The sequence below is a fragment of the Camellia sinensis genome, chromosome 5, assembly GCF_055761805.1.
Source record: "Camellia sinensis isolate YWXY chromosome 5, ASM5576180v1, whole genome shotgun sequence".
Classification (NCBI taxonomy): domain Eukaryota; kingdom Viridiplantae; phylum Streptophyta; class Magnoliopsida; order Ericales; family Theaceae; genus Camellia; species Camellia sinensis.
In genome coordinates, this window is record NC_138965.1 from 164,084,793 (window position 1) to 164,156,881 (window position 72,089).

A 72,089-nucleotide genomic window follows, 5' to 3' on the forward strand; every position below is an offset into this window, starting at 1 on the left:
ACATTCACTGCACTGAGGAGATTCATAGACTTTGCTTATAGACTGCAAATTAGAGACAATATAAAATAGAATCTTGTACCTTCCTCACGGTTTCTCAATAATTAGCATATGTAAGTTATTTTTATTTCATAAAGCGTAAAAAATAATTGTACCAAACACATTGAGACAACTTTTCAAAATAAACAAAATAATATTGCAAATAATTTTATAAATTCCATCAAATAGACCTGTTAGTTTCACTTATTTATAGTTTCATTTAAAATTTGAAATAAGATGATTAAATAGTTGTACATTGTGGAAGTCCAAAATTAAATATCAGCTTATTGAGAGTAACTCAAACAAGTCATAAGAATGAGCTAAGATCAGTAAACAAGCCCATTAAATAAATATCTACCAAGCAAATATCACACATCTATGAAGGAAAAGGAGGATATAGAAGGCGGGGGACCTTAAATCTCTGCAACACAATACACACAGACACCCTTCATGTCTACGTCTTTTTTTTTTATTCAAGTTGTTAACTTTATCATCAGAGTGTCCCTGACCGGCAACTCCGGTTGGGTGGTGTTGACCATGCTTATCTTTGTAGATTTACGAGACAAAACTTATCTTTTCGTTAGATCTCTACAATTCATGTGAGAGAATTTTTGAAGTCTCACATTCATCAAGGAGCTAGAGTAATGTTTGGTTTCATTTTCAACTTATTTGTTTTTTAAGCTTAAAACAAGCTTAAAAAATTAAATATTTAAGATTTTTTTAAAAAAAAGCTAAAATCAACTTCTTCTTTTTTTGTTTTTTAATTTTTTTTAGAAAAATGCTTGGGAGCACTAATTAGTGCTCCCACTAATTAGGTGGCAGTGGGTCCCGCCATTAATGATGTGATGTTTTGGTCTTGGAGTTGTGTGTGTTTTTTTTTTTTTTTACTTTTTTAATGTATTAGTGCTATTAGTGGTGATGTTTTTAGTGGGATGAATCATTGTTGTTTTTTTTTATAAGAGTGCTTCCAAACAAGGTATTGTATTTGGGTATCTAACCATGATGTCAAAGACGGCATTGTCTTTAACAAAGTTTAGGTAACGTGTGCCACACATGGTTATAGATGAGAGAGAAAACAAAAAAAACAAAAAAGTAAAAATTGATTTGTCTCCATTAGCGTCGATTAAGGAGCCGTTGTGGTGTCTTTAATGACTTTAATCATTATACCTATGATTTTTTAGTTGAAAAACAAATAATTTCCTTGTAGCGGGGATATACATGACCATATTTGATTTGTGTAGTTTATCGAGGTTGCCTAATTTTTTTATTTTTTATTTTAAAAGAATTTGTGTTAAAATGTTTGATCCAAATAAAAAATATATATTTATAAATTAAGGGAGAGATGCTTTTAGGTTTTATTTTTTTATTATTAATTTTTAACTGATAATAAATTGGACCAAACATGCTATTATGATAGAAGAAAAAATAAAATAAAAAAGTTCTCCGTTGAATTTAGATAACAGATTTGAAGAAGAAAAGAAAATTAAGAGAAAAGTAAATGGAATATAAGTTAAAATTTAGAAAAATTTATTAGAAAATTCTTTTTTCAAGTATTTGTATCCTAATTAATCTATAAGATATTCTTGTTTTCTAATAAGTCTTATTATTTGGACATTTGATCCACCAAATTTTTATTCTCATATTTAAAGTATTTTATGGACATTTTTTTTTAAACGGTTAGCAATTTGGTAATATGAATATTCATATTTTACAATGTGAATATTCAGATTAACGTGTGAATGTTCGCATTGATGACGTGAACATTCACATTATAAATATAAATATTATTATTAGGAATATTTTGATAACTATGCCACCTATAAGACTTATTGGAACATAAGAAAATAATATAGACTAAATGAAATATAAGTAGGTGAAAAGAAATTTATGAAAAAGTGTCCCTAAATTTTACTTTTTTTCTCTTTTTTTTCTCTTTCTACAAATTCTCTCTTAATCTTTCATCTAAACGCAGATTCAAGAGTTTTTATTTTCTTACGAAGTAAATTATCCTGTAATTTTCTAAAAATAATAATATATTTTTTTGTTTGGTTACCCATAAGGAAATGAAAGAGGACGTGGAATTTCATTTTTTAATATTTTATTTTTAAATAAATTTTAAATCCGAACTTAACATCTATTAGACTTCATGCATTGGGTTTCTAAACGAACAGTCTGATCTGAGCTTTGAATTTTGTAAAACGGGCTATCAGGCCACTCTCAGAATCTTGGGCCTGTATTCTTAGGCCCACATCATTTTGCATTCTTGTTTGTGGACGCAATACCAACATTATTGAAACCACAACCGTCCATTTCCAATTGGGCCAAATTGAACAAACCAACAATCTTGCACCAACAATTTATAAATACTTGAGCTTTTTACTTGCCATCACAAAAACTTACACAACTTTCTCATATGAGAGGAGGGTGGATGGATGTGATAGTATGAAGTGACTAATAAAGTTTGGTGGTTCGAGAGTTGCTGAGTGGTCAAAGGACTGCTTGAAGGTGGCTAGAGATTATACCAGTAGTTGATTAGATAGCAAAAAGTGACCGAAACTTGTGGGAGCTTGTCAGCGGTTGGCCACTACTAGCTGGAGATCATCAAGAGTCGAATAGTCAGATGTGTTGGAGGTTGGTGGTGACTTGTAACAACCCTCATACTGTTTACTGATTAATGACTGATTGATTACCGATAACCATCGATTACCGTTAAACTGAATTGATTATGACTGATAATTGAACTGACTAAAAGTACTGAACTGACTGACCGAAATTGAAACTGAATTGAACGAATACATCTGTTTGAATTGCATTTTATCTGTTGACTGTTTGTTTGACCTGTTCGTGTTATATGTTTAAACTGCTAATTGAAGGCCTTATCGGCGGCCGAAATCGGAATTGATTAGTGTTTTATGATCCTCATAATTAATGTGATTTTATGGTATAATTATTTGAAAACTGATTAGGTATGATTAAATTAGATTAAAATAAGCCAATTAAAGAGTTGGACTTAATTACCGTTTTGCCCTTGAGTGGGCCACTACCTCTATACCTTGAGCTCATTATACTTGAGCCAAAAACATTCTCCTCAGCCCATTTCTTGTGCTCTAGCCGACCTTAGAGAGAGAGAGGAGCTAGAAGAGTTGAGTTCAACTTGCTTCATTGTGAATTGGCTAGAATTACTTGAAGAATTGAAGGTTGATTACTAATTTGAGCTCCCTCACTTCTAATTCTACACCTAAGGTAGATCATTCATCATCTTAATGATGTCATTGAGCTAGTTCTTGCATGATTCATGCTTCATTGTAGAACTAAGTCATGAATTGGTTCATTGTTGTTGAATTGAAGCTTAATTGTTGCATGCATGTACATATATTGAAGTTTTGAGGTTGTAAGTCCATGTTTCCTCACATGCATGTCCATCTTTTGGTCATACTCCATGAATTCATCATGTGCTTGAGGAAATGAGTCCATTTGAACAAGCTTTGAAGGTTGAATTTGGTTTGAATCCATGCATGTTTGCATGTTCTTCATATTCTTGAAAATGGGTTTGAATATGGTTTTATTTTACTCACCTTTGGGGCTTGAATTCATAAATTGAGCTTTGAAACTTGTTATACATTGAATTTAGTTATGTTTTCCAGAATTTGGGCCCAAGAGGTCGAGTTTGGAGTGGTAGAATGCTTGGTTTGAGCTTGGGAGGCAAATCTGGAAATTCCAGATTTGGCTTCCTCGCTCGAGCGAAGGGTTCCCCGCTCTCCGCTCGAGCGAGCACCTTTGTCCAGGGCTCCGCTCGAGCGACCATCGAGCGACCATCGCGCGTAAAATCACAGCATCCAGTATTTTTTTTTACTGTTTCGACAGACCGCTCGAGCGAAGGATTCCTCGCTCGAGCGAAGCCTTTGATTTTGGAAGCCCGCTCGAGCGAAGAAAGTCTCGCTCGAGCGAGGTTCCTATTTTCAGCAAACTTTGCAAAATGTTTTCTAAGTGTATTTTTTTGCATCCTCATCCTATCCTAGGCATTCTTAGGCCTAGTTTAAGGCATCTTAATGAGGATATAGATGTAGAACACACCAAGGCAAATTAGGGATTAAGTTATGATATTTCCCAACTGTGTAGCTTAGTGTGTTCAACCTGTGAACTGTGTAGGGTTGGCGACTGGGGAGACACGCTCTAGCATACCGTAGCCCAAACTCTGTGAGTAACAATTGTGTAAAGATATGTTCAACTGATATCTTTTGAATACTGAACTGAACTGTTTACTGAACTGGTATTACTGAATGAATGTATGTCCTTTATTTCTGAACTGTACTGTGGCATCCTTAGTACCTACTGTTTACTGTTACTGTTACTGTTACTGTTATAGAGATCTCTGTCGGTTCCCTCGTGGAACCACTACTGTTTACTGACTGATGGCCATCATTACTGTTCGGTCTTTCAAGACCTACTGTTACTGTTATGCTAATGGATGTACCACATATGACTGTTTACTGTACTGAACAACTGAAATACTGATTGAATTGAACTGTTTTCATTACCGTAAGGACATTCATTCTAAACCTCTTTACGCATTATGTTATTCACTGGGCTTTAGCTCACTGTTTATATATATATGTAGGTGCTCAGCCACCAGATCGGAGCTAGGAGCGTGGGTTAGACTCCAGTTTTGTCAAGCCAGCCTTTGTGCCTCACTGCGAGGTTCCGAGTTGCCATGCTATGGCTTTGGGGTGTTTTGTTCGTTTTCCCCGTCTGTCTCCATACTGTTTGGATTACTGTATAGACTGTCAGTTGCTAACTGTACTGTTATCAAGGGATTAGGTCCCTGTACTGTGTGACTGTAAATTTTGTATAGACTGTACTGTTTGTATATGTATGAATGCATGAAAAATCTTTTTGGCATACAGACTGTCACAGCTCATTGGACATTGTTTAATTACTGTATTGGCTTCCGCCAGGCCCTATACTCTGTTTTACTGTATTACTGTTAAGCAGGCCTTCGGTAATCTCAGATTACTGGCCGGTTACGGTGCTAAACCCATAGGGCCGGGTTTGGGCTGTGACATGACTGGTAGAGGCGGTGGGTGGTGGCTAGAGGTATTGAGTAAACAAAGAGAAAGTGAAAACTTGATTTGAAAACAAATAAAAACACCATTTTCTATTTTCAATAAAAAATAAAGTAAAATGAAGTACGTAAGGGTGTAATTTTGGCCCGACCGGGCCGGGTCCATGTCGGGTCTTATTGGCTCCTGCCAAAAAATCAGGCCAGGCCGGGCCAGCCCACGGGCCAGAAAACTAGACCCAGGCCGTAGCTGGGGGGTATTTGGGCTTTGGGCGGGCCAGTGGGCCGGGCTTCGGGCCAAGCCCATGGGCTTGGGCCTGGGCTCGGGTTTTGGGCGGGCTTGGGCAGACTTAAACAATTTTTTAAATTTTTTTAAATTTTTTCCACCAAATTTTATTAGTTTCCATTAAAAAAAAACTGGGCATCAGCGAGCTGGGCGGGCCGGGCCTTGAGAGGGGCCAAGTGGGCTGGGCTTGGCTTCAAAACGATGGCCCAGGCCCTAGCCCAAGGCATCGGATTGGGCTTGGACTCGAGCTCGGGCCTTAACGGGCTGGTCCCATCTCGGGTGGCAGGCGGGCTTTGAGCCCCCCGCGGGCCACGGGCCAAAATTACACCCCCAAGTACGTATTTGAATGAATGACTTTGTTATCTACCAATTCTTTATTAAATTCTTCGTCCAAACATAATTTTAAGTGTCTTTCAAAATATCAATGAATCTTAATAGATTCATGTTTAGACTCTTATTAAAATAGTTTTAAAAGTAAAAAAATAAGATTTTGTTGTCCACAATAAAATCTATTAGGATTCGATAATATTCTTAAAGAAAAAGTAGTATTTAGTAATATCTTTTTATTATTAAAACAATACCAATATGAAATCTAGACATGAAGCAGTTAACATTGTTGTCCATCTTGCCATGCTTACCAACTAATCAAATATATATATATATATATATACATTCTAACATTGAAATGATTAGCCTTTGTTTAAAATAGAATTGTGCTCTCTCTTTGTTCATAAACAATTCTTCTAGCTTCACCTGAAAGCAACACTTCTGACCTCTCCATGTGCGATATATATATGTGTGTGTTTAAGGTACAAAAATAATATTATAATTTTATGATAACTATATTTGTATGTAAAAAACTATTTATTATTGCTTTAGTTTTAATGAATTCCATCACTCGTAAATGTTATAAAATGCAGAAATATCACACACTAACTAAGGTGAGGTTTTGCACTGTTAAAAAAATTGATGTGTTTAATAATTGTTAAAATAGTTTTTCTTTTTTAATTACGGAAAAAATTTGTGGACTTTTTTATTTTTATTTTTTTGTGAAAAATTATCATATTACCCGACTCTTATAGTGTTGTGGAATTCTCGTTAAGCTATTTAAATAGGAACGATAAAATTTATCTAAGTATGGAATATAAAATTTTTTTTAAATAATTCTATTGACTTTCTTCAATAAAAAATAAAAAAATAATAATAATAATGAAGAAGAAGTTTTTTTAATCAAACTAAACAAGTTTTTTATCCCCCAAAAAAAAACTACTTACCTAAAGATTGCCAAACAAAGTCAAAAATATATTTATATATATATGATCATAACATGGTTGATTTGGATTGGATACCTCATCTTTGGATCAACCATTAGCCCCTTCTTTTTTTTTTTCTAATTTTTTTTTTTCTTTTTTCAATAAGTTTTGATTGTTCAAAACAACTAATGAATAAAGTGTCAATCCATGGGGATTTGGTATTGAAATCCTCTAGTTTCTCAAGGTATATTTATTTTATTTTATTTATTAAAATTACAAAATGGGTCATTCACTTTTTTGATATGATGCCATTAATAAGCTTGACCTACTTCACAGCCTGTCATTTGAGCCTCTGAGTAAAGATATAAGTCATGTTATGTCTCCATTCAAAGCAAATGAAAACAAGTCAACCGACTCTTAATACATTTGAAAATTTTGCATCATGTCTGATGTGAGAAAGCCCGAACAGCCCATGTGAGTTTAATGTCATTATGGGCCATTCAATAATCTTACTGATAAGTCTCATGTACTAAGTTCAAAACTCAGCTAATCTCAAAATAAAATACTTGCACCAATTAGTCCAATATATTTTTAATTGTTACCAAAAAGTCCTTTTTTTTTTTTAAATTTACAGACACTGTTCACATCTTACTATCGTCGGACTTCCGTCAAACGGTCGCCGAAGACTCGTCGGAATGTTTAAAACATGTTATGAAACTGTAAAATTTTACAGTTCTAAAAAATGTTATAAAACTGCAAAATTTTATAGTTTTAAACCATGATTCATTCCAGCACCAAAAAAAAAAAATTAAAACTGCAAAATTTTACAGTTTTCACCGCCGGTAACTAAAACTCGAAAATTACTTGTTCAGAATTCGAAAATTTTCTCATTACAAATCTGTGTGATATCTGTACAAATCTGAGTCATTACAGATCTGTTTCAATGATATTATAGATCTATTTCATCATCAACAACAACAATCATAGATCAACAACTATCCCAAAAAAAAACTGTAAATAGAGAGAGAAAGAGAGAGAAATTGACAAAGATATATACACAAATCTGTTCAATCTAAGCACAAATCTGAGGATGAGCGTCTTCTTGTTCTTGTTCTTCATCGTCTTCTTGTTCTTGTTCTTGTTCTTCATTGCCTTCTTGTTTGACTTTAGGACTGAGATTAGGGTTAGAGGAGGAGGCGTAAAGAGGGAAGCAAAAAGCAGAGAGAGAGGAGAAAGGACTTTTGGATGTACTCAAAAAGTTATGGGATTAAATGGTGTCCACATGTTCCACATGGGACCTATGGATAATTTTCCCAAATAATAATATCACTGTTTTATAACTTTAGAACTGGGATTTTGTATTAAAAAAATAGGACAAATGCTAATTAATGAGTGTCTTACTATATTATTTAATATAAAAAAATATGTACAAATGTATGAGATGGCTCTTCCTCTAGTTGGTGATCCAATTGGAGAGGGGCTGGTGGGTTTAGTGGACCTATTTTGAGATTGGTTTTTGATGATTTAAATTATTTATTTGTAAAATTTGTCAAGAAAATAATTTATATAAACAATCCAGTTGATCTAATATCGATATTTACGTATTTAGATTACATTTATTTTATAAAATTGAACGGTAAATATGATTTTGAGAATACACCATCTATTTTCTTAAGATAAATATAATTCGATCATCTGATTACCAAAGCTCAATCAATCTTATTTTTTGCACATATACTCTTCTCGACAAAGCCTAAAACATGAACAATTTAAATAATTCGAAATGGATTTCAAAATGGGCCTATTATGCCCAACAACGAACTCAACCTAAAAAAATATTTTCAAAAATAGTGAGAGAATAAAAAAATATATTATAAAATTAATGAAAAATATCTTATATAATTTTTTAATTTTTTTTGGGATGTACTAAGTGCACTTAATAAACCATAAAAAAAAAAAAGAAACGAAAAAAGAAAAGAAAAAGTGCACTTAATAGTAAGATCCAAAATGTATATATCCATTTGTTTTATAGGGGTACTTAGCGGTAATTTCCATACATAAAGTTCAAAATTTATGTACTCTCAAAATAAAATACTTGTACCAATTAGTCTTACATATTTTTAATTGTTACCAAAAAATTATTTTTTTTTTAATTTTTATTTTCTTAACTTTGAATACATCCCACCATTGCCGAACTTCCGTCAAACGGTCACCGGAGACTTGCTGAAATATTCAACATTATCAGGAAGTCGTCGGAGTATTGCAAGAGTGTTTTGAACATCACTGGAAGTTGTCAGAATGTTTAGAATGTTTGTTGAACGTTAAGAATATCATTGGAGACTCACTAGAATATTCAGAATATTGTTGGAAAAAGAAAAAAGAAAAAAATAGAGAAATTATAGTGAAAAAAACATAGCAAAATGTGTTAAATATTGATGAACTGAAAGGGGGAAAAAATACATAACAACAACAAACAACAATGGGAAAAAGTAAATATTATTTTTCAATTTTTGTAAGGTTTGAGCAAATAATCTCCAATATTGATCAAATTGAAAAGTAAGTTTTGAAACTGTAAAATGTTACAGTTTCAAAATATGATTCTATTAAGCATTTATCCTTATTAATTAAACTGGAATACATGTTATGAAACTGTAAAATTTTACAGTTCTAAAGAATGTTATGAAATTGTAAAATTTTATAATTTTAAAGCATGATTGATTTCAGTACCAAAAAAATTGAAACTGTAAAATTTTATAGTTTTTACCACTTACAACTAAAACTTAAAAACAACATGTTTAGAATTTGAATTTTTTTTTTCATTAAAATAGAAAAATAGAAGTGTGTAGCAAAGAAAAGGTAGAAAAATTGAGAAATTGAAGGAGAGAAACAGATATAGAGAGAATATTGTGCTCCGGCAACTATTTTTTATTTAAATCTAGTTAGATCTCATGTAGATTTACTCAGATCTGATGTAGATCTACTAATCATCTTTGCTGGAAACTTGTCTCTTTCGCCGTCGGAGAGGGTGAAGTAAAGAGTCGATAGTCGGTGGTTGCGATGAACGCCAAGTAATGATGGTCGTCAGTCACCGGTGACTATATATTAGAAAGAGAAATAGAAGAAGTAAGGCATAGTCACCGGTCACCAAAAATCAGAAAGAGAAAGAGATAAAGAAAAATGAACACAGAGGAGAATGAAAAAGAAAAATATGTGATGGACTTTTGAGAGTATTTAAAAGGTTATGAGACTAAATAGACTTATCCACCTTTAAATAGAACTTCCAAGTAATTTGCCCTTGTTTTATCACTGAGAATTATATGATTTTATTTTTCAAAAAAATAAAAAATTAATTCATTTATTTGTAAGTGTACAAAGCAAGAGACGTGTGCAACTTATATAAAAGCTTGCATCCTATCATTTGATAATAATAGAGATTATGACAAGGGGATGCCATGTATGTGCTCTTTTGTTTTTTTTTCTTCTATCCTTCTAAATTTCTAGGAAATAGATGTCACATAAGGTAGTTAATTGCTAAAATTGACCTAAAATTTTATACTAAAAAACACTCTAACAAAAAGAAAATTGACAGACTGAATTGCCAAGTTTTCAATGAAGTTGATCAAGTAAAAGGACCCAATTGCAATCCAGCTGTAAGAAAGGGAATTCAACAACTCCTTTTATGTTGCTACAGAATATCTCACATCATGTCTCACATGTGCATGTTGATATACCATTGTATCGAATATAACCATGAGAAATATTTGGTGATTACTTTTGTGTAAAAAATATATTAAAAAAAATGTTTTTAAGTACAACATAAGTGAAAGTACTTGGTATTGGTAATATGTTTTAGGATATTGTTTAGTAATGTTTATAGTTTATTTATTTACAGAAAATATTAAATATATTTATACTTATATTAGACAAAAATAAAAATAAAAACATGTTTGGTACATAAATTATTTTTAAAAACTTATTTTGAAAATAAGTGAGAGGGATTGTTTGATAGGGACTAAATGCAATTGTCAACTGTCTAAAATGATGGTTAGAAGTGGTTATTGGCTACTAAAGGTGGTTGCCAACCATTGGAGGTGATGGTTGAAGATGTTTTCTGATAACCAAAGATGGTAGCTAGAGTTTTTTGCCAACCACTGGACATAGTAATTGTACGGGGAGCAAATATTCTGGTAAGCCCGCACTCCTTTCTTCCAAGCTCCGTTTCTATTCGATCACCTACGTGCACAACAGCAGTGAGCTACCCGGCGGTGTGTGGCCGGAAAACCCCTCCGACGATCAAATTAGACACACACAGGGATAGAGAGGGAGAGAGGATTGAGTGTTTAGTGTAAATCTCACCAAATGTTCCTCCTCTGCGTATGAGGGGCGCAAACATGCTTATATACCCTCTGCGCCCCATATCCACTCCCAGTCATCTCCTGACATGTGGCTCCGCTATCCCATCTGTCAGCATAAACCTTGCTGAACATCACCTAATCTCAACTGCCTGCCTTCTCAGCCGGAGCTCGGCAGTCGAGCTCCTCTATCTACGGCCGTGCTGTGCTTCATACCCAAGTACTTCACTGGCTAAGCCCAAGGAGGACCGGGCTAAGCGGCATCTCGGCATCTCGGCAAAGCCTAGCCCGGGGCACCTCCTGTGGTCGGCCTTCCACACTTTTCCAGGCGCCGGTCACTCAGCTTGACTGGCTCCACCATCGCCTGATCAAGCAGCTCGGTCCAATCGAGCACTGCCTTGCCGAGCAGCTTCTTTACGCGGCACATACTTGGCCCAACTCCTGCCCGGCCCAAGTCCTGGCAGCCCATCTCCGGGCGGATCGCCTGTCATCTCGGCCCCATGCACCATTAGGCTCTCAACCCGCTCGTCCGTTGCCTCGGCCCAATTCCAGATCATAAATCTCCCTCTCAATTGCCCCTTAATTCCGTCCGCGTGAGGGTGACTGGGATTACCTATACTTCGACCGGGGTAACATTTCTTCGGTCTTCAAAATGCCGAAGGGTGACCGGGCTAGTTAACATTACTGTCCGCAAACTTGCCCGGTTATACTCCTCGGCTGACGTCCTCTTCTTTGAAAGTAGCCCGGTTGGCTCTTCGACTCTTCAACTTGTCTCTTCAGTCCTGACGTCGCCATAAATGGGGACACGTGGCGGGCTGCCATTGGTTCTCGAGCAGCCAACCCGCCGTTTTGCCAGAATTTGAATTTGGGCGGTCTCTTTTGTCTATAAACACAAAACCCTTCGTCTTCATTCTCCTCCTACTGTCTTTCTGCAATTCGACTCGCCAGAGCTCTAGCATCTTCCTCCAAGCCCCGCTTGCCATTCTTTGCGTTCGTGCTCGAAGGAAAAGTAATTACCCCTCACTGGTAAGACCTTCCATCCCTCTTTTGTTGCTATCTTCTTCAATATTTCACACATTAGGGCACTAAAACTTAGTTCTTAGGGCATAGGCCATAGAGACCGTCCCAAACCTCCCACTGTTCTTGGTGTTCTTTATTTTTCCTGAAGAACACTGAATAACTGGGGCGGACCGGGCTCCTGGTCTTCATTTGATCCAAAAAATCAATCTAACCGAGCAAATAACATGTTTGTCTTAACCCCAGCAAAAACCGAGATAACAAAAGGAATTGGTCACTCAACCGGGCTAACATCTGGTCTGCTTGGGCGACCGAGCTCCTTAGTTAGCTTAGACGACCGAGGTGGTTTGGCACTCTTAATGACCGAGCTAAAGTCCAGCTCCTTTCGCCCGACCGCGTTCACACTTGCCATCATTTTCCTGCAGAGTCCAAAGGGACCACTGTCCATTCCTGAGGCTCTCAAGGCCGAGCAACAACCACTTAATACAATGCCAAACCCCTCAGCCGAGCTATCCTAAGCCGGTCACAAATGGGGAAATTTCGATTTCTCGTAGATACTCCGGCTGCACTGGCTGCATTCAGGGAGGAGTACGGCATTCCGGCCGATGTCCACCTTGAACTTGCAGAAATTGAGACGACGCCTTAGGGCAGGGAGGAATGCCCCTTCACCGTGCTATCCATCGCCGAAGGGGGCCTTCGTTTCCCACTCAACCCATTGATTACCGAGTTCCTGCGCTGAACCGGGCTAGCACCCACCCAAGTGTCCACCAACACTTACCGGATAATAAACGGCGTGCACGAGCTTAACAACCGGTTAGGCATAAGCCTAGGTTTAGCCGAGATCCTGCGCCAATACACCCTAGGCCACACCAGCGACGGCCTCGCCTATTATCTTAAGATTAGACCGGGCAGAGAGAAAATCATGACCGGCACTCCAGACAAGGATCTTCACGACGATGATTTCTTCTAGGTGTCAGGCAATTACGAGACAACCGAGGTACCGGGCTGGATGATAGGCAAAAACTTTGGCAGCACATGTAAGCCGCACAAATTTACTCGGTTAATATACTGTCTTCATGTTTCTGTACTTAGTCATTTTCTTTCTTGTTTCTTTTGCAGCAATCCAAGCCTTGCAAGCCAACTATCATTTCCCCAACGTAGAGGCAATCAGGACCGCGCTCCGCTACCGCGACCGAGATTGCAACCAATTGCTCGGCTACAGTCCCACATACAGATACTCCGTTCTCCGCCGGAGTAAAGTTACAAACTTCCTCCGCGCTCCAACACCTCCACCAGATCCAACTCTGCCAGACGTTCCACTCATTCGCTTGACAGAGGAGCAAGAGATGGCCAAACGAAGCAGAATCAAGAACCTGCTCACCGCCACATCTGCCGAGATGCCGAGCGTTGTCACCCGCTCGCCAGCCGCCGGTCAATCCAGCGGCGCCGTGGTCGCTCTTGTCTCTCAAGCGACCGGGCAGTCCAGCCGAGAACCTGCTCCTCGCCGTGCTGGTAAAAGAGCTCGCGCAGACCCATCTGCCAAGCTTATCGCCGAGCTGAGTACCGAGTAGCCATCTGACAATCATGTCCCAGTGCCGGCCTGGCGTCCGCAGCTGAAGCACCGGGGTCAAGACATCCCGGCCACGGCTTCGATCAAGGGCGATAAAGAGCATTTGCTCGCCTTCGATCTTTCCAAAGCTCTTCTTCTACCGAGCGACGTGGTCGGCAGCGACCACGTTCCTCACACTCGGTTGGTAAAATCATCAGTGAAGTCTATGGCTAGGGTAAGTCAATGTACCTCTGCAATTTTCACAAGTGTCTGTTCGGTTCCTTCTCTAATCAACTTTACTTCTTGCAAGCCATTCAGAAACAACACCTAGTAATGGAGTGCATTCATAGACTTCGGCAAAAGGCCAATGACACAGCCAGCCAAGTCCAGAGCCTCCAAGCTGAGCTCGGCCGGGCAAAGCCTTCACTTGAGATGGCTAACGCAGACAACAATAGACTGCTCGGTCAGCTGGATGCGGCCGTGAAAAAACAGGATGGGCTCCAGACCGAGGTAAACGCGCTCAAAAAGTCGCGGAAGAAAGACTGTCGGGCTGCTAACAACGCCGGCTGTCACGACCCAAACCCGGCCCTATGGGTTTAGCACCGTAACCGGCCAGTAATCCGAGATTACCGAAGGCCTGCTGAACAGTAATACAGTAAAACAGAGTACAGGGCCTGGCGGAAGCCAATACAGTAATTAAACAATGTCCAATGAGCTGTGACAGTCTGTATGCCAAAAAGATTTTTCATGCATTCATACATACACAAACAGTACAGTCTATACAGAATTTACAATCACACAGTACAGGGACCTAATCCCTTGATAACAGTACGGTAAACATTCAGTCTATACAGGACAGTTAGACAGTATGAAGACAGGCGGGGGAAAACAAACAAAACACCCCAAAGCCATAGCATGACAACTCGGAACCTCGCAGTGAGGCACAAAGGCTGGCTTGACAAAACTGGAGTTACCCTGACGCTCCTAGCTCCGATCTGGTGCCTGTACACCTACATATATATATGAGCAGTGAGCTAAAGCCCAGTGAATAACATAAAGCGTAAAGGGGTTTAGAATGAATGTCCTTACAGTAATGAAAACAGTTCAATTCAATCAGTATTTCAGTTGTTCAGTACAGCAAACAGTCATATGTGGTACATCCGTTAGCATAACAGTAACAGTAGGTCTTAAAAGACCGAACAGTAATGATGGCCATCAGTCAGTAAACAGTAGTGGTTCCACGAGGGAACCGACAGAGATCTCTGTAACAGTAACAGTAACAGTAACAGTAAACAGTAGGTACTAAGGATGCCACAGTACAGTTCAGAAATAAAGGACATACATTCATTCAGTAATACCAGTTCAGTAAACAGTTCAGTTCAGTATTCAAAAGATATCAGTTGAACATATCTTTACACAATTGTTACTCACAGAGTTCTGGGCTACAGTATGCTAGAGCGTGTCTCCCCAGTTGCCAACCCTACACAGTTCACAGGTTGAACACACACTAAGCTACACAGTTGGGAAATATCATGACTTAATCCCTAATTTGCCTTGGTGTGTTCTACAACGATATCCTCATCTAAATGTCTTAAACTAGGCCTAAGAATGCCTAGGATGGGATGAGGATGCAAAAATACACTTAGAAAACATTTCGCAAACTTTGCTGAAAATAGGAGCCTCGCTCGAGCGAGGCTTTCTCCGCTCGAGCGTAAGTCCAAAATCAAAGGCTTCGCTCGAGCGAGTAATCCTTCGCTCGAGCGGTCTGCAAAACAGTAAAAATACTGGATGCTGAGATTTTACGCGCGATGGTCGCTCGATGGTCGCTCGAGCGGAGCCCTGGACAAAGGTGCTCGCTCGAGCGGGGAACCCTTCGCTCGAGGGAGGAAGCCAAATCTGGAATTTCCAGATTTGCCTCCCAAACTCAAACCAAGCATTCTACCACTCCAAACTCGACCTCTTGGGCCCAAATTCTGGAAAACATAACTAAATTCAATGTATAACAAGTTTCAAAGCTCAATTTATGAATTCAAGCCCCAAAGGTGAGTCAATCAAAACCATATTCAAACCCATTTTCAAGAATATGAAGAACATGCAAACATGCATGGATTCAAACCAAATTCAACCTTCAAAGTTTGTTCAAGTGGACTCATTTCTTCAAGAACATGATGAATTCATGGAGTATGACCAAAAGATGGACATGCATGTGAGGAAACAAGGACTTACAACCTCAAAACTTCAATATATGTACATGCATGCAACAATTAAGCCACAACTCAACATCTAAACCATGTTTGGCTCTACACTCCTTCAATATGACATGAATCATGCATGAATCAACTCAAAACATGAACAAGAAGACAATGGAGCTACCTTTAGTCTTGTAGTTCAAGAAGGGAGCTCAAATATGCAATCACTTCAACAATTTCTTCAATTACCAAGCAATTTTCAAGCAAAATTGAGATGAACTCCACTCCTCTAGTTTTGCTCTCTCTATGGTCGGCAAGAGCACAAGGAAGGGCTGAGGAAAAATGTTTTTGGCTCAAGTATAGTGAGCTCAAGGTATAGAGGTAGTGGCCCACTCAAGGGCAAAACGGTAATTAAGTCCAACTCTTTAATTGGCTTATTTTAATCTAATTTAATCATACCTAATCAGTTTTCAGATAATTATACCATAAAATCACATTAATTCTGAGGATCATGGAACATCAATCGGTTTCTAATTCGGCCGCCGATATGGCCTTCAATTAGCAGTTTAAACATATAAGCATGAACAGATAATCATACAGTCAAACAGATAGAATGCAATTTAACTAACATATACTCAATCGATTCGGTTTCCAATTTCAGTCAGTCAGTTCAGTACTCTAATCAGTTCAGTTATCAGTCGTAATCAATTCAGTTTAACGGTAATCGATGGTTATCGGTAATCAATCAGTCATAAGTCGGTAAACAGTATGAGGGTTGTTACACCGGCTTCAACGAAACCGAGCAGAGCTATAAGAAACAAGTCTTTGCAACACAAGACATTTACTTCAAAGCTGGCTGGAAGTCCGCCTGCGAGCATCTCGGCCAGGGCTCTGACACCGACGTATTTGCCAATCCCCCTCCTACTTTGCTACCGGTCTACCTCGTGCCTTATGCAAACGACGTCTTCAGCACTTTGCAAGCTGAGGCCGAGGAAGGGCTTGAAGAGGGAGACGCCAAGACAGATACAGAGGTAGAGGATGCCGAGGTGCAGGAGCAGCCCGGCTATGATGAGCCCGGTGCCCGAGACAAAAGTCCAACCATCAACCTTGATGCCGCCGAGGACGAGTTTACCAATCTCTCCCCCTTAGTTTAGTTTTCTTCTCTTTTTGTATTTTTGCTTTCAGCGCTTCTGATGTAACCGAGCTCTGTCCCCACCTTTTGTATTGACTTTTTTATCAATGAAAAACTCAAATTTTGTCAAGTGTTTGCGCGGTTGTCATCAATTCCATCTTCAGCAAAACATCTCGGTATAAATCATAGATTGAACAAAACACCTCGTCAACCAGAATTCATAACTCGGTTGAAGTACTTAAGCAGAACAAAACAGCAAATTCATAAACCGAAATAACCATCTCGGTTGGTAATAACAAAGTTGAACTAATCATCAACTCTTCCAATCGGAGTAAATCATCTCGGTTGGGAATCCGAAGTTGGACAAAACACCAACTCTTCCAACCGGAATAAACCATCTCGGTTGGGAATCCTAAGTTGGACAAAACACCAACTTTTCCAACCGGAGTAAATTATCTCGGTTGGGAATCCTAAGTTGGACAAAACACCAACTCTTCCAACCGGAGTAAACCATCTCGGTTTTTTACATTAAAACAACAGTCCAAGTGCTGAAGCAAAATTACTTTTATATATTGACAAAAAGAATTACATTCTGCAGTGTAAGCTAAAAAATTCCTTTGCACAAGAAAAGAAAGCAAAATCTTAGAAATAATACAGTTTCAGGTTGGCCGCATTCCATGGCCGGGGTATTACTCTTCCCTCTAGATCCTCTAAGTGGTAAGCCCCCTTGCCCGCCAGACCGGTGATCTTGTAGGGTCCTTCCCAATTTGCCCCTAGTTTGCCTTCACCTGGCACCAGGGTGTTGCCCATAACCTTCCTCAAAACCCAATCACCAACTTTGAACGGTCTGGGGTGTACCGTCTTGTTGTATTTCTTTGAGAGCTCTTGTTGGTAGGCGGCCACATGGATGAGGGCCTTCTCCCGACGCTCTTCCACTAGGTCTAGCTCCAAGGCAATAACCTCGGCCTTCAGTTCGGGCTCAAAACTCTCGCTTCTTAGGGTGGGCATGCCAACTTCCAATGGTATGACCGCCTCCATGCCATAAGCCAAAGCAAATGGAGTTTCCCCGGTGGATCGCCGTGGGGTTGTTCGGTATGCCCAAAGGACGCTGGGTAACTCCTCAGCCCATTTTCCCTTTGCCTTCTCCAGCCGTTTCTTCAACCCATCTAGAATAGTCTTGTTCGATGCCTCGGCTTGACCATTGGACTGTGGGTAAGCCGGAGTGGAGTTGTAGAATTCAATCTTCAAATCTTCACAAAATCCTCTGAATAGGCGACCGTCAAACTGGGTGCCGTTGTCAGAGATCAAGATCTTGGGGACGCCAAACCGCGTGACCACGTTCTGCCAGACAAACCGCTTCACGTCTTTCTCTTTAATTGTTGCCAAGGGCTCAGCTTCAACCCATTTCGTGAAGTAATCCGTGGCCGCAATGAAGAATTTTCGGTTGCCCGGTGCTGTTGGCAGTGGCCCCACTATATCTAGTCCCTACATGGCGAAGGGCCAAGGACTTGTGAGGGGAAGAAGTTCCCTAGCAGGCTGATGGATCTGATGGGCAAATTCTGGCATTTTTCGCACTTGCGGACGTACTTTTATGCGTCAGCCTGCATGCACGGCCACCAGTATCCTTGCGAAATAGCTCGGTAGGCCAAGGACCTGCCCCCTATGTGGCTGCCACAAATGCCTTCGTGAATTTCGTACAAGAAGGTCTCCACATTACTCGGGTGCACGTACTTTAGATAATGACCAGTGAAGGACTTTTTATATAACGCACCAGATGGAGAGAGCCAAAACCGCTCTGACTTCACCCGGACTTTGTGTGCTTTTTTCTTGTCAGTTGGTAGAGTCCGGTCTCTGAGGAACAAAATTAAGGGGTCCATCCAGGAAGGACCTAGCGCGGCGCAGAGTACATCCGTCTGCCCGGCATCTTCAATGCTTGGCCGTGGAAGAAAGTCAATTAACAGGGGGTTAGGAAACGTACTATCTACCATCGAAGCGAGGCTGGCTAACTCATCAGCTCGGCTGTTTTCTTCACGGCCAATCTGTTGAACTCTGATTGCCTGAAACTGCTTGATGTGCGCCCTGACCAGAGCTTGGTACTTTGCCATTCTGTCATCATTTGTTTCGTAAATCCCAGAGACTTGGTTAACCACAAGCTGGGAATCACTGTACACTAATAGCTCGGCAACCTTCATTTGAATAGCGCTTTTGAGCCCGGCGAGAAGGGCCTCGTACTCAGCTTCGTTGTTAGATGCTGGGAAGCCAAGGGTGATAGAATGTTCAATGGTTAGGCCATCCGGGGAGATAAGAATGATACCTAGGCCGGCACCATGACGGTTGGACGCTCCATCAACAAAAAGCTTCCATATTTCCCCCACAAAAAGCTTCCAACAGTCTGATGGGTCCTAAGAGTTGCGAAGGGCGATGGGATCACGGTTTCTTGGTTGTCTGGGTTCAAGTTCTGTGTTGATTGGTTCCACTCTAGCTCCCCTTGGTGATTCGGCACCGGACTCAGCAAGTCGGTCTGTAATGCTCAAGTCCGTAGGCGAATCATCAGGTTGCGGTGCTATGCCGGCCGCAGGTTCTGAGCTGTGTGGTTCCATTTCTTCCCTCCTTGGTGATGCGGGACCGGACAAAGCAGATGGGTTGGTGATACTCAACTCCGTCATCGCATCACCGGGTGGTAAAACCGTGCAAACTGAGGGCGCTTCAATGGTGTGCGCAAACTCCGCGTCGCTACTTCCACTAACTGGTTGTATCTCGGATGGTCTTGCGTGCATCTCATCATCTGCCACGGTAATATCGACCGGGCATACCAGATGAGTGCCAGGTGAGAAGTCGGCGACGAAGTCTGCCAAAGTCTGGGCTTTGATAGCAGTGCGCGGCTGTAACTTCACATCAAACTGTCCCAACTCGACCGCCCACTTAAGAATTCGGCCTGAAAAGTCCGCCCTTTCAAACAAGGCCTTGAGGGGATACTCGGTCAGTACGACGATGGTATGGGTGTGAAAATAATGCGCCAACTTCCTTGAAGCCATCATCAATGCCAACGCAAGCTTTTCCAGCGGCAAATATCTCGTCTCAGCCGGCAGCAAGGTCTTACTGACATAAAAAATTGGAAGGTGCTTGATTCCTTCAGCGCGGACTAGCACCGCACTGACTGCGTGCTGGGAGACGGCAAGGTAAAGGTAGAGTTCCTCACCCGGCTTTGGTGTAACCAACAGTGGCGGAGAAGACAGATATTCCTTAAGCTCGGCCAAAGCTCGATCACACTCTTCGTCCCACGAGAACTTTGACTTCAAAGCCTGAAAGAAAGGGCGGCAGCAATCTGATGACCGGCTTATAAACCGATTAAGCGCGGCGGCCATCCCGGCCAGATACTGCACGTCCTTAGCCGAGCTGGGCTGCTTTAACTCTTGCACGGCTCTGATCTGAGTAGGGTCTGCTTCGATGCCTCGATTCGTGACTAGGAACCCCAAAAAATTTTCGGATCCCACGCCAAAGGCACACTTTGACGCATTCAAGCGCAGCTTGTGCTTCTTTAGAATGGAAAACATCTCGGCTAAGTCGGACAAATGGTTTGCTTCAAGTTGGCTCTTAACCACCATATCATCGATGTAAGCCTCCATTGTCCGGCCAAACAAAGGAGCAAACATTTTGGTCACCATCCTCTGAAAGGTTGCCCCGGCGTTCTTCAAACCAAAAGGCATGACTCGATAGCAGAAGAGTCCCCTTGGAGTCGTGAAAGAGGTGATCTCTCGGTCAGGCCCATGCATGGCGATCTGATGGTAGCCGTGGTAGGCATCCAAGAAACCGAGCCTAGTATGTCCAGCCGTCACGTCCACAAGCTGGTCAATTCACGGCAAAGGGAAGCTATCTTTGGGACAAGCTCGGTTGACTGTCTTATAGTCGACACAAACTCGCCACTTCCCATTCTTCTTGGGCACCACTACTGTGTTGGAAATCCACCGAGGGTAGTGCACTTCCTGAATTGCTCGTGCCTCAAGCAGGTTCTTCACCTCCTCTGCAACTACCTCGGCGTGATGCAATGCCGATCTCCTTGTTCGCTGGATGACTGGCTTTGCTCCAGGGAAGACGTTGAGGTGATGGCAGATAAAACTTGGATCGAGGCCAGACATGTCGTAAGGCGACCATGCAAAGACTTCGATGTTGGCAATCAAAAACTCAACCATCTCGGTCCTCTCTTGGGCAGTAAGGCTGGAACCGAGCAGGAAGAACTTATCCGGCCGCTCTATATCGAGTCGCACCTCAACCAAGTCCTCCACAGCTTTGTCCTCTGCCTCAGTGCCCACATCCTCCAGAACTCCTCGGTCTTTCGGTCCTTCTATCATTTGCACGAACCCTTTGGCAGCCCGGCTTCCGTTTACCGCCACGAAGCACTGTTTGGACATGACTTGATCCCCTCAGATCTCCTCGATTGCCCCCATAGCCGAGGGGAATCTCATCACCTGGTGGTAGGTCGATGCTACAGCTTGCATAGCGTGAAGCCATCCCCTTCCAAGGATAAGGTTGTACGTCGAAGGCACTTGTAGCACCCAAAACTCCACTTGTTTGACCACGGATCCCGCTTTGACCGGCAGGATAATCTTTCCCAAGGGCCACTCCGGTTGTGAGTTGAATCCAACCAGTGGCGAAGTTGCCGGAGCCAAGTCTGTCTCCCGAAGTTTGAGCTGCTTGAACGCATCATAATACATGATCTCGACCAAGCTTCCCTGATCGATCAAGATCCGTTTAACATCAAATTCCTTGACGCGTAGTGTTACTACTAGGGCATTGTTGTGCGGCATTTGGATGCGCTCTAGATCCCTTGAGGTGAAACTAATAACGTCTTTTTCTTCAGTCTTCCCCCTTTTGATGGCAGGCTGTACCGACAAAACTTCCCTCATATGTTCTGCCTTTTTTATCATGCCCCGAAGTTCGCAAACACGCTCCGGTTCCACGATGCCGTGGATGACATTAATAACTCCCTGTGGTGGTGCGTCTCGGTCATCTTGTCCCTTGGGATCGACCGGAGCCTGGTTCGGCTTTACGCCGCCATCAATGTAAAGGTCGAGGTGCCCGGCCGCGACCAGCTCTTCTAAGTGTTGCCTCAAAGGCAAACAATCCTCAGTCCGGTGGCCTCTCTCCCGGTGGAATGTGCAACGATACCGCGGATTGTAGCCTTTCTGTCCATCGCCCAACTTAGCAGGAAACCGGACATACTCCTCGTCTCGGATTTCACTAAGTATGTGATAAATTAGAATCTTGAAGACCGTGGTGATGCCAGTCCTTGCCTTCAATCTTCTGTTGGCATCCGCAACATCATCTCGGGCGTAGTCATCCCGGTTGTTCCGACGTCCTCTACCCCGGTTCTTACGATTCGAGCCACGGTCTGATTCCTCTGCTCTGTCACTTGAGCGGCCGGACTCTCGCCCAACTGCGTGCACTTTGCCTACCGTCTTCTTGTCTGTTGCTGCCGGGGTTGACTTCACAGTAGATGCTGACGCATCATCCTCGACCCGGATGTGCTCATTGATGCGCTGCATGAACTGGCCCATGGACGTCGGTTGGTGCATGGTGAGCGAGTCCCGCAGTTTATGTCCGACCGGGAGACCACGCTTGTATTGAGTGATTACAAGGTTGACCGGGCAATCCAAGATCTCGTTGAAGGTCTCCCAATACCTGGAGTTATATACCTTCAGTGTGTCGCTCGGTTCCATCTTGACACTTAGTAAGTGATCGACTTCCTTTGGTGTTTTTGTGTTGGTTTTGAAGCGCGTCACAAAGGCTTCGGCCAACTAGTGCCACCTTTGTATGCTCCCTTCCGGTAACCTCTCGAACCACTTTAAGCCCAGTTCGCCTAAACTTGACGGGAAGATTAAGCACATGAGTCCGTCATTTCGCCTATGTCCGGCCATAACCTGTCGGAAGTGGCTCACATGCATGTAAGGATCGGTTTTTCCGTCGTAGAGTGTGAACTTAGGCTGGTGGAAGCCTGCCGGAAGCGGTGTTGTTTCTATTTCCAGGGAAAAAGGAGTGGCACTCAGCCTGGCCAAGTCCGTATCTTCAAAGAGTGGCACTGCCTGGCGGGGTGGAGGCATTCCGACCTCCTCGTTGGCGTGAACCCCGTAGGATAACCGCTGGAACGCCGGTATTCTCTGAGCTTCGCGTCGGCAAGCCCGCTTCTTTAAGACCGCCCGCAAATCCTCTGAATGAGCGGAGTAAGAGTACCTCGACGTCATCTCCGGACGTGAGGGTTTGTAGGTGCTGTCTTGCGCGCTAGACTTTTCTGCATGCGCGTCAGAATCACCAACCTAGTAACTTCTGGTAATAGATATGGACTGAGTGCGTCGCTGACTCTGACCGCCTGAACGGCAGGATAGGGTACGCTCACTGTGGTCACCCACTCCAGCTACACCTTTACCTTTGACATGCCGCTTCAGATCCTCCATCTCCGCCGCCATTCGCCGGATGACAGCGTCTTGGTCCCTCAACTTATTTTCCAGACGTCTGGCGTGTGAGTCTCTCCTCCGCCGGTGACTGTTTGGACTCCGTGAATGACCATGACTTCTTCCGTGCTTATCCCGCGCGTCTCCTGACTGTCCTCCGGTGGGCGTCCCTAAGTCCGCCATTGGATGGATGGCGGAAGGGCCTTCTCTCCTTCGGGTGAACTCCGGGGTGGCTCCGTCTATGGCAGACAACGGAAACTCGTCATTGTTCGCCATGGACGGCGATCAGATGAACCTGGAAGACAAGGTTTTGTCTGTCAAGCTTCCCACAGACGGCGCCAATTGTACGGGGAGCAAATATTCTGGCAAGCCCGCACTCCTTTCTTCCAAGCTCCGTTTCTATCCGATCACCTGCGTGCACAACAGCAGTGAGCTACCTGGCGGTGTGTGGCCGGAAAACCCCTCCGACGATCAAGTTAGACACACACAGGGATAGAGAGGGAGAGAGGATTGAGTGTTTAGTGTAAATCTCACCAAATGTTCCTCCTCTGCGTATGGGGGGCGCAGACATGCTTATATACCCTCTACGCCCCATATCCACTCCCAGTCATCTCCTGACACGTGGCTCCGCTATCCCATCTGTCAGCATAAACCTTGCTGAACATCACCTAATCTCAACTGCCTGCCTTCTCAGCTGGAGCTCGGCAGCCGAGCTTCTCTATCTACGGCCGTGCTGTGCTTCATACCCAAGCACTTCACTGGCTAAGCCCAAGGAGGACCGGGCTAGGCGGCATCTCGGCAAAGCCTAGCCCGGGGCACCTCTTGTGGTCGGCCTTCCTGCTGATCAAATGATTACCTCGGCTGACCACGCCTTTCCGGGCGCTGGTCACTCAGCTTGACTGGCTCCACCATCGCCTGATCAAGCAGCTCGGTCCAACCGAGCACTGCCTTGCCGAGCAGCTTCTTTACGCGGCACATACTTGGCCCAACTCCTGCCCAGCCCAAGTCCTGGCAGCCCATCTCCGGGCGGATCGCCTGTCATCTCGGCCCCATGCACCATTAGGCTCTCAACCCGCTCGTCCGTTGCCTCGGCCCAATTCCAGATCATAAATCTCCCTCTCAGTAATAGAATGTAGTTGCTGAGGGTGATTGCCGACAATGGGAGATGTTTTCGGCATTAAAAGGTGGTGGTTGAAAGAGCTCACTAGAGACTGGGACTGGAGGTGAGGTGACCAGATGTGGTGGTTGGTGGGTGATGAGCGGTGGGTGGTGGCTAGAGGGGTGAAGAATAAGGAATGATTGAAAACTTCCTAAATTATATACAAGACTAAACGAAAATAGATACTCAAACAGTAAATTTTGCTGGTTACAAGTTTTTGAAAATAAAAATAGACACTTAATTTTTTTTTCCTTATAATTTTCAATTTTTAATAAATATATACTAAAAAAATTAAAATATAAAAATCACCAAACATATCCTAAATATTTTGACTTTTTTAAGCTTAACAACAACTGCTAGTGGACGATCATTGACATCACCGTATAACAATATATGTATACTTTTGCATGTAATGTATTATCATCATTGTAATTATCATCCAGATTTTCGTATGTAGGGTTTGTATTGGCATGTTACATGTTTATTATTAACTACTATAATATTAAAACATGTCCAACCAAATTATGCTTTAGTCACTGGTTTTATGTACATGGACTTTTTGGTTTTTTGGTCTCATTGCAGAGGACATTCATTTGCAGCATTATGCTCCCTACTGTGATATTATTTTTCCTAATTTCTAACATGTTGGGTCAATTCTCATTTAGTTTTATATATATTTTGTAAATTACAATGATAATATACATAAGTTAAATACTATTAAAAAATATGTTTTACGTCGACAAGGTTTCTACGCAAGTAATTAGAAAATACAACACATAAGAGTTTTCATGAGCGTTTTGCATCAGCAAGTAGAGGGATGAGATTGTGGGGATAATAAAAAGTATTTGTATCAACCACTAATTATTTGTATTAGCGTGGATATCTTTTAGTGATCACAACAAAACAGTTGGAAAAATAAAAATCTTACTTTTGATATATATTAAAAAGGGATTAAGTTTCTCACGGATGTGCCGTGAATACCAATTTTACGGACACCCTATCAAGTATTGACACGTCATGTATAATAAAGAAATAGTGAGATAGCTTATTTCATACCATAGAGAGAGAGAGTTGAAGCTTTCAATAACTTAACTACAGTTAGAGTTTTAAATAATATCAAATAAATTATAATGAATTGAATTAGGTTGAGCCTACTTTCAAAAGCTGTGCAAAAAGCCGTTCTTCTTCTCCGACGATCAAAAACTTAGACCTCAACTCCATCTTCTCCGGCAAGAAAAAATCGAGACCATCAAACGTGCATATAATCTAGTGAGTTGTTTGATTATCTCAGTTCTTCTCCTTTTATATTTTTTGAAACAATTTTTCGAATCGTGATATAAATTAAAATTGTCTGGAACAATTTTGATCGGGTCGCAACGGAGAGTGGGTTTGGGAAGAGCAAAGGATAAACCATCATTCACCATTAACTGAATGTTCATCTCAATATCATTTTGTATATTGGATTACAAAATTAATCTCAACCTCTATTTTGGTTTTTTTTCTCTTTCTTTCTTTTATTGTCTTTGGATTAAAGATTGGAGGGATGATAGAAAAAGCAAAAGCGAAAAGTGAGAATCAAAAACTTAGACCTCAATTCTGTTTTCTCCGGTAAGAAAAAATTGAAACCACTATCAAATGTGCATATAATCTAGTGTGTTGTTTGATTATCTCAGTTCTTCTCCCTTTCTATTTTTTGAAACAATTTTCCAAATCGTGATATAAATCCATCATTCTCTGCTTGGAACGATTTTGATCAGGTCACAACTAGAGCAAAGGAAATCCAATGAAAAATACTAGTAATATGGCGTTGTGGACTTGAAGCCAGAGGTCCGATCGAGGATAGTGATATTGGTACTGATGTGGTGGGAATGTGTTTCAGAAAACAGTGCTCGTGGGATTGGGATTTCGCCCATGGTGGCCAAGCAAGGATCGAGGATTTGCAGTTGAAATCTGCTCTTGACCCTCCAAAGTAGTTTATTTTTATTTTTTGATTAAAAAAATTAATTATTTGATCCCATTTGTAGCTTGTAAAAGTTTTAGTTATTGGCGTTTTCTTTCTCTAAAACACCTATTCAGGCAGATTTTTGGTCTATTTTTTACTCAAGTCTTGTTTGCTCAAGTCATAGGATTGGGAATGATCTAGTTCTTTTCTCTGAGAGTTCAATTTTGTGATTGGTGTTTCTTGGCTTTTTTGTTAGGATTTTTTTCTTTATTTTGTTTTCATTTTGTTTTTATTTTTTTTTCCCTTTCTGTTTTTTGGCTACAATGCTATTTTTTAGCTTTCTTTTTGTTGATGTTTGTCTCATTATCATTTTGTATATAAGATTTCATCAATAAAATTTTTATTTTTGTGAATCAGAAAAATATAAGTACTATTTTATTTGCATTAAAGGAAAATCAAATTTTAGTGCTGCTTGTTAAATCTTATTGTGAGCATTGACACCAAAGGCACACTCAATATTGCAATAATCCAGTTGAAACTTTGATTATATATATATTTGGTGAAGTTACTGTTTCATTAGAGCTTGCAACAAAAGTGATGTAAGTGGGGGGCGGGAATTTTTAGATGTATTGAAAATTTTTTAGGAGCAAGTTCTAAATGGGGAATGGAATTTTTGTCCAAAATAATAGATGGAACTCCACATGTATACCTGCTTTTTTGTTCCAGCTACTAGACGAAATACATGTGAATTTTTTTGAGTCTAGTAACTTTCTCTCTAGCTTCATAAATAAATTATAATAAAATCACTCATCGATCATGTATAGTCCAAGTAATGCATATCATAATAACTAAATTCAATCATAAAAATTACCAATATCATAGTTAATTGAACTCAAAAAAGACTCAAAGTGGCACTAGCTATTAATAGTTATCACACTCAAATAATATCAAACATCTACCAGTTGGTTATCATTACTCAATACCAATTGTGTCAAAGTGGTTATTTTTATCATGTTCTTCAGCAATCCAAAATCAATCCTGACATGTATGTTGTTTCGATGCTTTCACTTGTATATGTTTTTTCCGGCCTCCATCATTAGATCCTGTAATAAGAATAATCATTAAAGAAATTAGAAAATTGATGAAATTGTAAATCAATTAAATTTGAAATTTTAAAGTTTTATTACTAAATTAAAAAATTAATACCATGAATGTAGAAGGCTTAGGATCTTGAGACACAGTAAATTGAGGACATGGAAGATCCAAAGTTATTGGCATGGAGTCCTTCATGTGAGAAAATTCAAGAAACAAAAAATTCATTTATGAGAAACAACTAATCATCTATGAGAAGAAACAAAAATTCATAGAACTTTTAAATTACCTGATGAAATAATTGACTGGTAGGCGACAAACTTACATTGGCATTATCTCTGAAAGAGGGAAAAAAAATATAACTTTAAATTACATAAAATTTAACTTAGTAAGTAAGAAGAAGAAGAAGAAGAAGAAGAAGAATAAGGCACTCATATAAATCACCTTGGTTGGTTTTGCTGATGACAACTAGTCTTGATATGCCCTGTTTGCTTGCAAATGCTACCTTTTCTCTTTTTGCCCACATGATTCTCTTTAGGATGTTTTTGTCTAAGTGATTTGGGTCGCCCCTTTGAAGCAACAGGTAGGGGATCTTGCAAAGTGAATTCTAAATTGGACAAGACTTGCTTACCACCTTCAAATAATATTTCATTTCCTGAATTATCATCATTTTCAATTTCATTACTATCATCATCCATAGCTAAAAGTTCACAATGTGTCTTTTGCAAAGCAAGTGCAAGATAATCATGTTTCTTTTGTGATTTCTTCCCTTCTTCAACATCTTTCAAAAACTCTATCATCAAACTATTTCTCATCATAGCATAAGAAATTTGTTTGCCTTCTTGTACTACATCCTTCAAATTTTCATGTGCAGCATGATCCTTCACATTTATTGTCCATCTTCGAAGAACATATTGTTTAGAGAGATAATCAACAAGAGATTTTTTAACAAAGACAGTAAGAATGTGTCTGCAAAGAATTCCAACAAATTCAAACATATGACATGAACAAGTAGCTTTCTTTTCAACACCATCAAATTCTACTTCATAGATTTGCTTTTCTTTCCCATTTGCCATTACCTTATATGTTTTCGTTGTTCCTTCCTCAAGATATTTAGATGCTTTGTGTTTTTGACTTGAAAATAGCTTATCTTGAAACAACAAAAATATTTTCCTTGTATACACTTCTCCCGCCTCTACCTCCATTTTGTAACATGTCTTTAAAATTGCTTTGGTTGTTCTTGTTTTAACATCTTTTTCTTTCTCCTTCATGTATCTTCTATCCAAGGCTTTCTCATATTGATGGACAAAGTCACTAACCAATGTACTAGAATGGACGAAATCCTTGAAAAATTTGTTCATGCTCTCGCTTCTTTGTGTTGTTGACATCCCAGCACAAAATGCTGTCCTCAAATAAGCTGGTACCCATTTTTCACGCCGCATGTACAAGTCTTTCAACTATTCGTTTTCCCTTAACTCATATTTGCAAACTAATTCATCCCATTCATTTTCAAACTCTTCTATTGTGATCGTGTCATGAATGCAATGGTGAAATTCTCCTTGAAATGAGAAATACTTGTTATAAACATGAGCCAAATGTTCAGGAACTTTTTGTAAGATATGCCACACGCACAAACGGTGAATACTATTAGGCAATACATATGAAATTGCCTTAGCCATGGCTTTGTCATCATCAGTAATAATAACAACAGGATTATGCCCACCCATTGTTTCAAGCCAAGTTTTTAACAACCATATGTAAGACTCTGTCGTCTCATTCACAAGTAAAGCACATCCAAACATAATTGATTGGTAGTGGTGGTTAACACCTATAAAAGGAACAAAGGGCATACCATAGCGATTAGTTAAGTACATAGCATCAAATGTGACTACATCCCCGAAGTGTTGGTAAGCCAACCTTGACCTTGCATCGGCCCAAAAACAATTTCCCATGCAATGATTTTCATCCACTTCAACTGCATAAATAAAGTCTGGGTTCTCTGATTGACTCTTTATAAAGTAATTGTACATTCTTTGTGCATCTCCATCTTTTAGAAGTTTTCTTCTTTTACTTCCCAAATAATTTTGAATATCCATTGTAACACAACCACCGTTACAATCACTACTAGATTCTTGACTCAACACTGACGCTAGCTTTCTAGTGGGTACACCGGTTTCATTAAGCATATCAATGAGATTTTTCTGAGCAAGAGTCATTTTTCTATGTCCTCGAAGTAGAAGTGTACTTTTTGGAGAGCACAAATCATGATTATGTTCAATTACAAATTTACTTACAACCCATTTCCTTTCGTCTTTTCTCAAACGCATCATTGCTTTACATCCAATCATGGTCATAGGACGAGTTGTGACATTCTTATTTTTCTTTTGGTAACTTGGTCGACGATATCCTTCTCTCGTACAAGCAAATTCTACTCCAATCAATGACTTATCTTTACTAGATAGTCGAGTGTGATTTTTTCGAATGTCAAAACCTTTTCTCCTTGCATATGCATTGTAACAAGTCATGGCATCTTCTAGTTCATCAAAAATCATGCCTTCACATGACTCTAACGGATTGTTACACAAAGAAGACTTGATAGGTTGGCGTTTTTGATTTTCTGACAAATTTGCATTGTTCAAATCACCCCCTAATTCTGAATCTACAAAATATTCTTCTTCTAAACAGTTATCAGAAAATACGATATCAATCCCTTCACTTGATGTGCTTGTCATATCAAATCTATAATACAAAATTAACATTATTCAAATTTATGTACTAGTTAAAAAATAATATAAAAGAAAGTAACAAATAAAATAGAATCTTTATAAAATTTTTGAACCTCATGTTGTATGTTGTCTTGGTTTGGTAGTGTAAGGTTTATTAGAATCAAAATTCAATTAGAATGTCTATTCTCACATTTAATTCAATAAAAAATAATGAACATACATCACAAATGAAATCATCATTCACCATTAACTGAGTGGGTTTGATTTGTGTTTCTATTATACCTATACTGATTCAAAATTAAAAATCTATGGTATAACCTAGATCACATTCAAAAAAATAAATTTGATCAACCTCTTTTACTTTTTATTCCTAATAAATAAATAAAAACTATTTTATTTTCAATTTTTAAACAACAACACTACAAACCCACACTTATCAACCCATAATTTACTTAGAAAAATAAGTCAATGGTTTAAATTCATTTTACCCATAGACTCCGTAATTCATCAATTTAATCTTTACCACACAAACCCATTTAAGGTAAATTATGGGTTCCGAAGGATGCGTTCATAGGCCAATCTTTAATCCAAAGACAATAAAAGAAAGAAAGACAAAAAAACTAAAACAGAGGCTAAGAGTAATTTTGTAATCCAATATACAGTTAATGGTGAATGATGGTTCATCTTTTGCTCTTGCCAAACCTACTCTCCTTTGCGACCCGATCAAAATTGTTCCAGACAATTTTAATGTATATCACGATTCGGAAAATTGTTTCAAAAAATATAAAAGGAGAAGAACTGAAATAATCAAACAACTCACTAGATTATATGCACGTTTGATGGTCTCGATTTTTTCTTGCCGGAGAAGATGGAGTTGAGGTCTGAGTTTTTGATCGTCGGAGAAGAAGAACGGCTTTTTGCGCAGCTTTTGAAAGTGGGCTCAACCTAATTCAATTCATTATAATTTATTTTATATTATTTAAAACTCTAACTATAGTTAAGTTATTGGAAGCTTCAACTCTCTCTCTCTCTCCATGGTATGAAATAAACTATCCCACTATTTCTTTATTATACATGGCTTGTCAATACTTGATAGGGTGTCCGTAAAATTGGTATTCACGGCACATCCGTGAGAAACTTAATCCCAAAACGATTAAAAAATCTAGTTGAATTTTTTATTTGCTAATATTTTTTTAATAGAAAAACATTCATATGTGTGTCCACTCATTCGCATTTAAAATATATTCTTAAAAAAAATAGATTCATTTGTAGCATTACGCAGCTTACTGGGATGTTCTTTTCCTAATGCATAAGGTATTGGACCAATTCTCATTAGCTTTTATATACATAGTTTGTAAATTACAATGATAGTACATTAGTTAAATAAACACAAATGAGTCTAAACAAAATATGGATTTTATATTATTGTATATCACTTGGCCTCCCCTCAGTAAAATATACTAGCAAGTACAAGCACATGCTACCAACAAAAGTTGAATACAAATATCCCTCCAATCCAATCTGGTCATCTCTATACATGATATAGTTAGTATAGTGGTACATAATTTTTTATTTAAAAAAATAATAATAATTGCACAGAATACATTATTACATTTATTTTGAAATTATCTGCTTGTACAATTATTATATGTAATTATGTAACAACTTTTGGCGATTAAAAATTTAGTCGCCAAAAATGTAATTTCTTGTAATGTATGTTGTTGTTAAGGTAGAAAAAATGTTTAAATAGTTTAAATCTAAATGTACCTTTTAAATATTTATATTCAATTTTTATATATTTTAATACACTTTTTACGAGTATAAATAGATTAATAATCACTCATTGTGTTGTGTATTTCCATTTCCGTTATTATAGTGTTGGAATATGTTATACATAATCAACTTATTAAAGTCTAAAGGGTTGGCCTTGTGGTTGAAGCGCTCTTTTATTAGGCGTAATGTATAAGTTTGAATCTTATTGTTGCCATTGTAGATTTGGTTTTCTACTCCTTATTCTTTTTAAGGGAAAAAAAAAATTGTGGCAACTTGTAATTGAGTGCAAACATAGCAGTTGTAAACATGCGGTGGATAAGATGTTTCAACTAAAATCAAACAATTTATAAAGAGTCCAACCTCTTTCTTGTTGGGAGAAAAGATTAGACCGTGTTTTGTTACTTCTTTGTGGCCCTATCATATTGCCCAATTTAATGATCCAATCCGTCTATATTTTGGGTCTTTATGTGTAGATTATTCATAAAAAATAAATGAGAAAATTATCAAGAAGTCTTTTTTGAAAAACGTGTAGTCTATTTAGTTCTATAACCTTTTGTTGATACCCAAAAGTCCTATAACGTTATTCTTTTTCTCTACCTCTCTTCTTCTCTACCTCTTTTGCTCTATGTGATTTCCGACGATCGTTGATGGGTAACCATATCTTACTTCTTCTCTTTCTCTTTCCGATATATAGTCACCGACGACCGACGACTACCATCGATTTGGATTCACCGGCAATCACCGACCGCTGACTCTTTACTTCACCCTCACCGACGGTAAAGAAGATATGTTTCTGACAAAGAATATGAGTAGATCTACTTAGATCTGATGAAAATCTACATCAGATCTAAGTAGAGCTACATCATATTTGGCTAGATCTAAACAAAAAATAGTTGCCGGAGTATAATCCTCTCTCTATATCCGCCTTTCTCCTTCGATCTCTTTTTTTTTTTTACATTTTCTCTGCTATACACTTCTCTTTTTCTGTTTTCATGAAGAAAATTTTCAAGTTCTGAACAAATTGTTTTCGAGTTTTAGTTACAAGCGGTGAAAACTGTAAAATTTTACAGTTTCAAATTTTTTTGTTGCTGGAATGAATCATGGTATAAAACTGTAAAATTTTACAGTTTCATAACATTCTTTAGAACTGTAAAATTTTACAGTTTCATAACATGTTTTTCAGTTTGATTAATAAGGATAAATGCTTAATAGATTTTTGCTTTGAAACTGTAACATTTTACAGTTTCAAAACTTACTTTTCAGTTTGATCAATATTGGAGAATATTTGCTTAAACCTTACAAAAATTGAAAAATAGCATATGTTTTTCCAATTGTTGTTGTTTTTTGTCGTTTCATTTTTTTTTTCTTTTAATTTATCAATATTTAGCACATTTTGTTATGTTTTTTCGCTCTAATTTCTTCATTTATTCTTTTTTTTTTCCAGCAATATTTTAGACATTCCGGTGAGTCTTCAGTAATGTTCTTAACGTCCTGTGAACGTTCTGAACATTCCAGTGACTTCCATTAACGTTCTTAACACTCCGCTGAATTTCCGGCGACTTCTCGGTGATGTTGAACATTCCGAAGAGTCTCCGGTGACCGTTTGACGGAAGTCCAACGATAGTAAGATGTAACAGTGTTTGTAAATTTAAAAAAACAAAATAGAATTTTTTGGTAACAATTAAAAATGTATATGACTAATTGGTGTAAGTGTTTTGTTTGAGGATTAGATGGGTCTTGAACTTTGTATATGGAACTTATTGGTAAATTCTCCAAAATAAATAAATTAATTTGGTAATTATAACCATATAATTTTACTATGTTTATTTTAAAAAAAACAATGATCTATTTTTAAAATTATATTTGTTATTTATTTATTTGAAGACGTGATAAAATTGTATAATTATTATCAAATAATTTAATTTTTCATGATTGATTCAAACATAAAGAGTTTAAAAATGACTGAATCCAAAAATAAAAAATAAACCTACAAGCTTAACAACACATTCTAATCTTTATGTCCATCCAATCCTCTCTTCCTCGAGAGAGGTTGGTTCATTTGGTTTGAAGAGTGTAAGAGGGGCTAATTTGAGCCCACTAAATTATTTAGGCCCAATAGCCCAAGATTAGTGGGCCCGAATTTATTGCAAGTCCAAGAATCGGTGGGCCCAGATTTATCGCCATCAAACGGGCTGAATCGCTCTAAGCCTCGAAGGGGTTCGGATCCACGAACTTAGAGACTTAGAGACTTACTCGGGCCCGGACTCGAAAGGGTGTTGAACAAGCCTAGAGATCCGAGGCACTCGGACTCGAAAGGATTCGGACCTACGAATCTAGAGATCCGAAGCACTTGGCTTCGAACGGATTCAGATGCAATCTAGAAGCCGCTCCGTTAATGAGTCCCAGAACACTTGCGGGCTCGGAGCTTTCCGGGATCTACGCACCAGAACCATGGGCGTAATGGAGTTCGAACAAAGGACCCGATCCCGAGGACGGTGAGTGGAGATAAATTCACTCTTCGGTTAAACTAGCCTATACCCGGGTCGAGGTGGCACGACCCCGGGGGGTCCATGAGACTCGGCAATATTTTTGCGGCAGGACGTCCTCTAGGACTACCCCTGACCCTTTGGGATGATTGGGGATCATTGGTTAGGTGTGGCTAAGAAGAAGGGTTCGCCGAGGGAGTGATCTCCTCTTCGGGGTTTTCTCATCCTCGGAGAAGTCACCTCCTCGGAGAAGTCACCCCCTCGGACAAGGTGGTTAGAGAGAATATCCCCCATGTGCCTTGCACATGGGCTCCATCCTACATCATGAGGTGCCTATAAATAGCACCCACCCATAGCTTTACAAGGCATGGATTTTGGAGATTTTTAACTCTTGGGAAAGAACTAATTTCCCTTCTCCATTATCAACCTTGAGAGTGAAAGTGGGAGATCAATGGGAGAGCATTGCCATTATTCTATTCTCTAGCCATTTTGCCTTCTTCTTCACCCAATCTCTTATCTCCATCATCTCCTTTGTTGTTGTGTTCCTAAGTTGAGATTATTGAAGAATCTAAGCCTTTTATCATATTCCAGAGAATTCGAATTTCTCAACTCCTTTCTTGAACCCTCTCCTACATTTTGGCGACTCCGCTGGGGAGGCGGATTGGTTAATGGTCTCAACGAGATCTGGAATCCACACAACTCCAACAAGGATGGCAGGAGAAGATGAAGTTCACCAACAAGGATCCTCTAATGGTGGTGATGACAGAACCACGGCTCCAAATCAACCACTTTTGCTTGAAGCCATTCAAGGACTTCAAAATACTCAACAGGAGATTCTTACCACTCTTCAGAATCTCACCCACACCATGTTGGTGATGAGTTCTAACTTTGCACCGGCGCCAAACGGAAATCAAACTGGTGGTGGAGTTATTCCCGCCGGAGCGCAAAATCAAATCCAAGGAGAAGTAAGCCCCAATCAGCCTATGGCTCATGGCAACACGGCCACAGTAACACATGCTCAAACCACAGTAGGCGGCGGCAGTTTGCCCATACCCGGGCTCCATGGCGTGCCAAGCCAAGATCCGATGGTGACTAGGGGAGTTTCTAGTGTAATGAATGGTGCTCCGGCGACTGTTGGTGTCCAGGAAAACATAAGGAGCGTGATGGCGCAAAAGGGAGCTCTGCCCGTACATAATCTTGTCACGCCACCAGTAAATGTTACCCAAGCACCAAGCGGGCCTCCTTTGGTGCCAACAACAAATCTGCAAGCACAACCCGGTATAGCAGCGCCGTACGGTGGACTTTACGGGCCTCAATTCAATATCCCATCACCAACTGGCATGTCTATAGGCGCTGATGGCCAGTATCGTCAAATGTCCTCACCAATGATGAATTCGCAGCACCAGAATGGCCAAGACGCCCCTAGCTCAGTCTTCGGGTACATAAGCCAAGTCCCGGGAATACCACCATCAAACTCTCTCCCTCAACAGTTTCTCACTCTCGCCGATGTGCAGGCCATGTTCGATCTTGAACGGGGCAAGAGGACCTTACCCTCTTTGCCTGATCCAGACGTCAAGCCGCCTTACCCCATTGAGATGCTGAGCTACCCATACCCTGAGGGGTATACAGTGCCGAAGTTCATCAAGTTCGACGGCAAACAAGGAAATGCCCGAGAACATGTTGTGCGATTCATCGAGACTCTAGGTATTCATGGTTCAAACCACGTCCTCCGACTGAGAGAATTCTCTAAGTCCCTCACCGACCGAGCATATAGTTGGTATGTTAATTTGGCCCCAAACTCTGTCCGAAGTTGGGAGGAAATGGTTAACAAATTCCACTCCAAGTTCTTTCAAGTGGCGGAGAAGGTGACCACACTTACATTGTGTAAAGAGAAGCAACAAGAAAGTGAAGACATCCTTGACTACGTCAAAAGGTTTCAGGACAAGGCCGTGGATTGTCATGAAGCAGTTGAGGAGAGTTATCTGGTTCAAATTTGTCTAGAAGGGGCATTGAGCAGGTACAAAATGTTTCTAGTTAACCACAAGCTACCCACCTTCTCGGCATTAATAGAAGCAGCTCGGAACATTAGCATCCCTCAGGCTCAGGAGTCCGGATTTAAAGCCAGTTACAAGACTAGTTTCAAGTCATCTCGTGGACCTACCGTTGCTGCTGCCTCTGCCCCGGATACTCGAAATTCACAAGGAGGAGGTCATAGGGGCCAGAAAAGAAAGCAATATAATGGTGAAAAGGGGAATGTTTCTTATCCATGTGGAATCGAGGAAGTGAAAGCTCTAGTTAAGGAATGGGTGGCTGACGGAGAGCTAAAATTGCCTTATGTTGAAGAAATGCCATCAAAAAAGGACCGTGAGAGCCCTGAATTTTGTGTCTACCATCGTACATTGAAACATCCGACAGAGAAGTGTTGGACTCTCAGGAAAATCTTCAGAGATAAAGTCGAGGCAGACGAATTGAGGTTCAAAAAGCGAGGGACTCAAGACATCCGAGAACAACCATATCCTCAACACCGAGACAAGGGCAAGAATGTTGCTATGATAGCTTATGAAGGCCCAATGATCGAGGCTATCGCTAATCTCGATGACGATGACTGTTATCTGGACGACATCCTCGAGCCAGAGGGTGAGCAAGTTTACTATGGAAGTGCTCTCGATCCAGAGGGCAGAACATTTATGACTCATGGCAAAGATCCCTTTGATCCAGAAGGAGGAGAAGAATACTATGGAAGAGGAGGACACCATGTTTATGTGGCATCTTATTTTGAGGAGACCGAGGAGATGGTTAACTACGAGCCTCCAAGAGTGGAAACAGATCCGGATCACTATGCCAAAACCCTGCAAGACTGTGTAAAGTTCAAGCAGTTCTTTGACCAGCTTGGACTTTCCAGGGAGGCAAGAACGGAAATCACCAAGTCTATCATTAATATAGCCGAGGCACACCATGAGGAATGCATGTCGACTGAGGGGTCTATCCCGAGGAAGGCAAAAGAGCAATCTAGTGCCATTACTTTCTCCGAGGCTGATCGAAAGTATCCTTTTTCTCACAATCGCCCGCTTTATGTGACTGTTTTTATTAACGAGGTTGAGTTCAAAAGGGCCTTTCTAGATAGTGGAGCCTCTATCAACATTATGACTCGCGCTACTCTAGAAAAAGCCGGAATCTCTGAAGAACGCATTGTGAAGCAGCCGATAGTCATCACTGGCTTCGGTGGAGAAATGAGAGTTACTATCGGATGCGTAACAGTTGATTTAGCCGTTGGAGAGATTCGCTCGGCCACCAAGTTCCATATTATCGATTCTGAGGCAAATTATCACATCATTCTAGGGAGGACCTGGATGCATAGATATGGGGCTGTACCATCAAGTTATCATCAGTGTGTTAAGGCTAAATGGGGAAAGAAGACGGTGACAATTCAGGCTACAGAAAGGCCGTTCGAGATCCATGAAGCTCATTATTCTGATGCCATCTACTTCACCGAACTGGCTGTCGAAGAAGTTCCCACCACCTCTAAGCCTCGAGGGGTCAAAATTCCTCGTTGGGAGGATATCAAAGATGACAAGGAGCCGATGGCAGAGTCAAGTAAGCGGGCGATGTCTAGACCAGAAAGTCCGCCTATTCCTCGGAAGGTGATGAAAGTTCGAGAAGGAGGCAAGATGGTGTACTATTTATGAAGGTGCGGGGAGTCGGTTTCTTCAGTCACCGACTCCGAGTCAAAAGAAGAGCCTCCTGACAATGATATAGTAATAAAACCTGAAGTGGCTCCAGAATGCATGCAAGATGGGCCGAAGCCTCAGCCTGAACAACTTATTGAAGTAGATTTGAGTGATGGACAAGATGCACCGAGGCCGGTATTCGTAAGTTCGAGCCTTAGCCCAGAGAAGCGGGAACAGTTGTTAAAGTTGATAAGCCGATACTCAGATGTGTTTGCTTGGTCATATAAGGAAATGCCCGGACTAGATCCTGACCTAGTCTCCCACTATCTTGATGTGTTCCCAAACTCCAAGCCAATTAAGCAAGCTGCTCGAAAGTATCATCCAGATCTCGAAGAAAAGATTAAGGAGGAGATTGAAAAACTTCAACAGGCTGGTTTCATCCGGCCAATACAGTACCCCACGTGGTTAGCAAACATCGTGCCAGTAAAGAAGAAGAATGGCCAAATCAGAGTATGTGTAGACTTTCGAGATTTGAACAAATCTTGCCCGAAGGATGAATTCCCTCTTCCTCACATCGACACCCTCGTGGATACTACCTCGGGACACCAGATGTTCTCATTCATGGATGGATTCAGTGGATATAATCAGATTAAGATGGCTGAAGAGGACGCAGAAAAGACTGCTTTTAGAACACCTCTCGGAAACTTCTTCTATACAGTCATGCCTTTCGGACTCAAGAATGCCGGTGCAACTTACCAAAGGGCTATGACTGCAATCTTTCATGACATGATCCATCATGAGGTGGAAGATTATGTTGATGATCTAGTGGTGAAATCCAAGAAAGAAGAAGACCATCTCCGAGACCTTGAGAAGGTATTCAAGAGGTGCCAGAAATTCAAAATGAGGATGAATCCTCTCAAATGTGCTTTCGGGGTGACGGCCGGGAAGTTCCTCGGGTTTCTTGTACATAGGCATGGTATCGAGGCAGATGAAGACAAGGTCAAATCTATCAGAGCAATGCCTCCCCCACATTCTCAGAAGGAGTTAAAGAAGTTCCTCGGGAAGGTGTCTTATATTCGGAGGTTTATCCCAGCACTGGCAGAGATCTCTGCGCCTTTCGGTTCATTGTTAAAAGGAGATGCCAAGTTCGAGTGGAACCAGGAGCACCAAAAGGCCTTCGAGAGAATCAAGGCAGCCTTGACCTCGCCTCAGACCATGATAGCCCCGCAGCCCGGGGTGCCTCTAATGTTGTACTTAACTTCAACCCCCAAGTCCATAGGGGCATTATTGGTCCAAGAGGTAGATGGAGCAGAACGCCCGGTGTATTACATCAGCCGGAAGATTCGAGGAGCAGAAGTCCGATATACTCCGGTAGAGAGACATTGTTTAGCTTTGGTATTCACTGCCCAAAAGCTCAGACATTACTTCTTAGCACACCAGATTCAGATTGTTACTAAAAGTGATCCAATCCGATACCTCCTCAGTAAGCCTGCTCTAACCGGGAAGGTGGCAAGATGGTTGTTAGCACTAGGTGAATTCGAGATCACATGTGTAGCCCCCAAGGCGATCAAAAGCCAAGCCTTAGCTGATCTCCTTGCTCAATTTCCAAGTGGTGACTATGAACCAGTGAATGAAGAATTAAGAGGAGAGGTGCATGCAGCTATGGCTTCCGAGGAAAGCTTCTGGACATTGGGCTTTGACGGAGCAGCAGCCGGAGGGAAGGGAGGAACCGGGATAGTCCTTACAAGCAAAAGTGGGGAAAAGTTATATTTGTCTTATAAACTGGATTTCCATTGTTCGAATAACGAAGCCGAGTATGAGGCTCTTATTTTAGGCTTAATAGCAGCTGAGAAGCACAGTATCAAGAAGATTCGGATCCGGGGGGACTCAAAGCTGATAGTGAAGCAAGTTTCAGGACAGTTCGTCTTAAAGGAGCCTGCCTTGGCCACATATCGAACAACAGTTCAAAGGCTTCTTGACAAATTTCAGAAGGTCGAAATAGAGCATGTGCCTCGCTCCGACAACAAGTTTTCAGATGCCCTCGCAACATTAGGGGCAAGAGTTGACATTCCAGAGGAAGAGGCAACAATTGTTATCAAAAAGAGAACAGAACCTTCAATAATACCCGAAGACAAAGGCCTTCCGGAAGACTGGAGAGGAGAAGTCCTCGAACAACTCAGAAGCAAAGTTGGAAAAATGACTATGGCCAAGCTTGCCCAATTCACAATTATTCAAGGTGAACTTTACTTCCGAGGAGGTACCGGATTCCTAGCCCGGTGTGTTGGCCAACAAGAAGCAAGCTTCCGACTACAACAGATCCATGAAAAGTCTTGCGGGGATGGGGATATCAGTCTGTATAGAAGAATCCAAAGACAAGGTTATTATTGGCCCGAGATGGAGAAGGACTCGAATCAATTACAGAAGGAATGCCCCAAGTGTCAGTCATACATCCGGGAGGATGAGAGTTGCTTTGAAATTGATACCCCTGACTGGAGGCAAGTCTACATTGACTATCTCAAAGAGGGAACACTACCTGAGAGCCCGAGGGACATTGCACACCTCAAGAGGAGAGCGAGGCGGTACTTTCTTGATCAGGACAAGCTGTATAGAAGAAGTATTGAGGGCACTCCCCTGAGGTGTCTCTCCAGGGAGGAGTCAGATCTAGTCCTCGGAAGAGCCCACGAGATTGAACATCAAGGAGGGGCTCGGCTGTTCGAGCAACTTATACACCTTGGGTATTACTGGCCGACCATGGAGTCAGATGCATCCCATCACGTGAAGAGGTGCCAGACTTGTCAGAAACACGGAAATTTGATCCATGCTCCAGCTGTAGACCTGCATAGTATCCGAACGCCATGGCCGTTCCATACCTGGGCTTTTGATCTGATAGGGCCCATCTCCACATCTTCTAAGGGTTACAAGTGGATTCTCGCAGCCACAGAATTGAGTACAAAATGGGTCGAAGCAATTCCTCTGAAGAACGCTACGGGGCCTGCAGTCGCGAACTTCATCAAGGAGAATATCATTTGCCGATTTGGAGTACCAAACACCATCCTCTCGGATAACGGCACTCCCTTCATAAACAAAGATGTGAAGAGCCTCCTAGAGACTTACCAAGTGAAGCATCACAAATCCACACCCTACTATCCAAAAGGGAACGGGCAGGCGGAAGCCACAAACAAGACACTGATAAGGATTCTGAGCAAGATGATGGATGAGTTTGGGGGGACTTGGTCCGAACAGTTGATAGTAGCCCTATGGGCGTATCGCACTTCGAAGAGAAAGCCAACTCAAGCAACTCCTTACTCCCTTGTGTATGGGTCCGAGGCAGTGTTACCTATAGAGTTGGAAACGCCATCTGCTCGAATGGCTCTCGCCTCGGGAATGGTATTGGAGCCTCGAACCACCAGATTGGAAGCATTAGAGGAAAAGCATGACAGAGCTGCAAAAGTCATGGAAAGGTATCATGAGTCCATCGCCCGAGCCTATAACCAGACTGTGGTACCAAGGAAGTTTGAAGAAGGTGATCTAGTATGGAAGATTGTAGACCCAATCATGCGAGGACAGCCTTTACCCAAGTTTTCTCCAAAATGGGAAGGGCCCTACAAGGTGGTTCAGGCAAGCTCAAGCGGGTACTACAAACTTGTAAGGGTTGAAGACGGCTTCCGAACTGGCCCGCTCAATGCAAAGTTTATCAAGCATTACTACCCATAGTTGGACTCATCTATGTTGAAATTCATTTTCACTTTCTTACTTTGTCTAAAGGTTGTATTTCCCTTGCGTTATGAAGAAGCTGGTTTTCTCTATGGTGTATGTTTTATCCCATCACTTACAGTGAATCTATTATGCTTTTGTCAAGAAAGTTGAAGAACTAATGAGAATATTTCAGCTTTTATAAACATGTGCATATGATTGTTCTATCATTCGAAATAAATATTTTATCAAGTAGAATGAGAAAACAATGCGAAAATATCCAAACAACAAAAATTTTGTCATTTCATTGCATTGTCCTAGATAAAACATTTTTATCGAAAGGGGCAAGAAAGTAATGATAAAAAAAAAACTCAATCTTTCCTAAAGACACCTTCGAAGAAGCTGCCCGTCACATCTACATCTGGAGGACAAACAGTAGAGTGTGCCTCTAAAGTCTCCAAGGCCCGAGCATAACCCGACTCAAGTTCACGAAGAGTTACCTTTGTCTCATCTATAGAGGTGCGATAAGAGGCAAGCACAGACATAAGTTCCAGCCGATGACTGGCGTTCGAAGCTATATCCAGGCGCTTCCGAAGCCATGATAAGTCCACTTGGTGACGCTCCATGTCAGAGATCCCCTGATACGCCGTCTCGACTACTTTTCCATTAAGGTCACACAACCGTTGCGTGTCCAAGCTATATAAGATAGTGGCAAAAGACTCGAGAAGAGCAGTCTGAATGAGTGGACACTGGCAAGCAAATGAAGCAAAGGTCTCCGGGTAACTTGAATGCACAAGCTGTAGAACTGAAGCAAACTCAGGAGCTACCCAATAATGGAGAAATGATACTTTGCCAGAAGCTGAAGGAGGAATTGGGGCCGGAAAGCTGCTAGTCTCAGGAATCTCCCCAATGTCTATCGGGTTAGATGAACCACCCGGAGGGGTAACTCCCGGCAGAGGTCCCGAGCCTGAGAATGCCGAACGATAAGGGGAAAGACCAAAAGCATCACTATCAATGTGGAAATCACTGAGATTCAAATCCAAAATATTTGAAGGCACTGGCGATGAAGAACCTCTAGCAGTCGTCTCAAAGGCAGGTGTTCCCCCTTGAGAAGGAGAACCGTGAGGAGTTACAAAGAGAGTCGGAGTAGAGTCCGGGGCAAGTGAAGACGGGACCCCGGTAGCAGCTAACACTGGAGCAGAGTCCGAGGCAGGTGAAGGCAGGACCCCGGTAGCAGCTAACACTGGAGCAGAGTCCGAGGCAGGTGAAGGCAGGACCCCGGTAGCAGCTAACACTGGAGCAGAGTCCGAGGCAGGTGAAGGCAGGACCCCGGTAGCAGCTAACACTGGAGCAGAGTCTGAGGTAGGTGAAGGCAAGACCCCGTTAGCAGCTAACACTGAAGAAAAGATAAGAAGGCCTTATTAGAGGTAGGGAACAGGAAAGTCATTTAAGTAAAGATTTCTCACAGATATAAGTAAATGACAAACTTCAGAAAGAAAGATTACCAGAGGGAGAATCAATATGCAAAGCAGGGGCAACTGAAGGACTCCTAGCATCAACAAAGTCACTTGGTCGTGTAGAGACCACCTGATCGATCTCAATGTCTGATGAAGCCTGAACAGTAGTAGTCATCCCTGAAGAAGGAAGGAGGGCCGGAGGATGAGAATCACCATAAGTGCCAGAGCGAGTCTCAGAGATCTCTAGCACATCCACCTCCACACCATTCCCAGAGGCGCACCTCATCTCTACATCGCCTCTAGAAGCATGGCCCGCGACATCAATTTCTGTGGCATCAGTCCCTCCAGCAATCTCAACATCAGAACGGTGAGCCCCAATAAACTCGTCACCAAGGTAGTGCTCCTCCTCAGCTACGGTAGGGCGATGACGACGCGTGCGTGGAATAAGGTCACAAAAATGATCGGAGGACTCAGCCTCATCATCATCGTCATCTATAACTGCTATACGAGGGGTGCACATCTTCACAAGTCTTGCAGACAAAGGGAGGGTGTCGTCCAAGTCTGAGTCCGGCCTGGGGGAGGCAGCATGGCCAGGAGCCACGGTACCGAGAACGTCAACAACCGCAGGATCCTACACAACATGGGCAAATAAAAGTTTTCATTTTAGAAGGTATAGTCGCAAGAAGGAAAGTAGCTTCAAATCAAGAATTTCGGGTACCTCATGAAGCCTTTTGGAAAGGCGAGGAGCGGAAGGACTGGCATCAGAAGTCCTCTTGTGAGCCATCTTCTTAAGGCGGGTCGTCCGAGGACCAGAGGCCTTATTCAAAGGGACTGGCTCTGGAGAAGTAATTGCCAAGCTAGAAGCAGATGCCCGAGCAGAAGGGTCAGTTAGAGCAGATGAAGTGAAGAAACCCTCGTACATGTGGTCAGATTTTCGGCTCTCGGGTAGCCGAAGAGAAGAATCCTTCTTATAAATCGGCGGAGGCAAACATACGGTCGGTCTGCTCTGGACAAATGCAATAAACGCATCGATATTCTTCTGCCAATACCGCCTGAAAGAGGGGGTGAAACCCCCTACTCGGCTCAAGCCTGGCATCGTCAAAGAGCCGGATATGGGAAGCACGGTGTGTACAAGCCGGCGACTGAAGCGCCCGTAGCTCTCTGAAAATGATAATAAATGAGGTGCTGGCCCCGGGGCACATTGATCAAACCCGAATTGACATGCTACACGGTCAGGCCTATAAACGGCACTATCAACGCCTTCCTCATGCCACACCGGTAATGAACTCGGACGGATCATAATCAGCATATCAACAAAGGGTGCAGGGATGTTCTTCGGCAAAGGAAAGGACACCGAGCGGGAGGAACCATGATAGATAAGCGGTGTGGCCACACCTACAGGTGGGCATACATACGGCCGTGCCACAAAGCGTCGGGGATCATCCACCAGAGTATTCAAGGATAAGGTGGAAATGGTACGTGACCAACGTGTAATCAACGGCTGGCAAGACTTCGCTTTCTCAAATGTCCGAGACCCATCAGTATCGAGCACGGGGATGCCATCTTTATCCACTATCTCCCGAAGAACCTCCGCCTCGAATACAGTCGGAGCAGGGGCAAATTTTGGGAACCTCTCGAAGAAGAAACAAAGTAGGAACTGGCTGTGAATGAAGGAGACAGGCTCATATCGACCCACGGAGCGAACCATATCTCGATGTAGTAGATCCAGCCGATAATAGAGATTCCCAAGAAATAGGGGAGCCAAAGGGATCCGATCTCCTCTAAAGAGCCTGACTGCCAAGGGAAAGACGAAAGGATTGAGGGAATCCGGAGGTGTGCTCGGAAGAATGAAGAATGAAAGGAAGCAAGCCAGAAATCCCAAGAAATAGAGCCTGGAGCCATACATCGGACCGGCTTCATACTCCCGAGAGTCAGGATCAGCATCTCTGGCCAAGGGCTGAAGATCCTTGAAGAAGTGACGGATCCATGCAGTATAGGAGGCACGGTCCGTCCTTACTCGACTAGTCCTCCTCGCTGAACCATCAAAAACAGAACTCCACCGACCACAAGTTTGAAGATTTAGCTTCAGAGATTGGATCAAAGAATCATCTTCGGGGGGTGTCTGCTCAGGGTCGAAGGCATCAGGGCCGGTCACTTCCAGACGCAGCAACATGAACACATCCTCAAGGGTGGGCCCCATCTCGTGCTGGCCAAGTATAAAGGTGTGTGTCTCGGTGCTCCACCGAAGAGCCATGGCTTCAAGGCTAGCATTGTTGCGACGGATAGATAGAGATCTAGATATTTTCACCGGGATCAATAGCCGGGCCTCCTGAAGTCGTTGACAGAGGCTCTTGTCCGAGAGGACATCATCGACCCACTCTTGCCAACCGAAAGGAGGGTTTGAGAAGGCCTTGAACTGAGGATAACAGTATGGAAAGTCCCCCTGCTCAATCCGAAAGCGTAGCACCGAGGAAGGAGAAATGAGGGCCTCATGTCCAGAGTCAGTGTCCTCAGTGAGACATAATGGAGCCGCCTTCGGAGATAGAAGAGAAGTGGTGGAGGTAGCCGCCCGCCAGAAGGGGTCCTTCCGACCAAAATAAGGAGATTTCCTCCACTCAGATGCCGGAGGTACATCCCTCTCTTTCATGAGAGCCGGTTCCGATGACCCCGGGACAGCGGGTTTCTTTCGAGAAGACATATGGCTGAAATAACAGGTATAAATAGTAAGGAGTTGACCGTATTAAAATTCAGAATATTGGAATTAAAGCAACACATTCGAATGAAATTTCGGCATCAACTATTCGTTTCTCTGAGAGTCCATGAATTCAACAAATTCTACGAGGAATTTTTTACACCAAGAGTCCAGGTTCAACCCCGGAAGTCATCAACAATTCTTTTTTTTCGGGTGTTCCTCAAGCTCAACAAATTTTAATACCAATGGGTGCATCATCAACATATAGATTTTCGTCTTCTATCATCAATAAGAGGTGCAATGTCATAGGTCGCTTCATGATGAAGTTCAATTGGGTCAATTTCTTAAAGTCACTATGTTCTATATTAAAGGTCCAATTTATATGGGGCTCAAAATTTGGACAGAGTGAAGTTCAATAGTAAATTTCAGGCCCGAGATCCGAAGTATATTACATTGCTTATCAGTAGCAAGATTCAATGGATCATTATGCAAATTACAAGAATGTCCTTTCCAAAGTCCATATTCATAAGTCCAGGGTTTTCTCTCTCCATGTCAAAAATGGAGCTCAAATACTAGTCAACAAGTTATATTCGGCCTTTCCTCGGTGATAAAGTTCAACAAATTATGTTCAAGACAAGCACCTCAATAAGGTTTCAAGTGCTAGTGCATGTTTCCATATGGCCAAAATCACGGTGTTTGAGCTAAAAAAAAAAATATCATTGGGATTGCCGCAAAAATTGAGTCCATATTCAGATTCAGTTTTTTATTTATTTATTTTATTTTTATTTTCATCAGATTGCTTGAGCCCTCTACATTGCCACAAAAATATATTTATATATATTTAAATATACTTATATTCGGAAGAAGGGGTTGAATGTCATACTTACAAATTTGGGCAGTTAGAGAGGTGAAGTCCGAAGCCGATACTGGAAATTTAAGCTGAAATCAGAGAGGCTTTACAGACTGTAATCAACAAGACTGGGCTAGGCTTGGGCAAGACCACACACGTTGCGTTGAGAGGGCGAACGTGCGTGGTCAACGTCGGATAAGCTGAAGCCGGAAGCAGCGATGTGGAGCTAGGTCGGGCAAGACCACACACGTTGCGTTGAGAGGGCGAACGTGCGTGGTCGACGTCGGATAAGCTGAAGCCGGAAGCAGCGATTGATTGTGCACAAGCCAAGGCTAATGTGGGTAATCCGAGGTCTAAACAAAAAAATATATATATGATAATCAATATATATATATATATATATATTTGTCCAAAGTTTGTCAAGCAACAAAGTAAATAAAAAATAAAAATAAAAATAAAAAAAAAATAAAAATAAAAAAAATAAAAAAAAAATCAGTCATATTGTGCATTCCTTCAGGTAACTCCTGCAGATGAGAACACCTTGATAGCCTCAAAGTCTGCAGGTGTTTTAGGTTGGTTAAGGTATTGGGCAATCTTTTAATGGATGTCTGGGAGGGGTCAAGGTATCTTAGATGCTGTGAAATAGCAATATGACTTGACAATTTCTGAATACCACTGAAAGACAAATCTAGAACCCGGAGACTTTTCAGTCTAAAGACTGAAGGATCAACGGTCCCCTGGAAGCCACCTGATAATAAAAGCAGTGTCCGCGGGTGTTTCGGAAGATCTAGTGATCTTGAAATAGTTGATGATTTAGAATGAAAAGCCAAAGATACCTGACAGAATTTTCTGGATTGACTGCATCCAACCCCAGCCTTCACTACATGGTCAAACTTCGCAACAAATCTCGCTAAATCATGCAACAGTGGAGTTGAGACAATAAGTGATACACAAGCAGTGATGGACTTCAGCGGCTATAAGCATCAAATCGGAAGATGATTACCTTGGTCTTTGTTGGAGGAGTTCCTGACTTATCTGTAGTAGTGCTTCCAAAGCCGAACCTTGGTTTCTTCTCGGCAGGCTTTAATATTTGAAATGAACACATCAAAGTTTCATCCACACTCAACATCGCACCAGCATTATCAAACTCTCCACAGTAATTAGGAGCCGAAAATATAGTTACAAGTTGTCTATCAGCAAAGAACTCATATCCGTCTTCAACAACCTATATAACAAAGCAAAATGACTATGAGACACTCTGCAAGTATGAATGCTGTAAAAAAATTCTAAACTTAATCCAGCTCAAACCTGGTGGGCACGACAAACAAGGCCAAGATCCGGCGTGCCCGAATCTCTGAGCTCGCTAGGCTGAAGTGAAGCACCGATGGTGGAGCTGCAAGGGAGAGAAGCCAACGGACAGCAGCGCCGGGCAGTCGAGGTCGGCAGTAGCGGTGGCGTCGGTGCTGGTCAGTCGAGGCCTGCAATGGCAGTGACGTCGCAGAGGAGTCGGCGTCGGTATGTCGGTGGCGTCGGAGTGTCTTCAGTGACGATGGCAGAGACGGAGACTGGAGATGCAATGGAGGTCAGTGAGCAGATTGTTCTTGAAGAAAAAGCTGGGTTGGTCTTGTTCAAAGAAGAAGAAAAGCTGGGTTAAAGAAAGAAAGAAAGAGAAAGAGAAAGGCTGAAATGGGTGTGGCGGCTGTGCAAAGTTTGTAAGGATTAGGGTTTTGGCACTTTCCTTAAATAAAAAAAAAGAGCATTATCCGTGTGTGCCAAACAACAAAGGCACGTGTGAGCCCCCCCAAAAAAAAAAAAAAAAAAAAAAAAAAAAAAAAAAAAAAAAAAAAAAAAAAAAAAAAAAAAAGAGTACAAAAAAATTAAATTTTTGCTTGTCAATTTTTTCTGTAAATTGAAGTGCGCCATCAACTTTATCCATAGGCTCTGTCGTGACAAAATGTTTTTTTTTTTTTTTTTTTTTTTTGGGAACGTGATGCGAAACAGGGCCGAAGAAATGACAGTATGCATGTCTGAGAAATTTAAAATTTCTCATACACGCAAGGGGCAAAATGTAAGAGGGGCTAATTTGAGCCCACTAAATTATTTAGGCCCAATAGCCCAAGATTAGTGGGCCCGAATTTATTGCAAGTCCAAGAATCGGTGGGCCTAGATTTATCGCCATCAAACGGGCTGAATCGCTCTAAGCCTCGAAGGGGTTCGGATCCACGAACTTAGAGACTTAGAGACTTACTCGGGCCCGGACTCGAAAGGGTGTTGAACAAGCCTAGAGATCCGAGGCACTCGGACTCGAAAGGATTCGGACCTACGAATCTAGAGATCCGAAGCACTTGGCTTCGAACGGATTCAGATGCAATCTAGAAGCCGCTCCGTTAATGAGTCCCAGAACACTTGCGGGCTCGGAGCTTTCCGGGATCTACGCACCAGAACCATGGGCGTAATGGAGTTCGAACAAAGGACCCGATCCCGAGGACGGTGAGTGGAGATAAATTCACTCTTCGGTTAAACTAGCCTATACCCGGGTCGAGGTGGCACGACCCCGGGGGGTCCATGAGACTCGGCAATATTTTTGCGGCAGGACGTCCTCTGGGACTACCCCTGACCCTTTGGGATGATTGGGGATCATTGGTTAGGTGTGGCTAAGAAGAAGGGTTCGCCGAGGGAGTGATCTCCTCTTCGGGGTTTTCTCATCCTCGGAGAAGTCACCTCCTCGGAGAAGTCACCTCCTCGGAGAAGTCACCCCCTCGGACAAGGTGGTTAGAGAGAATATCCCCCATGTGCCTTGCACATGGGCTCCATCCTACATCATGAGGTGCCTATAAATAGCACCCACCCATAGCTTTACAAGGCATGGATTTTGGAGATTTTTAACTCTTGGGAAAGAACTAATTTCCCTTCTCCATTATCAACCTTGAGAGTGAAAGTGGGAGATCAATGGGAGAGCATTGCCATTATTCTATTCTCTAGCCATTTTGCCTTCTTCTTCACCCAATCTCTTATCTCCATCATCTCCTTTGTTGTTGTGTTCCTAAGTTGAGATTATTGAAGAATCTAAGCCTTTTATCATATTCCAGAGAATTCGAATTTCTCAACTCCTTTCTTGAACCCTCTCCTACAAAGAGAAGTTGTTAATAATGGAAAGTAGACATATTTTGGGAAGATTTACCGGTTGGACTTGCCTTCATTTCCCAAACAATCTGAAAATGTATTTTAGTTGAGAAAATGACATGTACATAGAGAAAATCCCAAGATATGTGTTGTCAGTTTCCTCACTTTCACATGCAATGTAGGAAAAATACCAGATCAAATCACTGAATTTTTGGTACTGGGGATCTATATATATAATCTAGGGTCATTGTACAAGGACACAATCACTTGAATGGGATAGAGGACTTTCCATTATAGGAAAAGCAACCCCACTTTTGCCCTTTGACATGGTCTAGAAGGACATCATGAGCTCCACTTTTAAGTTTTTCTAGATCAATCTTACCAGCCAATTGGTAAATTCAATGTGTTTGCTGCTTGTATTTTTTAGTTAATTATACTTGAGGTTCTTAAATTTCAGTAAATTTTTTTCAATTTTCATCTATAATATTTTTAAATTTTCCTACTTTACTTAGGTAGTTAACATCCGTTCATTTTTATTATGTAGTGTTGCGTTGATTGTCATGTGATATTATAAAATATTATTATTATACAAATTTAGATAAATTACACTATATCTCTCTTTTAATTATTTTCCTACTTTGATCCCTAACGTTTTTGATTTTATCTAATTTGCTCTATTGGCCAAAGTCCATCAAAAATTGGACAAATGGCAACCACGGTAGCCCCAAGTTGAATCCCACACTCTACTGTCTCTTTTACTTCCTTAGATCTACTGTAATGACCACTGAATTTGAGAGAGAAATGTTCAATGGTGTCAAAAGAGGTAATGGTTTTGAGATGGTGGTAGCAGTGAGGACGAGAAGTAGGGCGGAGTAGATAATGGTATTGTTCAATTGCTAGTGATGGTGGATGGCCAATGAGGATTTGTCTCAAATTGAAAAAGTTCTAAATTGATTAGATTGCATTGAACCAAATCTTTTTATTGATGCGGTTTGCTGAGAAAAACAGTTTATATTAATGCTCAAAATAATATAATTGACATTATCGATTTGATATTTTTTTTTACCTAAATACGGACCGTACTGAACTGATTGCCTCCCTACTTATAAAAGAGTATATTGGAAAGGTGCTATTGGGGGGCTCAAATGGGGTACTTCAGTTGTACTATTCATTTTGTGGAGTTCACTAGGAACCATCATCCAATCATTTTGATCATAGATGAACTGGTATTTTGCATTAATGAGTTGCTTGGCCTTTTTTTAAAAAAATGAGTTGCTTGATTAGTCTTACAAAATAAGCAATTTGGATAATTGAGATGACCCTTACATGGGTCACCTGAGTCCCAACAATACTCTCTTATAATAAATCCATCCATGGAGAATAAATTCAAGATACTTACAGTCACTCACAAACCATATTGTCAATTAAAATTAGAGAGTGAAATTAAACCTAAGACTTTTGAATTCATAATTCATCTCAAGCCAAATATTTTTTACCATTCCTTCAGCCCTCATTTCTGTATCTCATATCCGAACATATTCTGAGGGAATAGCATAAAAATACCAACAGCACGACAAGATCAGCCAGTGGGATTTCAAATGGGTACATTCACTGAAAAATGAGACTCAACATAAAGGAATAATCTAAAAAAACAAAAAAGTCATTTTCATGCTTTGATTTTTCAAAAGTGAAGGCACAAAGAACAGTACCCAATGGTGCAATTCTGCTGAAAAATGGGATTAAAAGTAATTTAAATGAACTGACATTATTTAAATAGCAGTGAAATTCCACATTCCAATGGAAAACTGTGAATTTGAAGCAAACATGTTTTGAATTTGAATAGTTCCCAATTTTTTTGAAATTCATATTTCTTGTGAAAAGATATGAAGTCAGGGTAAAACAGAGCACCTCAATCAATGGGTGTAATTGATAATGGCCACCCATTGAAAATTTAGGACCACGCGATTGGATGACTCGTCTGCTAGACCAAGCAAACAAGATGGTAACCTTTTCCTGTTTATCTTACTATAAAATTTTGATATGAGGAGAAATAAAAGCTAATGGAAAATATTTTTTATAATTAATGAAAAATAAAACTCATTTAGGTAAAAAATATTTTTTTTTTACAAGATAAATGACTTCATAAAATTTTGTCAAAATCACCGTACCATTATTTTTCCCGTAACCACCACCTCTAATATAATCACTAATACATTACCTTCAAAGTAAAAACCAAAAATAGGAAAACATTTTGTAGAAAAATCCTATACATTTTTCATAAATATTTTTGGTAGAAAATGTTTTCTTAAAAACTGTGTTATGCTGAAACAGACAGAGATCTCATGCCACAAATATCAACTACTAATACATTAATATTAGGTTTGCAATCAAAGATGAGATTTTTTTTTTCTTTTAAAATGTTTTCCGCCGAAACAGATATCTCATAACACAAAGATCAAAGTCCAAAAATCATTTCTCCACCAGCTGGAAATTTGTTCCATTTCAAGATTAATAAAGAGAAATTTGCCCAATGGATTAACAATCATCAGCCCACATGATGTTCCCTGCATAACATCACCCTCAAAATTGCATTCGCAGTCATACCATCATAGTGTTCAATGCTTGCTTCATATTTAAAAACACAAAAAACAAAAACAAAAAATTAAATGAAAACATGAACACAAAAGAGTGAGTAGGGGTGTGTTTGATTGGGGGGATTAGGGGAGGACTATTTACTATTCGGATTGTTTATCCGAAAGAGTGAATAGTCCATCGTTTGTTTTTTTTTTTAGTCTGCCGAACATTGAGTCCAACCGGACTCCTTATCTCCCATATGGGGGATTATATTATCCCGGCGGGGTGTGGAATAGTTTTGGGAGGACAATTTACTGTTGGGATTAGGTGATAAAATGACCATTTTGACCCTCTACTATTTAATTATGTATTATATTTAGTAAAATTCAATAAAATTTAAATGTCTCAATTTAAAAGTAAAATAATTTTATTTAACTTCTTATTGATGTTTTATTTATTTAATTTTTTAAAATAATTTTTTATTGATATTTTATTTTAAAATTTTGTTTATATTTTATTTAATTTCATTATTTAAATGTTAATAGATAATTTATTTAATTTCATTGTTTAATTATTATTATTTTTAAAAACAAATTTATTTAAAATTTTAATTAAAAAAATAACATATATTTTTATTGATATTTTATTTATTTTATTTAAAAAATAAATTTATTTAATTGTGTAAAAAATAAAATAAAATACATTTTTATTTAATTTAGCTAAAAATAATTAAAATATTAAAGATATGTTTAATATTGTTATTACTTAGTAAATAATTAAAAAATAGTAAAATAGTCTTTTGTTCATTTATCCTATTCAGTCCGTCCAACCAAACGTTGGATTCACTAAAATAATCATTTCCAGACATCTAATTCAATGAAAAAACAAACACAGCATACATATCCAATCCAACCAAATTATCCGGAAATTCACAGTCCAATGACTCAAGTCCAATGGATTCTAATCCCCTTATCCAATCCGTCCAATCAAACACACCCAAAAGTGTATCTGAATTAGACTCCAATCTCATCAGTGAAAGGAATGGACTAGATTCTGAAAATTGAATACTACAGGTAATGCTCATGAATATACTCTAAATTGGAAATAAACAAAGATATGATATAGAAGAGAAGATAACAATGAACCCACAAACCAGAATCAGCAGCAAAATGCTGCCATCTTCTGGCCCTGATTATGGCTGTCTCTATACATACAATTCCCTGAAACCTACTCGTCGTTTTCTCTACCAATTTATTTCGCAAACTCAAATTATATGATTTAACAATTTCAAATAAATATGGAGAGGGACTTTCTGTTCTTTACCCCTTTCGATTCAAATTACCACTTCTCTGTTTCTTCATCAACAATTGACAGTAGCATGCCGACACAAATGCAGTTGATCTCTTCTTTGAACAATGTCTTTTGGTGATTGGAGGCCAGCAAAGAACTAATTGGTGAGGCAATAGAAGCAATGAAAGCTAAGCTAATGTGACTGATAATTTTGTGCTCGGTTTTGAGGAAGGTTAGAGGAAAATTCTTAAAAGAATCAATAGAAAGGTGGTGGTGGGGGAGATGCATATGGAACCCCGAAGATTGGTGGCAATGGCCCCTCGTATGCGGGAGTAGGAGGTGGTGGTGGTGGGTGTTCACATGGGACTGGAGCTGGTGGTGGTGATGGTGGAGGAGGAGAGTGGTAGTGAATTGGGGGTGGGGGTGGAGAACTATAGTGAATTGGGGGAGGTGGGGAAGGTGGAGGTGGAGAAGCATACACAGGTGGTGGTGGTGGAGGTGATGGTGGTGGCAAGTAATGAATTGATGGTGAGGGTGATGGTGAGGGGGGTGGTGGTGGGGGTGAGTACTCTACACAAGGTGGAGGAGGAGGTGGTGGTGGTGGTTCTATACAAGGTGGTGGAGATGGTGGTGGTGGTGAATGAATTGGGGGAGGCGGAGAATGGACAGTAGGCGGTGGTGGTGGTGATGAATAGGCATAAACAGGCGGTGGTGGTGGTGAGTGTGGTGGCGGAGGTGGTGATGAATAGTGTGGAGGCGGTGGCGAATTATAATAATAGGGAATAGGAGGAGGTGGAGAATATGAGGGAGGAGGTGGAGGTGGTGGTGAATTTGGCGGTGGAGGTGGTGGGGAGTGGATGCAATAAGGTGGGAGAGGTGGAGACAATGTTGGTGGAGGAGGTGATGGTGGAGGTGGAGAAGGTGGAGGAGGAGATGGCGGTGGTGGGGGAGGTGGTGGCGGTGGAGGGGGAGGTGGTGGCGGAGGTGGGGGTGGGGGTGGGGGTGGAGAAGGTGATGGGGGAGGTGGAGAAGGTGGTGGAGGAGATGGCGGCGGTGGAGAAGGTGGGGGAGGCGACGGTGGAGGAGGAGATGGAGACGGTGGTGGAGGAGATGGCGGCGGTGGAGAAGGTGGGGGAGGCGACGGTGGAGGAGGAGATGGCGATGGCGGTGACGGTGGCGGTGGTGGAGGAGGTGGTGGTGGTGGTGGTGGGGGAGGAGGTGGGGGAGGAGAGGGTGGTGGGGAAGGAGGTGAAAAAACCGGTGGTGGTGGTGGAGACGAAGGCACCACCGGTGACGGAACAAAAGGCTTACACCTAAAAACACTACAATCCACAGCAGGCTTCGACAAAAACCGCCGACACTGCGCCGGCGACCTCTGCGCAGGCCTCGAGGGCAAACAATTCCTCCGATCATCAAAACCAGGCAAGCTCAAACACACTGGAGCCTCACCAGTAAAGAAATTATAAGAAAACGTAAAGTTATCAAGTCTTGGAAGCTTACATATCCTCGCCGGAACACTCCCAGACAGCATATTATGCGCCACATTAAGCTGCTCCAACTTCACCATTCCCGCAATCGTCTCCGGCAACGACCCCATCAACTCATTGAAACTGGCATCAAACACTGTCAATTCCTTCAACAACCCAATCTCCGGAGGCAAACACGACCTCAACCCATTCTCCATCAGTATAATCTCGTTCAAAGTCCTCGACATGTTCCCCAGACTCGCCGGAACACATCCTCGAAACTTGTTATTCGCCACCACAATCACCGACACCGGCGAGTTCCCGAAGTTATCTGGCAACTCGAATTGGAACCGATTGTGGTTGATGAATATAGCATCTAAATCTTTGTCGAAGAGTTTGTTTGGTACATTGCCTTCAAACTCGTTGAATCGAAGATCTAAGAACTTCAAAACCGGCAATTTCAGTACAACCAGAGGGAATTTTCCGGCGAAACGATTGTTGCTCAGATCGAGCTCGTAGAGAAGCTTCAAGTCCTTGAATTTGTGAGGCACAGTTCCACAAAACCGATTCGAATTTATGTGAAACAATGCGAGATCAGTGAGAAGTCCCAACTCCTCCGGGAGGTACCCAGCGATGTCCCCATGATTGAGATCGATTCCAGCGACGGTTTTAATCGAGTGGTTGTCGAGCGCTTGAGCACAGTAAACTCCAGTGTAGTGACACACATCAGATCCGACCCAATTTCCGGTGAGATTTTGAGGATCGGAGAGTATAGCTTCTTTCCAAGCTTGAAGTGCAATGTAAGCGTTTCGGAGACGAGGGTTTTCGAAAACCAGAGACGAATCAATCGTTACGTTCTCGCCTCTGTCGCCGAACTCGTCTCTGTAGTAGAGTAACTGGCGTTGCTTGATGTATAATGATTCGGTGTCTGTGAGTCCGCCATTGTTGAAAGAATGAGCATTTGCAGAGGAGAGAAAGAAAGAAAAGATGAAGATGGGTAGTAGTAGTAGTAGTAGTAGTAGTAGTAGTAGTGAGAGAAGATTGAAGTAGAAATGGTGGTTAGTCTTGTTCTTCATCACATATGAGACATTGATATCTCTCTCTCTATTTTTTTTTTTTTTTTTTTTCTGGGTTCAGGTTGGGAACGTGAGATGCTAACGGGAGGGAGATCTAAGGAGAGAGAAGGAGATTTGGGTTGGATGTTTGGGGAGACAGAAAATGAAGAGGGATTTTTCTAGGGATTTTGGGGGAGCGTGTGAGAAAGAGAGGAGAGAGAGAGACAGCTAAATCACAGCTCAAAGGCCACCACCGAATTCGGATCTTCGGTCGCACTCCCCTGTAGCACTCTCCTGTCGCCCTCCAAAACGACGTCGTTTTGGAGGGTTTTTTTTTTTCTTTTCTTTTTCTTCTTTCTCTTCGGTCTGTGTCTGTGTTTGGTTTGGTTTTTGAAGAAAACCAGAGGAGAGGAGAGGGGAGGGGAGGGGAAGAAGAGAGAGAGGAAGGGAGAAGAAGAGTTGAAGCAATCTGGAACAAAAACCAATTCATCAAAATCCAAATTCAAAAAAACCCAATTCATCAATTTCTTAAATCAGATTTCAGATTTCAAATCTGTAAAAAAAAATCAGATTTCAACAAACATCATCATCAACAAACCTAGAAAAAAAAAAGGGATTGTTGATGATTTCAAATCAGGGGATTTTTTTTTACACAGCTTAATGAAATCTGATGATTAGAAATCAGATTTAAAAAACAGATTTTTTTACACAGAAATTGATCCCAATTGGTAAAAAAAAATCAGCTTTTTTACAAATCACGGGATTGTTGATGAAATCTGATTTTTTTTTTTACACAGATTTCTTAAATCAGCTTAATGAAATCAGATTTAAAAAAAAGGGATTGTTGATGATTTCAAACCCATTAAATCAGATTTCAGATTTCAAATCAGGGGATCAGATTTCAACAAACATCATCAACAAACCCAGGAAAAAAAAATCTGATTTGAAATTGGTAAAAAAAAATTGATTTCAACAAACAAATTTCAAACCCAAAATCCAAGCTCAAACCCAAGAACAAATTTCAAACCCAAAATCTAAGCTGTGTAAAAAAAAAAAAGGGGTAAGATCAGAGAGGAGAGAGAGAAGATGAGAGAGAGGAGGAGGAAGTTGAGAGTTGCCGTGGTGGTGATGGTGGTGGGTTCCGTCCTCTGCGGTGGTGATGGTGGTGGGTTCCGTCCTCTTCCTGCTTCAACTCTTCTTCTCCCTTCCTCTCTCTCTTCTTCCCCTCCCCTCCCCTCTCCTCTCCTCTGGTTTTCTTCAAAAACCAAACCAAACACAGACACAGACCGAAGAGAAAGAAGAAAAAGAAAAGAAAAAAAAAAAAAAAAAAACCCTCCAAAACGACGTCGTTTTGGAGGCGACAGGAGAGTGCCACAGGGAAGTGCGACCGAAGATCCGAACTCGGCCACCACCACCAGATTCTATCACTTTTTTCTCTCTTTCAAACTTTCTCGGTCATCATTTTCTTTCCTTGCAGCATGAGATAGAAAATTAGCTTTTTTTATACTGTTTCAAACCATTCCAATTCAACGACCCCAAGTTAAAGGTTAGAACAAAAACTGAAATAAAAAATAATTGTCGAAATAATAATTAATTGATATTTATTAGTATTTAATGACCACCTAATTTAAGATTAGTTTGGCATAAACTAAATAATACAAAAAGTTAAAAAATTACTATCTTATTTAAGTCACATCATCTTATTTAAATCACATCACTTATCTAACACATCATATCTAACTCAACCCAAATCTAAATCCAACCCATATAAGCCAAACCAACTCATATAGGCCAATAAATTAAAAAGTACACTTTTTAAAAATATTCCAAACCAACCCTTATTAACAACGTGGATTTTTTAGCCGCTAGTCGGGGCGGCAATGCACCCGGCTACACGGGTTCGGACAGTTACCAGTTATTAATTTCAAATTTTTTTCTTTTGATTGAGAGGTAAGAATCGTTTATTTTTAAAAACTTCTTAAAAGTTGATTTTTTAATTTTTTTAAACGACAATACTACGCAACTCAAATTTTGTGGCTCAAAAGTGGCTCAAATGGCCAAAACGACGTCGTTTTGAGTACAGAACAACATAAAAATGGCCAAAACGACGTCGTTTTGGCCATTTGAGCCACTTTTGAGCCACAAAATTTGAGTTACGAGACATTTTCTTTTTTTAAATTATCACTATGCTTTGTTTCAGTTTTTCAAAAACTATTTTTAGAAAATTTTACTTTCTTATTTTTCGTATTTTTTTGTTTTTACTATTTTTTTAATATTTTAAGTAATTTTTTTTACTTTTTAGACATACCTAACATAAATATACCTAAAAAGTAAAAAAATTGTGAAAGAAACCTTTTAAAAATTCACTAAATATCAAAAATACAAAAAAAAATATGAGAATTCAGTACACTTTTTGTATTTTTATGTATTTATTAATTTTTAAAAATATTTTTTCGTAAATTTTTTACTTTTTGGATACATCTAAATAAGGTGCATCTAAAAAAGTAAAAAAAATATATTTAAAATTTTAAAAAAATTCACTAAAAACAAAAAAATACGAAAACTAAAAAACTCAGTTTTCAAAAAATTTAACTCAAAAAACTCAAACCAAACACACTAATTATTTCTATATTTTTTCTATGAAAAGTTAAAAAAAAATTTAAAAAATTACTTTTAATTACTTTCCAGAAAAGTTGAGTACGGTGACTTTCAGTTCGGTGCATATTTTGAAAACTTATTACAAGTAAATGATAAATTTTATAAATATTAATAATTAAATTACAAAATTTTTTATAAATTTATGTTAAGTTTTTGAAATTGTCACTGAAAGGTAATTCCCTTGAGAATTTCACAGCCCATTTTGACTTATTTTGGCAATTGGATTAAAAGTTTTTTTTTTTTTTTTTGACTTTTTAATCACATCATCTCTCTTTTTTTTTTTGTCTATTTTTTAAAAAAAAAATTAAAAATTAAAAAATTAACTTTTAACTAATTTCTCAAAATAGGCCTTTGCACTGCCCCAAAAGTCATCAAAATAGTTACAATTTAAATTTATGAAAAATTTTATATTTTTAATTATTAAAATTAAAATGATTTATAATTGATTTGACTTTCCAAAAAAAAATCTACAGTGCCTTGCAATTTTTCCTACAATTTAAGTACTTTTCATATATTTTAAATTATTTTTTATTTACTATTTTTACAAAAACACACATTTTAATTTATTTTTTTAAACCTATATGAAAGATGTCAAGTTTTGGCCAGCTAAGTGTGTGTGTTTGGAATTGCAATGGAGCTGCTAAGGCAACAGTAGTGCTCAATATTAGTGTCAGATGCTAAATGTGTTAATTGCAACCAGCGTTCTAGCCAGCAAGGGAGAGAGAGGGAAGTGTCGTGGGTCATCCAGTCAGTCGTCCTTCCAAACGTTCAAACCCGTCAAGTAATAAAATAAAATAAAATAAAATTTGAGTTTGATTGGTTGACCAGCCGGACGTCCAACTGTCTCCACACCAGCTGCTGCAAACTGCAAATTATTTGTATATATATATTTTTAACACACACTTTAACATATCTATTTTATCACCATTCGCTCACTAAATTAACAAACTCTTAACACATATTTTTGAGTTCTACTTTTATTACTTTTTGTCATATAACACATCTTTAACACATCTATTGTGGATCTTAACACACATTTTTGAGTCATACTTTTACTAGCATATCACCCGTGCTACGCACGGATTATGTTTACAGTTATCTATATATGTGAATTGTGATTTTTAAATATCTTCCTTTTTTTTTTAAATGTCTTCTTTTTTTTTCTTTTTTATATTATATTAAAGTTTAATATTTTGATAATAATCATATGTGTTAGACTTTTCAAGGAATTAAATGTCTTTTTTTATTATATTATATTAAAGTTTAATATTTTGATAATAATCATATGTGTTGGACTTTTCAAGAAATTTTGTTTATGAGGGATAATAATCATACGTGTTGGGACTTTTCAAGGAATTTATGTGTTGGATTTCAAAGAATTTTTTTAATACTTATTCTTAATGCATTGAAGTGTCATTATGAGGGTAAGACTTGAGGATTGGGAGAAGTTAATAAATGCTAAGGTGTTTTTTTTTAAAAATCAAATATCTTCCTTTTTTTTTTTTAAATATCTTCTTTTTTTCCTTTTTTATATAAAAGATTGGGAAAATTACATATACCCCCCTCGAGGTTTAGTAAAATTACAGTTACCCCCTTGAGGTTTGAGAAATTACAGATACCCCTCTAAAGGTATTATTTTTATAACAAATTAGGAGGCAAATTGTTATGAAAATATAAACCTCATGAGGGTATCTGTAATTTTTGAAACCTCAGGGGTATCTGTAATTTAGCTAAACCTCGAGGGAGGTATATGCAATTTGCCCTATATTAAAGTTTAATATTTTGATAATAATCATATGTGTTAGACTTTTCGAGGAATTAAATGTCTTTTTTTTATTATATTATATTAAAGTTTAATATTTTGAGAATAATCATATGTATTGGACTTTTCAAGAATTTTTTTTATACTTGTTCTTAATGCATTAAAATGTTATTATGAGGGATAATAATCATATGTGTTGGGACTTTTCAAGGAATTCATGTGTTGGATTTCAAAGAATTTTTTTTATGCTTGTTCTTAATGCATTAAAGTATTATTATGAGGGTAAGACTTGTGGATTGGGATAAGTTAATAAATGCTAAGGTTTTTTTTTTAAATCAAAAAATCAAGAAATTTAGATTGGGAGATTGGAGCTCCCACAAGGCTTAGGGTTAAAAATCCCTTTTGCTTAATATATAGTACTAGCCTATCACCCGTGCTATGCACGGAATAATTATAGATATTTATATTTGTTTTAATTTTTTTAATATATAAATTATGTTTTTTAAGATTTTTTATAAAAATAATTTAACAATCTTATCACTAACCATAGTGTACATGAGAAATTAAAAAAATTACTGCAGTAATTATGCACGGGCTATATTTATAATTATTTGTATAAGGGAATTTTAAATGCTAATCAAAGATTTTGACCAAATCAATAAATGCAGGCATGTGGATTGGAAAAAGTTAATAAATGTTGATCAGGGAATTTTGACCAAATTAATAAATGCTGAGGGTTTTTTTTTAAATAGAAAATTAAGATTGAAAAATTGGAGCTTCAACAAGGCTTGAGGTTTAGAAACTTCATTTTTCTTAATATATTTACAATTATCTATATATGTGAATTGCGATTTTTAAATGTCTTTTTTTTTTAAATGTCTTTTGTTTTCCCTTTTTTATATTATATTAAAGTTTAATATTTTGATAATAATCATATGTGTTTGACTTTTCAATAAATTAAATGTCTTCTTTCTTTTATTATATTATATTAAAATTTAATATTTTTATAATAATCATATGTGTTTGACTTTTTAAGAAATTAAATGTCTTCTTTCTTTTATTATATTATATTAAAGTTTAATATTTTGATAATAATCATATGTGTTTGACTTTTCAAAATTTTTTTTTTTGCTTGTTTTTAATGCACTAAAGTATTATTATGAGGGATAATAATCATATCTGTTGGGACTTTTCAAGGAATTCATATGTGTTAGATTTTAAATAATTTTTTTTTATGCTTGTTCTTAATGCATTAAAGTATTATTATGAGGGTAAGATTTGGGGGTTGGGAGAAGTTAATAAATGCTAAGGTTTTTTTTTTATAAATAAAAAAATCAGAAAATTTAGATTGGGAGATTGAAACTCCCACAAGACTTGAGGTTAAAAACCCCTTTTACTTAATATATAGTATAGATATAGATAGATAGATATATCTTTTTATTTTTATTTTTATTTTTGTGTTGTTTCTATTCGGATATTTTTTTTCAATTTATTTAAGATGGAGTTGTGGATATCTTTTTTTTTAATTTAATTTATCTGTGATTTCCATTTGTTTTTAATTTTTATTATTTAGGTAAGTTATGATGTGAGTTAAATATGTGATAGACATGTGAGTTTTATTGATTTAAAATTTATCTAAAGTTTTTTTTTTTTAGTTTTTTAGTTTTTTTTGTTATGTTATAATATAATATATAAAATATAGGTTGGTATCTACAACTTTAATAAAAAATATTATCTGATTTTTTGGGTAAGAGAAAAGGAATACAAGTTTTAATATTTTTTTTTTTTGAAAATTTGTAAGAGAGATTATGAGGGAGAGATTATGAAATATTTTTGTTATTAAATAAATCAATCAATCAATAGTTTTTTTTAATCTATTTTGTAAATTAAAAATCAATAATTTTGGAAAGTTGATTAATTTGTCCCATTGAGTGATTTAAAATTTTGATATATATATATAAAAAAAATACATAATTATATTATTAAATCATAATTCAAATTTAGATGTTATATCTTTTTGAGATCTATAGCTAAATTCTTATCTTTTTTTTATTTTTATTTTTGTGTGTAATCATAGTGTATGGGAGAAATTGAAAAGAGTGTTGCAATAATTATGGGAGAAGTCAAAACGGATTGTGGGTTGGGAGAAGTCAATAATACTGAGATTTTTTTTTAATCAAAAAATTAGAAAATTAGGATTAGGAGATTGGAGCTCCCACAGGCCTTGGGATTAAAAATCCATTTTTGCTTAATATATAGTATAGATAGATACGTGCTAAGTTTTTTTTAAAAAAAAAAATAAAAAAATTTAGAAATTAAGGTTAAGATATTGGAACTCCATATAAATAAATAGATAGATATAGATATAGATATTTATATTTGTTTTAAATTTTTTTTAATATACAAATTATTTGTTTTGGAAAAGGTACTGCAGTAATTATGAGAGAAGTCAAAAAGTCTTGTGGGTTGAGAGAAGTTAATAAATGCTTAGGTTAATTTTTTTTTAAAAAAACAAAAAATTAGAAAATTAGGATTAGCATATTAGAGCTCCCACAAGCCTTGAGGGTTAAAAATCCCATTTTACTTAATATATAACTAGCATATCACCCGTGCTATGCACGGATTGTGTTTACAATTATCTATATATATGAATTGTGATTTTCTAATGCCTTTTTCTTTTTTTTTTTTAAATGCCTTCTTTTTTTCCTTTTTAATATTATATTAAAATTAAATATTTTGATAATAATCATATGTGTTAGACTTTTCAAAGAATTAAATGTTTTTTTTATTTATTATATTATATTAAAATTTAATATTTCGATAATAATCATATATATTGGACTTTTCAAGAAATTTTTTTTATGTTTGTTCTTAATGTATTAAAGTGTTATTATGAGAGATAATAATCATATGTGTTGGGACTTTTCAAGAAATTCATATGTGTTGGATTTCAAAGAATTTTTTTATGCTTGTTCTTAATGCATTAAAGTGTTATTATGAGGGTAAGACTTGGGGGTTGGGAGAAGTTAATAAATGCTAAGATTTTTTTTTTTAAATTAAAAAATCAGGAAATTTAGATTGGAAGATTGGAGCTCCCACAAGGCTTGAGGTTAAAAACCCCCTTTTACTTAATATATAGTATAGACTAGCCTATCACCCGTGCTATGCACGGGATAATTATAGATATTTATATTTATTTTAGATTTTTTTTAATATATAAATTATGTTTTTTAAGATTTTTTATAAAAAGAATTTAACAATATTATCACTAACCATAGTGTATGAGGGGAGTTGCAAAGGATACTGCAGTAACTATACACAAATTGTATCTATAATTATTTGTATGAGGGGGATTTTAAATGCTGATCAGGGAATTTTGACCAAATCAATAAATGCAGGCATGTGGAAAGACATGTGGATTGAAAAAAGTTAATAAATGCTGATCAGGAGATTTTGACCAAATTAATAAATGCTGAGTTTTTTTTTTAATAAATAATTTAGAGAATTCATATTGAGATATTGAAGCTCCCATAGGCCTTGGGGTTAAAAACCCCATTTTGCTTAATATATAGTATAGATTAAGATTTTTTATAAAAATAATTTAATAATCTTATCACTAACCATAGAAGTTACAAAGGATACTGCAGTAACTATATACAGATTGTGTCTATAATTATTTGTATGAGGGGGATTTTAAATGTTGATTAGGGAATTTTAACCAAATCAATAAATGCAGGCATGTAGAAAGACATGTGGATTGAAAAAAGTTAATAAATACTGATCAGTGGATTTTGACTAAATCAATAAATGCCGAGTTTTTTTTTTTAATAAAAAATTTAGAAAATTCATATTGAGATATTAAAGCTCCTATAGGCCTTTGGGGTTAAAAACTTCATTTTGCTTAATATATAGTATAGATATAGATAGATGTGTTGGACTTTTCAAGAATTTTTGTTTATACTTGTTCTTGATGCATTGAACTGTTATTATGAGTGATAATAATCATATGTGTTGGGACTTTTCAAGGAATTCATATGTGTTGAATTTCAAAGAAATTTTTTTATGTTTGTTTTTAATGCATTAAAATGTTATTATGAGGGTAAAACTTGGGAGTTGGGAGAAGTTAATAAATGCTAAGATTTTTTTTTTTTAAATCAAAAAATCAAGAAATTTAGATTGGGAGATTGGAGTTCCCACAAAACTTAAGGTTAAAAACTCTCTTTGACTTAATATATAGTATAGATATAAATTACTTTTTCTCATATAACACACTTTAACATATATTTTTGACACATCCATTAGGGATGCTCTTAGTAACTACCGACATGGTCATTAACATTTTCATACACAATAGTAATAATAAATAAATCATATTTTGTCTCTTAGTTACGGAATAAAGTAACAAGTATGTCTCATTAATAATTTTTTTATTACATAATTAATTTAAATTATTACATAAATAATATCAAATATTATTTTAAAAGTACTAAATAATTATTTTTATTAAATATATAATATAAATATATGTTAAGTTCTCACTTTTAGGCCCGACAGAATTACATTTTTACTTGTTTGGTAATTATTTTTTAAATTAAAATTTAATAATAACAAATAGAAACAGAAAGTACTTGTCTATGTGTTTCTCAATAATCAATTTTTAAAACTCATTGAAAGTGTTTTTGTCATATACTACACCAAACATTTTTTTAAAATAAACTCCATCAGTCACACAAAATAAAATAAAAAATTTACACCTACTAATTCTAATTTTTCACGCAGATGGTCACCCATCCTATTCTCAACTAAAGAGGTGTTGTCCAAGCTCGTAGGCCTCTTCACGAATTATGATTTAATTCTTAGTATTGTTTACTTTTTAGAATTTGGGTCGATGGCCTCAAAAATATATATCATTCATCAAAAATAATTTAAATTTTTTCAGGGTGGCTATTATACTTGGAAGGACAACACTTGGTGGATCCATTTTTAGGTCAATTTCAATAATCCGAATGGTTTACTTTTCAAGATTTGTTGACTAAAATATTAATACAAAAAATTAAGATGATCGAGCGTTGATAACTATATATTTGAATAATATTTGTTTTAAAAAAGATAAACAATATATATAATTTTAAGAATAACTACTTATTTTTTAAAAAACAAATCTGCGTGTTTGGTTTTAATTTTTTAAATTTAGTTTTCTGCAAATTGAGTTTTTCTTTTCTAGTGAATATTTTTAAAATTTTAAGCAATTCTTTACTTTTTTATATGCATCTTACTTAGATATATCTAAATAGTAAAATATTTGTGAAAAAATATTTTTAAAAAATTAATAAATATACAAAAATAGGAAAAATGTACTGAATTTTCATATTTTCTTTTATATTTTTGGTACTTAGTTATTTTTTTTAAAAAAAATTCACAAATGTTATACTTTTTAAGTTTATTTATGTTTGATGTGTCTAAAAAAATTTTAAAAAAAATTCGCTTAAAATATTTAAAAAATTCAGTATAAATAAAAAATACGAAAAAAGAAAAAGTAAAATTTTTTAAAAAATAAATTCTGAAAAATGAAACTAAACATAGTGAATGTTATTCAAACCTATAAATATCAAGGCCGATTATTTTTACTATTATTTTTATAAATATTTTACTTAATAAATTGTAAATAGTAAACAATTTGAAATAATTGAAGTCGGCTTCAAAATAAACTCATTAAGGCTTATAAGTTGAAATTTTGACTTATTACAAAAAGATAAATAAAAATAGGGAGATAATATGATTAAAATAAACTAATAAGTTAATAAATTATTATTATTATTTTTGGCTTCTCAAAAGGATTTTGAGAAGCCTAAATCCAAATCTTGGCTTATTTTGACAATTGGGTTAAAAAATATTTTAGTTTTTAAATTTTTTTTTAAATAGCATCACTTTTTTATTTTTTATATTTTTTTAAAAAAATTAAAAACTTAACTTTTAACTTACTTTTCGAAAATAGTTATTATCAATATTATTATAATTGATAAAAAAAAATGAGATCTATAAAGTTGTATTCAAGGATTAGAGAACATAAAATGGATGCTGAATTATGATTGGCAGACAGGACCAACTAGCGCTTCTGCATCAATTAATAATTTTTTCTTTTTTCTATTACACGTGTATGGCTAGAATGAATTTAGGTGTCAATAGTCAAATCAGTGGAAGAGTACTTAGTGAACTGGCAGTAACGTAATCTGAACGGACCAAATTATCCATTTACGTTTTCTTTTTTCCACATTCTTGAGAGCATTATTATTTAGGAAAATGTTTGAGGGCCCGAAATATATGGCTCGAATGCCCCGAATGTCCAAAACGACGTCGTTTTGGGCATTCTGTTTTTTTTTTTTTTTCTTTTTTTTCCGCCATTTTCGACCTCTGCATTTGCAGAGGAAGAAAGAGAAAGAGAGGGAGAGGGAGAGGGAGAGAAAGAGAGAGAGAGGTCGCGTCGCCTGCGTCGCCTCCGGCCGCCGATCGCGTTGCCTTCTCCGATCGCGTCGCCTCCAGCCGCCGATCGCGTCGCCTTCTCCGATCGCGTCGGCCACCGCCGATCGCGTCCTCGCCTCAGTCCCTCCTCCTCCATTTTTTAGGCCCCCTCCAGTCCTTCCCCCCCCTCCCCCTCCCCCTCCCCCTCCCCCTCCTTCCTCCTTCTTCTCAAATTCGAGCCAAATTGGCTCGAAAGGGTTTCGGGCTCTGTAGCAGAGTCGTATTATTTATTTTTTATCCAATAAGAAGATGTTTCGAAATGTTGTTAATATATTTGTGGACTCTTGTATCGGAATAATAGATTTTCAGCCAGGTTTAACCTAATTCAATGAAAATAACTTATCATTGAGACACTCACAAAATTCAACCATATTGTACGGAAAAGAAATAAATTTTTTCGTATAATTCTATTGACAAAGTCTACTCTCCTCCGTACGTCGTCGCTTTATCACCTGAAAACACAAACGTGAGCTAGCCGGCGGGTGTGTGCCGGAAACCTCTCCGATGCCTAAGTCGTAAGCTTGACAAATAGACAAAGCTCTGTGTATTCAGAAAGTAAAATTGTGTGTGTTACCTCTCCAAAGGTGATGTTTGTCAACTTTTATAGGTTTCGTGTGGCACAATCCTAGTAGGACTTCTACTCCTCCATGCAGAGTCCTCCTAGGATTTATACTCCTGAAAGATAATGCTTATCCTTCAACACCCCCTCACTGCTTAAACCAAGTGAGATGGTTATTACCATGGCCGAACTCCTACATGACCGAAGTAATCATAGCTATGCTGAGCCACAGAGTAAGCCGTACTATCCTTAGTTCGGTTCTTCCTTTTCTACTCCCTATCTTGGTTCTCTCATGTACAAACCATGGTATGTTTAGATCGAGCTACCGAGTAGCAAGGTTCTGACCACAATACGCCATGACCGGACTAACTCTGAGACCGGCCTAACTCCAAGTTGCTTCCGGACCGGAGTAACTTTACATTCCTCAGCCGGAGTAATTTTGTAACTCTCTCGGGCCGAAGTAACTTTATCTCTCTTGGGCCGGAGTAACTTTACGGCCTTTTTACCCAGCCCTTTGTACTTTGGGCCATAATGACCATCTCATAGCTCGGCCCAATTTTCACAAAAATTACCCTCTCAATTGCCCCTTAATTCCATCTGCACAGCATGATTGGGATTACCCGTTTATCAGCCAATGCTGAAGTATTTAAGCCTGTCCAGCCGAGCTAAAAAAACCCTTTAGCCTTTCCAGCGGAGCTAATTTTACACCGGACTCTTGCTTGTTCGGTCAAAACGTCTCTTCAATCACAACAACTGAATCGCTTCTTATTCCAATGACACGTGGCACGCTCTGATTGACTGAGGACGGCTGTCACGCAGTCTTCGTACTTTGTGTTTTTTGAACAGTCCCGCCCAAATTTTGGGCTTTCTAACAAAAGCAAACCCTAAAGCAAAAATCTCTTCATCTTGGTACACTTTTCAGCTTCTTTCTCTCTGAGCCTCCATTGCTTCCCAACTTTTCCAACTGTGAAGCTTGCTTTGCGTTTGTCTTTTACTGCTGTTGCATCCATTTCCAGGTCCTCTACTTCGACTTGGTAAGCAAATCCATCTTTCTTGCTCTGTTTGTTTTCGTATTTGTTCTATGTGTTTTGTTTTCTGTGTTTTTTGCAAACACGTTTTTCTGTTTTGCTTTGCTCTGTACTTCTATGGAAAAAACTTAACAGTAGAACATATGAGTATATGAAATATCATGTGGAAAACAGGTTTTTGATCCAAAATCATGATGCAACCGAATTAAGATACTGTTTAAGCTAGATAAAAGTCTAGTCAGCTTACAACCGGACTAACACTTCATGTTCACACCAGTAGCTTTGAATAAGTCAAACCACTTCTTGATAGACCTTAGCCGAGGTAACCAATCGAACTAAGTTTGCACTTAATCACACTGAGATACCTGAACTCCAATCGATCTAGGCCTTTGGAGCTAAACCAGCTTTCTTAGTTTTTTAAATGGAACTCAGAAAGCTGCCCCTAGACGATCAACCGGTCAAACAGAACCGTTTCCACAACCGAGATCTTGCCAAGCCCGAACTAACAAAGCCCTGCTCAAACCGAGCTACCAATCACCTTGCAGAAACCGAGATAAGACCTGTAGCATCCACATAGCCGAAGTAGGGCTCCTATTTTTTACTTTTATTTTGTAGCACGGTCCAATGATCTGTGCTTAACCCCTTTGTTTTCTACTTTGCAGACTTAGGTTGCCCAGGCACTCCTCTGCGCGCTCAACCGAGCTACTGAGCACAATTTTTGGACCGAACTAATTTATTCGTAAATTATACAATAAATGGGGAAGTATAGGTATCTAGTAGACACTCTGGGCGGCCTAGCCGAATTCAGAAAAGACTATAATATACCCGATGACGTTCACCTGACTTTAGCCAAAAAAGATGTCTTCCTTGGGGCAATGAAGGCTTTGTCCCCTTCACCCTCTTATCCATAATTGAAACCGGACTACGATTTCCAGTCCAACCTTTAATTTGCAAGTTTCTTAGGCAAACTAGACTATGCCCTACCCAACTATCCACCAATTCACACCGCATAATAATGGGAATAGCCGAACTAAACCGGCAAGCCGGTCTCAACCTTGGTCTGGCCGAAATCTTTCACCAATACTCCATTGGTTCGAAGGAAGACGGATGGGTATACTATCTCAGAATATGCCGCCGTCGTGAGAAAATAATAAAAAACACACCGGATAAGGACTTGAATGACGACGATTTTTTCTGGGTGTCTGGGAACTTTGAGGACCACCACGCCCAGATTCCTGGCCGACGGATCAATTGGAAAAAAGGAGAACCCGGTATATTTACTTCGGTTTTCTTGCGTGCTATTTTATATTTCGGTTTTTTAATCTTTCAATCGGACTAACAGTTCTTCTTTCGCAGATTCTGCCCACCTTCATTCTTTATATAGCTACCCAAACCTAGCGACTTTGCGCGCCGCACTACGGTCTCCAGAACGTAGTTGGGCGAAGCTGCTAAAATTCGAGCAGACCTATAGATACAGCGGTCGCCGAAAAGCGAGAGTGACCGATTTTCTGCTAGATGAGGCCCCAGAACCAGACCCAACCTTGCCAGAAATCAGACTAATCCCATTAACTGCTGAAGAGGAAATGGCTAAAAGGAACAGAGTAAGGGCGCTTCTAACCAAAACTAACAGACCCGAAGTACCGCCACCAAGTCAAACGCAGCCTGCCGTTGTGGCCCTCCCTTCTCAACAGCCTTCTTCATCACGCCCCTCTAAGCGCCCCCGATCGACACCGACCGAACAACAACTTGTGGATGAGGACGAATCCATCCCTCTACCAATCCCACAGTCGGAGTCTTCTGACCGAGCTGACTCCTCCAAATGGGTTCCAAGTCTTTTGAAGTCTTACCTTTCAAAACCGAGATATTCAGGAAACTGACTCGGTTGTTGCTGAGAAGGATCACTTGATGGCTTTCAATCTAGCCAAGAGTGTTTGCCTTCCAAAAGACATGGAGCACCATAATAAACAACTAAACACCGAACTGAAGGCCATCCGATCTTCAACAAAATCAATGATCCTGGTAAGTGGCTCTCCCTTTTCTTTGTCTAACTTTTCCCAACTGTCAGTCCGGCTAAAGAGAGTCACTACTCTTTTGCAGGCCATTCAGAAGAACAACATTGCACATAAGAAAGTGCTGGAGCTCCGCAAGGCAACCTGGTATGCCATGGCAGATGCCGAGGCAAAGACAGCCGAGCTTGAGCATGCCAAGAAGCAGATAGCCGAGCTACAGTTCGAGAACGGTCGCTTGACCGGACTTGTTAGCTCGGCTGAAGCAGAAAAACAAAAAATTACAGTAACAGTGAAAGACAAGTACTTGCGCGAGTTGGTCAAACTTGAAGGCAAAAAAGACGTCGAAATAGCCGATTTGAAAAAGAAGGTCGGCGATGCCAACGCCCAAGGTTTCAAAGAGGCGGAAAGCCTCTACATTCCACAATGTGAAGGGGCGAAGGACTTGTTCTTTAAGTGTGGCTGGAGGAGTGCTGTGGAACAGCTCGGCTGTGGGCCTGAAACCGAGGTCTATAATGCTCCACAGTACTTCATTCCGGCCTCACTAGCGGAATATGCTGCTTCGGTCCAAGAACAATTTTTGCAGGATTTAGATGATGAAGACGATGAAAACGAACAATCTGTTACACCGGTAGTCAACGAGCAAGTCATCAATCAATCAGCTCGGTTGGAGGCAACGGTTGAAGACCTGACTGTTGAGCCATCGACTGATATCGTTCTGCCAGTTGCTGCTGAGACTGATCTTCCATCTACAACCGGTGTTCAAGTTGATATTGACACCGAAATTGAAGACCTTTTCACTTGATTTTGTACTTTTCTTCTTTGTTACTTTTTGCTCTTGTAACCGGGCTATGGCCCCTCCTTTGTATTTTTTTTTTTGATGAATGAAAATCTTCTTGAACTTATTTCGGTTGATATGTATGTTTGTATTTGTAATGATTTTTCCATGATCTTTTTATTTCCAACTGTTATCTCGGTTTTAGCTGGTCAATCTAACTATGCTCACTAGCCCACCACTCTTTAGCCGACATAATTACTTCGGCTGAGGAGTACAAAGAGTTTAAAAGCCAGCTAACCACTCTTCAGCCATACCCTTACTTCGGCTGAAGGGTACAAAGAGTTGGTTTAATCCAGCCAACCACTCTTCAGCCATACCCTTACTTCGGCTAAAGAGTATAAAGAGTTGGTTTAA

The 72,089-nt window shown here is 39.2% G+C and overlaps 3 protein-coding genes and 1 pseudogene across 3 annotated transcripts; all 4 read right to left on the reverse strand.

The window, feature by feature from the left end:
* Positions 1-27,484: 27,484 nt before the first annotated feature.
* LOC114282309 (protein FAR1-RELATED SEQUENCE 5-like) lies at positions 27,485-28,954 on the reverse strand. Its single transcript, XM_028224960.2, has 4 exons — positions 27,957-28,954; positions 27,802-27,850; positions 27,627-27,704; positions 27,485-27,523 (listed from the first exon to the last, which is right to left on the reverse strand). Exons 1-4 carry the CDS (start codon positions 28,952-28,954, stop codon positions 27,485-27,487), a joined length of 1,164 nt encoding a protein of 387 aa, XP_028080761.2.
* A 15-nt stretch (positions 28,955-28,969) lies between these two features.
* On the reverse strand, positions 28,970-30,244 carry LOC145791840 (protein FAR1-RELATED SEQUENCE 5 pseudogene; annotated as a pseudogene).
* Positions 30,245-42,133: 11,889 nt separating this feature from the next.
* Positions 42,134-46,689, reverse strand: LOC145790963 (uncharacterized). Its single transcript, XM_082870339.1, has 3 exons — positions 44,034-46,689; positions 43,364-43,946; positions 42,134-43,254 (listed from the first exon to the last, which is right to left on the reverse strand). The coding sequence occupies exons 1-3, from the start codon at positions 46,011-46,013 to the stop codon at positions 42,230-42,232; spliced, it is 3,588 nt and encodes a 1,195-aa protein (XP_082726465.1). The 5' UTR covers positions 46,014-46,689; the 3' UTR covers positions 42,134-42,229.
* A 6,963-nt stretch (positions 46,690-53,652) lies between these two features.
* LOC114282314 (leucine-rich repeat extensin-like protein 5) lies at positions 53,653-56,624 on the reverse strand. Its single transcript, XM_082870340.1, has one exon. It carries the CDS (start codon positions 56,384-56,386, stop codon positions 54,101-54,103), a length of 2,286 nt encoding a protein of 761 aa, XP_082726466.1. The 5' UTR covers positions 56,387-56,624; the 3' UTR covers positions 53,653-54,100.
* Between the last annotated feature and the right edge of the window lie 15,465 nt (positions 56,625-72,089).

Coding starts and splice junctions, on each gene's coding strand:
- LOC114282309 (XM_028224960.2), bottom strand. CDS start 28,954: ATGCGGCGTGAAAAATGGGTACCAGCTTATTTGAGGACAGCATTTTGT. Junction 27,851..27,956: donor CATCAGCAAAACCAACCAAG/GTGATTTATATG, acceptor TCCCTCTTTCAG/AGATAATGCCAATGTAAGTT. Junction 27,524..27,626: donor CTAAGCCTTCTACATTCATG/GTATTAATTTTT, acceptor TTCTTATTACAG/GATCTAATGATGGAGGCCGG.
- LOC114282314 (XM_082870340.1), bottom strand. CDS start 56,386: ATGAAGAACAAGACTAACCACCATTTCTACTTCAATCTTCTCTCACTA.
- LOC145790963 (XM_082870339.1), bottom strand. CDS start 46,013: ATGTCTTCTCGAAAGAAACCCGCTGTCCCGGGGTCATCGGAACCGGCT. Junction 43,947..44,033: donor TTTCCAAAAGGCTTCATGAG/GTACCCGAAATT, acceptor CATGTTGTGTAG/GATCCTGCGGTTGTTGACGT. Junction 43,255..43,363: donor GCATATTGATTCTCCCTCTG/GTAATCTTTCTT, acceptor TCTTTTCTTCAG/TGTTAGCTGCTAACGGGGTC.